Source organism: Amphiura filiformis, chromosome 11 (assembly GCF_039555335.1).
Source record: "Amphiura filiformis chromosome 11, Afil_fr2py, whole genome shotgun sequence".
NCBI classification, from domain to species: Eukaryota; Metazoa; Echinodermata; class Ophiuroidea; order Amphilepidida; family Amphiuridae; genus Amphiura; species Amphiura filiformis.
Window position 1 is genome coordinate 64785760 of NC_092638.1, and position 72089 is coordinate 64857848.

Consider the following 72089-nt stretch of genomic DNA (forward strand, 5'->3'; position numbering starts at 1 on the left):
ATTCTGGTGGCCCAATGGTCGTGGATATCGAAGGTCGTTGGTACTTATCAGGTGTGATTCTGAGTGAATTCTGTGCAGAGTTTGAGGGACTGTCTGGAGTCTATACACGCGTTACTGCCTTTGAGGATTGGTTGGCACCAATATTCGAAGGAAACGATCCTGAAAGTGAGTTACGTGTTTTCAAAAGTTAAAATAAAAGTTGATCAAGTTTGATCTGCACTGAACGAGTAACAAGTAGACCTATTATTATATAGATCTTTCTTTATAATTGGCCCCTTCCAGCCGTTGATGGCGTTTTGGTTCGGCTAACTCCAATAAGACCGTAATTAGCAAAGCGGAAAACTGAAAGCGAGGATGATTGTGCAGCCTGCAAACTGAAAGAGGACGATTTCGCTAATTCTGGTCATATTGGAGTTAGCTGAGCCAATTATAAGAAAACTCTTATAGCCTCGTAGTAATTCTTTATCTGTTCTTCCTCTTTTACCTCAAGGAACAGATGATTGATTGTGTTTTCAACAGTTTTCAAATGTTCAAGGTTAAATAAGAAAAGAAAAAATCAAAATAAGTTTCATTAACTAGTTTTCATTTCTTTTACCTGACAGCTATTCCTGAATGCACATACGATGAATTCGTCTGCCCTGAAGGATGGTGTGCTGACTACTGCAGTAAATGTAACGGTGCACTAGATGGGTGTATTTATGGAGGCGACGAGTCCTATTGTGGTATGAAAATAAATATTTGAAATTATGGCTTACAAACTCCGAACCAAATTTACCAGAATCAAACATGCACACCTTTCTTGTCTTTGCGTACTCTAACATCGAATGCGTTTAGCGTCTTCTTAGGGGTAGACTAGGTATTGTTGGTCGAAGCAGCCAAAACAAATCGATTTTCATTATCTAAATCAATATATTATTGCAAAATAACACTTTGATGTTTTGCAAAAGTTCATTCTTCAAATCATATACTTTGAAAACTTGCTTGATTTATTGTTGTTAATGAATTATATACGTTTTACAAAAGTGTTGTTGTTTCAGCCGTCTTTACAACATAACTCAAGAACCACAGGACCTGAAAAGCATATCTGTGATATTTGAATTCTTCTACACACTCGCCATGTAATGATCAATGCAATTTTTGCTCTCTACCATTCGCAAGATGCTGTGAAGTACGAAATCGCAACAGTTAAAAATAGTAGTTGCTAACCTTAAGGCCATGTGATACTAGCAGTAGCTGCGTGCGAAAATCGCCAATGATCACATGCTGATAGCTTTTCCTCAGTTGCTTACAGCTTTCACTCGTGGCTTACGTCATAGCGACATGCACTCATGTCAATAGATATTTAAAGGAATTATTGCCGAGTGCTTAACATGAAATTATATTTTTCCTCCCTCTTTTTTGAAGATGGACTTTTGGAAGTATTCGATCCTTACCCATTTATCAAACTCAGGGCCGGATCAATCGTGGAGACCGTCGCCGTCGATGATTACGCCCAATGCGCCCAACTTTGTCTGGATGCACCTTACTCATGTCGTTCATTTGATGTGACAGAAGAAGACGGCGGTGTTGTCACGTGTTCGCTGGCAGAAAGCCCATTTGAAGTTGATGACAACTTTGGAGTGTTTGGAGTTATGCACTTTGAAATAGAGAAAATGCCCCGTAAGTCTACTATGTTGATTTTTTTCTAAAGCTTTTAATCCGGAATGCGTTATTATTTTCAGAGAAAAAAGTTCCATGTTAATATTTTGCAAATTATTGTAAATAGTAATTATAGAAGTCCTTTGCCGCCAACGTTAACTAAGCTTTCAACTTGTTTTGAATGATTTTATTGTTAGTACCATCTTCAACTCTACAAAGACGTTGTGGCAAGTTAGCTTCTCCACTCTGGTTGCCAGCCTACCAGCCACCTAACCCACCTGTAGGCCCATTTAGCTGGACTCTACAGCCACCACCTTCAGGTTTCAATCCAGGTATTTCATTCGCCTTCACCAGAGTTGACGCCGGCGACACGGACTGCAGTGTGCCAGAGAAAACCAATACACTTACCATTAAATCCGGTCCAGATTCGGATCCAGTGTGGAGTGTGACAACTTGTCTGACGGATCTACCAGATAGTGTGACTTATGAAGGGCTGTCTGTTACTGTTGAATTTGACACCGTTGACCCGGAAGTGTATGGGTTTCTATTAGAATTTTCAGCAGGTATGTACAAATTTGTGCTTAACAAAATTAGATCTCTTTTGCAAAATGAAAGTAGGTCTATAAATCCTGGACACAATTTTTGGAAAACTTTGATATGGTTACTGGTTAGAGCCTACTTCAAAATGTGAAAAATTCCCCCGTTTAGTGTTGCAACGTGTTTATTTGTTCTTGCTTCCAGAGACACCCAACCATTGATTGGTGTTGGGGGAGTACGCATTATAGTAGCAAAGGGTTCAGATTAAAAAAAATATACAATATAACGGAAATATGGTTTCAAACAGTCATACGTTCATTGTGTCAACAGAGACAACCACAAACAACAAGCAAAAAATATTTTCAGATTTACTTAAAAACGGTATGGATTTATTTGGTTCTTGTTGCAGTCTCTGAATGTAGCGCTAACATATCTAACTCGACTGGCCCTGTACCCGGAAAGATAACTTCACCCAACTACCCGGCTGACTATCTTGATAATTCCAACTGTGAGACCTTCATCCAGGCACCAGTAGGTCATAATGTCCTCCTTACCATGGAATTCTTTGAACTTGAAGACTCATTCGCGTGTGCTTACGATTCGCTAACCATATATGATAGTGCAGAGCAAGATGAAAACAGAGTGATTGGAAGATACTGTGGTTACTCCATATCAACGTATTTTGTGTCTAGTGGTCGAGATATGCTTGTAATTTTCCAAACGGATGAATCGGTTAACTATAAAGGTTTCTCAGCACAGTATGAGTTCGTTGAAGGTACGTAAGACATAATAAAAATTCGTGTACTGCAATAGAGTTAGAAAGAAAGAAGTTAAAACAAAAGTTTTTCTCAGAGGATTTTGGGAATCCCCATAGATAAGTTATTTTGTTATAAAGTATTATTTTAATGTTATCGTATGTTATTAATCCCACCAACTGAGAGCAAAATATGAGAACATAGCAAAATTTCAAATATAATACTTTGAAGAATAATAACATTATCTGCAATGGCAACAAAACATAGAACATTTTAGTTATTATTCATATAACCAAGATACATATATAAACTAAACTAAATCCTGTCCATCAAAATGAACCAAAATTACACACAGGATTACTTCTATACTCGACTCTAAACACATGTCAGTAACGAGGCAGACGTCCAACTGACACAATAGTAAAATATTCTGACATGGAACAGCTTCCTTGACCACATTCACTGGCGAATAATTGGCAACCAGCAAAAGAAATCTGTTAAAATGCGTACAAGATCCTTACACAGATGATAATTTCCAAAGAGTAAGTAGAATAATGTGGAACGGGGCTGCTTTCTGATTTTCACGCACATTTTTCAAGAAACAGGTCTTGTTCCACAATATTCCACTTACTCACAGATTTATTGCGTTAAATGCCAATTGTTTGGCTCTGAATGTGATCCAGAAAGCTGTTCCATGGCATTGCATTTTGCTGTTGTGTCAGTTGGACAACTGTTTTGTTACTGACATGTGTTTCAAGTAGAGTATTGAAGTAATCCTGTGTGAGTGTAATTTTGGTTCATTTTTATGGACAGGATTTTAAGATATGACCTTGTGAAAAAGTTTCTTTTTGAGCTCAGTTGATATATAATTTGCCTATGTAAAACAAAGCAAGCAACTTATCATTTAAAAAAAAGAAATATGCCTTTTAAATACAGAGATAATTACACTGTGTCTATTGTACCTTCCGCTGGTTTGCTTCATCTTTGGACTAAGAACGTCCTCTTTAAGACAAAACAAAAGAGTATGATTAAACCGTTTAGCACAAAGGTATACAACATTACTCAATTGACTTAGCCACCACGTCTTGTTTGGTCCAATAGCATCGGTTCCCCGTTAGGTACAGATGACTCTTTCTGTATCATACCCTGGAAATGTAATGCATTGCATCGAACATTATAATTAACGTTAAATTTGCATTGGTTTATCGTTTTTATTGAAATAAAAAACAAAAGCATTATGCAAATGTTCAGGATACGATGGAAGAGCTATCGGTAGTTATCGGGGCACCAATAGCACTATAACACCAAATTATACATGGTGCCTTGTATATTCTCATAACACTTGAATCTTACGAAACATTCTCTTCTATGTTTACAGAAAACCCGTGTGACAACACATTCTTTGAAGCACCCGACTCTTTCACCAGTCCTGGCTACCCTGTAAGCTACCCAAGTAATTCCTTCTGTCAAACCCGCATCACCGTCGACGAAGGCAACCGGGTTGTTCTCCTGTTCCGTGATTTCAATTTAGAGCCTGATTTCAGCCCTCAATGCGCTTCTAACTTTGACACAGTTCGTATTTATGATTCCAATGCGGCCGATGAATTCAGTCTTGTGGCGGTACTCTGCGGTGAGGAACTTAACGACGATGCGTATATTACAACGGGGAGAAATATGTTGGTGGTTTTCAAATCCGATAGTAGTGTAAATTTCCGCGGTTTTGATGCATCATTTTATTCAGTCCCAGGTAAGTATGAACTGGGGGAGGTACTCAACTTTGGAGGTGACGCGTATGTAGGGCTGTTAAGACCCCTTTTCAGCATCGCTGTCACCCATAGACCCCATATTTTTTACGAACACATGCTCTGTCACCCGAAGACCCCATATTTTTCCATTTGATCTGTCACCCAAAGACCCTTACAAGTTCAATTTGAACAGCAACTTTCATTTATCACTGATTTTGTTACTTATGTTGAAAAACCAATGAAATTTGAAGCCATTTAGAACTAGAAATTCGATTTTCGAGGTTTTTGCGGCGCTGTTTCGGCTCTCACCCATAGATTCCTTTTAAAAAAAGGTCATATTCTCACCCAATGACCTCTTATTTTTTACATTTTGCTCTCACCGAATGCCAAAATCATGCTCTCACCCAATGACCCCATATTTTTTACATTTTGCTCTCACCGAATGCCCCTTAGTGCGAAAGTGCCAGCCCTACACCTATATCCATTTCATATTGAAGTGCCCCCGGGGTATGAATTCATGACATCAAAATGTTTTTGTTCAATATTTTGTGTAGTCCTAATAATTCATGTTGGCACTACTCAGCGGTGGTTGAACCAGATCACTCGAATACCGGTCGAGAGCATTAACCACTGCGCTACCTGAATTCACAGCTGATACGTGGGTAATTCAAATATCATGATTGCCTACTCTCTCACTGTGTCTTAGCGATGGCATATGCTTCACCCTATAATCTTTTCCAAGGTTCCTTTGACAGCTTAACCATCGCGTATACGTGCGCGATGTCAAGCGTGTGCATTGGACCTTGTGCAAAATAATACGCGCTGGACGGCTAGCAGTACGCTTAATTTGTAAAAGGAAATACGAATAAGACTTTAGCAACGTTGTGTAAGACAATGGGAAATTCCAGTTGAAATCCATACACCCTCTATGGAAGACATGACCTTAATCTCGTGTAGATTTCAAATGGAGTCGCCCAATCAGGGAACCCAATTGGAAATTCAACCTCCCTGTATTGAAGATTAAGATTGTATCCAGTACCGTAGCCAGCAGTGGGGCAGGCCCCTCTCGACAAAAAATGAAAGAGAAAAGTGCCCCATCTGACGAAAAATGAAAGACAAAATCGGAAAGGCAAAGGAAAGAAAAATGGCAAAGAGTCTGTTTCCCTAAAAAGTTCAACCCGATCATGGGCCAAAATAGCGTAAAATACCAAATTTTTGCGCACTACGCAAGCACATTGTATCAATAAAGTCCTTTTTTGGAAGCCTGAAGAGCTTTACATGTACAGTCTTTCTAAAAACAACCACTATAAGTATATATCCGACCGTTAATATCCGGTCAAAATGATGCAACCGTAAAATTGTTTTCGTCTTTGCCCCCGAATTTTTTATTGACCTACCTGAAAGCTGGCTACGCCCCTGATCATATCTTCCATAGGGGGTATGAATTGTAACTGAAATAACCCAACGTGTTTGGTCTTAAATCTGTATTTTTGATGTAACTGCAATTATTCAAAACCGTCTCTCTTAGATACATCTGGATGTGATGAAGTCTTCCTCATCGCACCAAGCACTATCTCCTCACCAAATTATCCCAACGATTACCCACCAAGCTCCTCCTGTGCAAGTCTCATCGTAGCTCCTATTGGCTATGTCGTCAGCCTCACCATAATAGACTTTATATTGGAAGGACCTGGACCTTCAGGTTGTACCTTTGACAGACTAAGTATCTATGACTCCAACGTTGCAGATGAGAATTTCCTCATTGGTACTTATTGTGGAGCGAACATACCAGGCGACTTTTTATCGTCCAATAATTCAATGCTACTGGTTTTGGAGACAGATCCGTCTGTGAATTTCAGAGGGTTTGAAGCACTTTTTGAATTCCGAACAGGTAATAATATGATGTTTTAAATCATTTCGGTAATTTTTGAAATTGTGCAAAGAAACGAATGATACGTCATGTTCAATGTGACTATATGCTAAACGATCATGACGTAGTTACGATTTTGTTGTAAGGGATTGAATAAGTTATTATTTATTCACACCTATAGGTGAAGAACGCAAGTTTTGTTCAGGTTGGCAGAACGTCACACGCATACTAGACTTTTTAATTCGGTCTTCAATTATAGTAATACTTTCGCCCTTTTAGCGCCAAATCATTCAAATATCAGAATACAATTTATTCACCCCGCTATGACCGGCTGAAAGTTGTCATGCTGGTGCATCAAGTGAACTATCACATCACTGGTATGTATGTACCTTAAAAGATGGAATGTTGTCCAGGTGCAAGAGGTGAAACTATTGCACATCTGATGTGTTAGCGGCAACCTGATCTTAATTTTATAATTGTACTATGGTACGTACATTCCTTTGGGTACGAGTTGCTAAAATATGGAACATCGTTCAGATGCCATAGGTGAAACCATTGTATCCTTTTGATTCCTTGTTATGGAAGTTCAACCTGATCTGAATAGAATAATTACAATGTCTATGGTATATGATGCTATGGATAGAACGTTGGTGCAACAGGTGCAACAGGTGCAACATTGTACCCCTGGTATGTACCGTAGCTTCAACCCAATCTGAATACCAGCATTATAATATACATGTGGTAAATTCACCTAGATTATGAGCCACTAAAAGATGAAATGCTGTCCACGTGCAACAGATGAAATTATTGTATCCCTGCATATATACATTAGCTTCAACCTGATCTGAATAACAGAATTACAATATATGTATCGTGGCATATTCACCATGTAAGGAATGTTGTTCAGGTGCAACAAGTAAAACTATTGAATACCTGTATGTACCTGGTCAGTGTTATCGTCCCACTGATCTGAATACCAGAATTACAATACGTGTACTGTGGTATGTTCACCTGGGTATAAGCTATTACCCGAGTAACACACAACGTCATATAACGTTGTCACAACGGTGTCAACACGTCTTTACGTTGTGAGCACGTCATCATATTGTCAAAATGTCTTTACGTTGTGACAACGTTGTCACAAGGTTGTGTGTTACCCGGGATGGAATGTTGCTCAGGTTGCAGTAGGTAAAACTGTTGTATTCCTATTACAGCCTGTCTCAAAAAAATTGTGCAAGTGAAAAGCGCCCTCTGTGGCAATTAGAAAATACTGTTGTGACATAATGCTTACATCGACGTCAAGGGCATAGTCTTAGCTCTCAAATGCCGTTTAGTCTGATCAATTTGCTTGTTTTAATCTCGAGATATGCTTACTTAACAACAAAAGGGTAAAATCACAATTGTGCCACTTTTACTAGAAAAGAGGGCTGTACATGTAAATCAATGATAGCATCAAGAGTTTATCAAGAGTTCCTTCGTGAAATCAAAAGAATGCATCAATTGCACAACAATACAAAATTGTTTTTAATGTTTTATCATGATAAAGGTATAATGATTCTCTTTTCCTCTTACGACAAATTAAACGATAAATAAATATTTCACATTTTGCTGTAAAATTAAATACATGTGCATGTCAATGATTTTACCATGGTAAATACTGTTCTTTTTTTGTCATTCAAGACATGTTAAAAGACAAACAAATATTACACACTTATGGGTTAATGAACTTTGACAAGTTCATGAAATTTGACAAATTAATGAAATTAGACAAACTAATGCACGCGCGCTGGTGCAGATGCGTCTAATGCACGAGCCCAAAAGAAGGGAGGAGTGCATTAAACGCATCAACATCAGCTATCATTGATTTACATTATACAGCCCTATTCCCTAGTAAAAGTGGCACAATTGTGATTTTACCCTTTCGCTCTTAACTAAACATATCTCGAGATTAAAAAGAGCAAATTGAACAGAACAAACGGTATATGAGAGCTAAGACTGAGCCCTTGACGTTGATGTAAGCACAATGTCACAACGGTATTTTCTAATCGCCAAAGAGGGCGCTTTTCACTTGCACAATTTTTTTTGAGACAGGCTGTATAATATCTTCAAAATGACTAAGAGGAGTTTCTATCCATTATCTCAAAATAATCAGTTTATCAGTTCAAAGAAATGACTGGATGTAATTTTAACACCAAACACACACGTAAGACACAATTGACTTCTAATTGTAGAAGACCCTGTTGATTTATTGATTCATTCACGCATGAGTCTAATGCCCGCATATATTTTTAACATGTTTCCAACAGGAGACGAGGCTGGTTGCGATAACAGCTTCACAAAAGCACCTGGTCTATTTAACAGTCCAAATTATCCCTCAAACTATCCATCTGGTGCGGACTGTGGAACACTTATCGTGGCGCCTGCCGACCAAATCATCCGACTCACAATTATGGATTTCCAACTTGAGTCTGACTTCGCTGCTAATTGCGCGTCGGATTATGATACTTTGAGCATCTATGATGCCGATTCACCCGATGAGACAGCGCTTATGGGAGTATTTTGCGGCAACTCGATTAACGGATTCTTCGAAAGTACTGGATCACGCATGTATGTTGTTTTTAAATCAGATCCATCTGTTGTTAGAAGAGGCTTTCAAGCATCTTTCGTATTCCAAGATGGTAAGTAACGGTGTTCACTAGCATCACAATAAAAAAGTAATTTGAAGAATTATTCACAAAGAAGCACTTGGTACGCCATTCATTCTGAACCCCTTTGATTCCACTGAGAACATTTCAACATACATGAAATAGTGCATATCCATTGGCCCTAAAGCCGGAGAAAAAGTAATTCTTGAAGCAATTTAAACATTTCTTCTTTATTTGTAATATTACAGGACCATTAATACCAACACCTCCACCTCCAATCGGTAAGTTTAATTTTAATTTTCTCAAGGTATTATATGGGCGATTGTCGCAAATTTTCAAATTACGCGCTTCTGCAGGTATTGCTTTTGGTTCATTTCGACGTTTTTCAAATGCGATATGTTGCAGCAATGGGTTAGTTGTGATTACTTACAACCATTGGTTGGTAATAAAATATAAAATGCTTAATATACTCGAAATATTGAGGGCACGGTGGCTTAGTGGTTACGGCCTTGGACTCATAATCTGAGAGCTTGCTCGACGCGCGTGGGTTCGATTCCCCGTCCCACCACCGTGTTGCGCCCTTGGGCAAGGCGCTTTGCCTCGCTTGCCTCACCCCACCCAGGTGCAATGGGAAGCTGTTAGGAGTAGTCACAGTCGTTGTATTGATGGACCCTGCGCCACTTGTAGGCTGCAAACGTGGTTCCGACATATTCTAATGACGGCGGAATAAATGTAAAGCGCTTTGAGGCTGTTTACGGCATAAAGCGCTATATAAATGTCTACATTTATTTATTTTATTTATTTGTGTCACTGAACTTACCATCGGGAGTATAGATAATTCTACCATTATAAATTTGACCTTCTGATGATTGTTAACTTCGGTATAGTGCAGTTATAGATCGCATACAACGTTATCCGATCACTTTTTTTCTGCATCGCTTTTAGGGGACACACAATGCGGAAGACAAACGATCCCACTAGAGCCTGAAACCAACATTGTAGGCGGCAAACCAGCCCAAGAAGCAGAGTGGCCGTGGCAAGCATCCCTATGGATTGCTAATGAGTTGGGAGGCTTAGATTGGCGATGTGGAGCTACGGTACTAACACCTGATTGGGTGGTTACTGCCGCGCAGTGCATGTAAGGATATGTTGGTGTTAATAATGAAATATTCGGCTGACCGTAGCATAAGAGAGTGTCTTGAAAAAGGCTATTAATACATTTAGTTTTCTACCATAATAAAATTTAAAGTTTATTAGTTTTTCGACGCATGTCTGGTGATTATGACGTTTTGAACACTATAGCGACGACTTCTTTGCTATCGGCGAATTGCATCTCATTGAATTACTTGTGTATTTTTAATTTTATACAGCGATGTATTGAACGACCCATCTGTTTACACCATATCAGCAGGAACCAACACTATAAACCCATTATCAAGTAATGTTCAGTTACAAGGTGCTTCAGGAGTGTATGTTCACCCTAATGCTACAAGATCTGGCTACGACAACGATATTGCGCTCATAAATCTGATTGCGCCTTTCACCATTAATGATTATGTACGCACTGCCTGTCCAGCTCCAAAGCAATGGGACTATTACTTTGATGAAGGCGTCCTAAGTACAGTGACCGGATGGGGTAGAGTAGGCGAATCAGGTAAACTTTGTTTTATACTCTAATTGCAAGGGACATTATTGTCTGATGAGTTCACCTTTTTTGTGATTCCCAGAATCCTATGCAAAGAAACAAAGAATACGTCTTCGTCCCTGTAAATTCGTCGATGTACAGGGCGTCACTTACGTTGTGTTGTTTTTGTTTTGCAAAGGCATTTGGGATTACCGAAATACGTATTATATTAAATTGTTTGGGCACTCGTCCATCAACGTTAAGCTACTCAATCAGGTCCACAGCACTCCGTAGTAAATATATAGTCCCTATAATTTGGAGTCACCTCGGCCCTTATACATGTTTACGGTGACTCCATTACTACCGGTCAGGTGTAGGACAGTGGACCATCACAACAGAGATGCAAATGGGGAACATTAAGATGCTCTCTAATCTCGGATCACCTTCGTGGTATCACGTCACATCGTAGCCGGATTGTAGATCATTTCCACAGAAGATCACATTTTGTCTACGCATGGAATGTTTTCCAGGCCAACAGGTGCAACTAGTGTATACAGAAAAAAAAATTGGTTAACCACTCTTTGAATTGAGTCAAAAAAATTACATGATTTTGAGCAATCGACACTCTGTCGAATTAATAACGATATAAAGCAGATTAAACATTATATATATTAAGCCGTTGTTACTATACCGTTGCTATTATTACTTAGGTTTGGAGACTAATGATTTACTAGAGGTGGAAGTACCAATCTACAATCAAGAGAATTGTCGGCAAGCATATGAACCGGAAGTAATTACAGACAACATGATTTGTGCAGGATATACATGGGGTGGCCGGGCTGCCTGCGAGGTAAATCAGTTGCATTTAAATAAGTTCAACGATTAACTAATGTTACCTGTAGCGATGAATCGTGGGCACGGTGGAGCTAGCGGTATGGACTCTGATGTATAATATAGTAGGGTTAAGGATGTTACCTCTGTGGTGCTGTTGTGTTATGCACCTGTTTCCTCCTCAACCAGATGTATTGATGTTTACCGGCCTAGTAATAATATTTGAGAGGTAAAACCACAGACTACTACAGACCATGTATCAACAGTCAAAGTCCTCGTGCATTGTGTGCTGTGAATTCTCGCATATTCATGAGGGCCGATTGTTCGATTGTGCCGTGTCTAACAATCAAGCCAGTGTTGCGTGCTTTCGCATATACGCAATAGAGCGTTGCGTGCCTTCGCGATTACGCGATTGATCGTAAAAATACGTGGTATGTGCGTAGCAGGTTTGCCTGTCGCATTTTATGGAACAATCGGCCCTCATTATCGGGTGATGCTGAAACTTTGATTGCTTGAACGCGGTCTGATATTTTTTTCGTCTATGGGTAAAACAGACTCATTGTGCTGGAGTGGCGTAGTGGCGAGCCCCCACAACATATTCAGGGGAGTGCGGCTTAATTAAACCCAGAGAAAGAGAAAGGCACTGTTCCTTCATGACTTTACCTTACATTTCCTTAACGATATGAATTATTAAGCATTGTCAACAAAATAGAGGTCACTTGAATATTAAATTAGTTTGATAACAATTGAAAATGATTTAGGAGCTGGTGCATCCGAATCCAGCGTGCTTCCGCTTGGTTAGACAGTATCCGAGGGTTGCCTACCAGCGTATGAGAATTATACCATGACATTTAAGTATTACTTTCTTTTCCAGGGCGATGAAGGTGGTCCTCTTGTTTCTAAAGCCAATGATCAATGGTATTTAGTTGGCGTTGTTAGCTGGGGAGAAGGTTGCGGTAGGGAAAATCGCCCAACTGTTTACACTCGTATAGCTGCCTATGAAAGTTGGATCGCTCCTATATATGAAGGTGGTGTGCCGGACAAAAGTAAGTTATCTGTAAATAATATTTACGGGTTAGCTGTTCAATAAACTTTTCAACTTTGGGCACAACATCATTTTTGGTCATATACCGTAAAACCTCGTCTACAAGCATATAGAGTGCTTCTGATGAAAGCTAAAGTATTCCAGGCGCCATTATGGAGTTTGAGCAAACAAATAACAGATTCAAGCATATACAAACAAGTATTATTATAAGACCAATCTATTGTATTGGTATATTTACGCTTGTTTTCGTATTAATTAAGCTTTCAGCAAAAACACTATGTATGCTTGTAGACGAGGTTTTACGGTAGCACTATCGGTCCCGAAGAGGTACCGATGACACTTTTTATCGCACCCTGAACATTTTGTACAGTGCATTTGTTTTTTATTTAAATGAAAAACAATAACATTATGCAACTGTTAATTATTATGCTTGATACAATTTATTATATCTACGGGGAGTGATGTTAAGAGTCATCGGTACCTAATCGGGCACCGATGGTTTTATAGGACCAAATTGGATGTGGTGCCTTACAATGGTTCAAGAAAACAACAACAAATAGCTAATTCAATGAATACATAATTTAAAACAAAACTATATTTTAAGATAATTATTTTCATTTTAAGTGCGGTGAGTAAAATTATTTCTTTATGATTTGTCTTTTAATATCTGTAGAAATCAGTAATTGTAGGTATGACGAGTTTCAATGTAGTGATGGCTGGTGCGTAGATTATAGCCAGAAGTGTGATGGGGATATTGGTGGAAGTGGTTGCTTTTATGGTGATGACGAACTTTTCTGTGGTGAGTGTTCCTCTTAGATCGTATACATCCAGATTCCTATAGTTTGATCAGCTCGTAATCGGCGGGCCTTATAACGTCGCGGATTAATATCAATATATTTTATTTGGAGAATTGTCTTGTGACATCTCTCTAGAAGTATCATAAATTATTAATTGAAGTCCTATACTTTGTCTACTTTCTTTAACACGCAAAATATAGACCAGGCAGATCGACTAAATCACTCTTAACATGCTTAACGTGGGTCTACTTTTCGGCGTAGTAGTAAAAGCCTAATAATTCCCGCCGATTACGAGCTGATCAAAGTATAAGTAGATGACTTCACATCCACATTATTCGGTGTACACCTCATTAGTCTTAAAGAATATGTTATAGGTGGGATATTTACCCCCTGCCTTTACTATGGCGATTTTTGACCACACATCATAAATAAACTAAAACCTAAACAGCTCGAAAAAGGCGGTGTTATGAGCTGGCAGTTTGTGTTCTACTACTATTCCAAAAGGCAGCACTCGCCACACTTAAATTCATGAGAAAATGTAAAAAATACAACAATACCTCATTTCAGAATGTTATTTCCCTTAATAAATCGACTCATTTTCAGCTAGTGACTGTAGACCATTGTTTTGTTTTTATTGCCAATGATGTTACGTAATCAAGTGTGCGATATCATTTTTACATCGTACCTTTGTGTTGAAAGACAAAGGTACAATGTTTATGTGATCATAGAGAAATGCCTTGAATATAATCCATACATGGGTTTACAAGACAATTTTCATTTTTTACTGACCGACCCTTGTATTATAAACTCTATACCGTAAAACCCCGTCTACAAGCATATATAGTGTTTTTTACAAAAGCTTAATTAATTCGAAGCAAGCGTTAATATACCAATACAATAGATCGGTCTTAAAATGATATTTGTTTATATATGCTTGGATCCGTAATTTATTTGCTCAAACTCCATAATGGCGACTGCATTAATGTAGCTTTCATCAGAAGCACACTATATGCTTGTAGACGGGGTTTTACGGTATATGTTTATTCTTACTAGTACTATACGTTAATAATGCACGTTTTTATTCCTTTTTTCTTTTTCCATCAGATGGAGTAACTCTCTTCTTTGACTCCCTACAAGGACTAGAACTGAATCCTAATTCCATCAGAGAAACCACCAGTGTTAGCAATGTTGACGAGTGTGCCCAGCGTTGTTTAGATTCTACCGATATTGTTTGTCTTGCGTTTGATTTCACCAATGGCCTATGCAGTCTTGCTAATCCTTTGTATTCAACACGACAGGCAACGGATGAGTCGACCATGCATTTCCAGATTGAGAAAATGCCCTGTAAGATTATTTCTGTAATCCGAGTCCATTTTTTCCTCATTTGATATTGTTAATCATTTTTAATACGTATTGTTGAAAGTGGAAACCAATGTGTACACTCCTAGTCGAAGTGTTCCAGATTGGCTCTCCATACTTGTAACGAGAACAGTTTAGCTGACTAATGTTAGGCTGTTATAGTTGAAGCGCTTTACGGTTCGGAAACATGGACAGTGACGACTATAAGGTCTGTGTGTAATTGTTGGACGGCTGTTACACCAGGCTATACTAAGGTCAACCCTTGATATAATATAGAGGACACAAACTACAAGTACAAACAAAGAACTGTATGGAGATCTATTAACAGATCAATAGGGAAAAGAAGACAACCAAATTTTAGTGATGCAATCAAGCAAAATGAGTCGGATGTCGGGAATATTGATTTTGAGATATAATCATAATAGTATTCAACTTCCTTTGTATTTTATTGTTCTGAGCAACACTAAAATGGCCATATCTTTGGAACCATAAGTCTAATTATGATGGGGTTTTCAGCAAAATAAAGCTCTGAGAATGGCTGATATAATGATATTGAAAACTGAATTTTGATTTTGATCGACATCAGACTCATTTTGCTTGATCGCATTTTGGACGTCATTGTTGAAGAAGGGTTATAAAAGATATTATGAAAGTGAAAGAATTGTGCATGCATTTATGCAATATGGAAACGAATCAACAGAATCGCCATGTCATTAATATTGATTTTTTCTAGGTCCTGGAACAACTGTTATGGATAACAATGGTCGCATTGCATCACCAAAATGGTTGCCTGGATGCCCAACGACACAACTTGAAGATTTCTACTGGATCATTATGCCACAGGTCGGAGATGAACTCAACTCCATATCGATCACATTCAAACAAATTCACAATGGTGATCCGCTTTAGATTGTAGCGATGCCGATTCAAATAATGCTGTCGTTTTCCGTGCTGGAGCTGATAATATATCGCCTCCTGTAGGAACATTCTGCTTGAATGAATTGCCGGAGAATTTTGTCATACCTTCGACGGTGGGAAGAGTCGAATTTTTCACAGTTGATGCAAGCCGATATGGGTTTTTGGCAGACTTTGAATTAAGTAAGTCTGATTCATTGGTACCCATCTAAATCTTTTGAGAAGTAGTAAAGATTTCTATAAAACTACCATAGGCTTTTATATATCAAACCAATCATTTCTAAAAACCATACCAATTAATTTAGAACCATAAATACACTATGTACATTCGAGTTTAGATACGTCCAGTTAAAGACTTTTGAAACTTACACATAGCATATAATATCACTACACTTTATGAGTACTCCTGTCATTCATATTTCAATCCTACTTATGATCTCAACAATCTTACTAAATGAATCTCTTTGCTGAACTTATAAAACTTTTTTAAATTCACCAGTTTGGACATGCGACGCTGTTCTCACTGACGCACCAGCTATATTTTCGACGCCAAACTATCCTGAGAATTATCCAACCAACATAAGGTGTAGAACTTTGATGGTCGCTCCCACATATATGCAGTTCTGTGTCACACTTGACATGATTTCTTTTATGTTTTGTTCATCACCCCCATTGCCCTTCGTCTTTACTAACTGGGCGAACTCTCTTACCAGTTTCAAGTTTCCAACGGGTGACCAGTATATATATGCACAGTTTGTATGCACAAGATACCTAGGGATGATACATGACTTGTATAAATTAGTTATTTAGCCCGAACTGATTGATTGACAGTTACATTTTACAAAGGTTACGCTAGGGGCAATCTGTGCTTCTGTTGTGGAATGAGCTATTATTGTCTTTCTTTGCCTTCAAAGTGTTGATAAAGACATATATTCGCTGACTGCATATAATGTTTGAATTTGAACTTCAGTATACCAATTCTGTTACAGACCATTCAGTGATCCCAGCTCAAGTGTAAAAAATTAAAATTGTTTATAAATTGCTTAAAAGTGGACGATAAGTCATTCAAATTGTCATTTGGTATTTTTGAAATGACAAATTTGGCAAAAAACTAAGAAAACGACAGTACTGACGAAGTTGAAGCCCCATTCAAATACATGTAGCTAATTTAGATACCGTAAAACCCCGTCTACAAGCATATAGTGTGCTTCAGATGAAAGCTACATTAATCCAGTCGTCATTATGGAGTTTGAGCAAATAAATTACGGATCCAAGCATATACAAACAAGTATTATTTTAAGACCGATCTATTGTATTGGTATATTAACGCTTGCTTCGAATTAATTAAGCTTTTTAACACTATATATGCTTATAGACGGGGTTCTACGGTACTGTCAGTATCTAAATTACAGATTCGTGTAAAATGTCCTATTTTGTCTGAAATACACGGCTTTCGGCTGAACCACTCGCAGGCTATGTTAGCACATCTATGACAATGACAAAGGTACCAAAATCTGAATTTTGGTGATTTTTACGATCGTCGGGATGAGCAAAGTTGCTTATGTTTATTCATAACGTCTTATTGTAACAGGTGATATTATACATGCGAGATTTTGAGCTAGAAGATGCCGGTTTTGGGTGTCAATTCGACTGGGATTATATCACTGTGTACGATGGCCCTGATGAAAGCTATCCTATCATTGAAAATATTGCGGTACGGAGGTACCTCAATATTTCAGATCAACGCACGAAAATCTGCTGGTTACATTCAAGTCCGACTCTAGCGTTACCTTCAGAGGATTTGAAGCCGCATACTATAACATTCCAGGTATTTTTGGTTTTTGATTTGATATACTAGTAGATGTTTTCTTGTACTACAAAATATGAAGCCGCATACTATAACAGTCCAGGTATTTTTTATTTTTTTATTTTATGCACTAGTAGATGTTTTTCTTGTACTAAAAAATATGTACACGCTTCAAGCAATGTTCTAATAAAGGTCAATTATGACCTTTGCTGTCACTACGATGTCAACCTTAATCTTAGCAGAACACCAGTTGCCCCTTTGTTGTTGCTGGTGTTGTTAAACCTTATTCTTATGTTGGTTTCATACTTTCCTGTCGCTTGCAGCTTTGCCGCACGGAAGATGTTTTTGCTTCATTGCGCAGTCGAACCAGAAACGCTAGCGGTAACCAGCGGCAAGCCGATATATCGATCACTTCACCGCTTTGCCCAAGCGGCAGCACCGCTGGGAGTTGAATTCAAGTCAACTCGGAGCGTATAAAAATACGATTTTAATGCGGTGCTGAGCGGCAACGATGACTTTCAGAGTCATGCCGCTGCCGCTCAGCGGTGTGCCGCTCAACGATGTGCCGCTCCGCTTACATACAAGTGCAAGCGGCATGATGAAGCGTCACACCGCTCAGGGGCAAGCGGCATAATGCATGAAAGCAGTATTATAGCAACATCGCTTTGCACTAACCTAAGCCATATTTACGTATATATCCGTACATGTAAAGAAAATCTCATTTGGTTTTATTTCAGCAAACTTCACCTTTCCGTCAGGAAATTTCACCGGTATGTAAAATTAAACTTGTGTTTATTTTTAGGCCTTTTAGGCCTTGCGTTTAATTGTACGATCTTCAAAATTCGTGTAAAGAGTAAAAATAAAAACAACACTATAGAAATGCATTCAAGGAAATAGCATTCTGTGATTTTTTAAAAACATTTTTATATTCCAAACAGACGAGTGTGGTCTTCAGACTGTTGTCCTTGAACCAGAGTTAAATATTGTTGGCGGTAAACCAGCACAAGAGGGCGAATGGCCATGGCAGGTGGCGCTCTATTACTTCAATTCGTTTATATGTGGCGGCGCTTTAATCGACCGTGAGTGGGTGGTAACCTTGGCATCTTGTGCGTAAGTAAAGCAACGGGGTAACCGAGTCTTAGTTGTTCTATCTATGATTTTCCGTGTTGATTAACGCACTAGTATACACTTAATTCAAACTCGCGAACTCCAAAACCCATTACAAACGGGCACACACACACACACACACACACCCCCGACCCCACACATCCCCACCCCACACAACCCACCCCACAACAACCCCACACCCACACACCCACTCTTTTTCCATTGGATACTCCACCATCCCACCAAACACGACTCCAACCCACCACACGACATGAGTGCAAGTGCAATGGCAAATAGCGAAGATATTTTCATCCACAAAATATCACTTATGTCACTTACGTTACATGCCATTGCCAAAAGCACACCAAAACTACATTATTATCTACATATTGCCAAAGGATTAAAATAAGTAGAAAACCCGACGTTATTCTCATGGCTTGATTTAGCGTGCAGATATCGCTCATGTCGTTTTATGCCCAGAAAAGGATACAAAAGTTACCGTCTTGCCGTTGCAATGTATAAATTTGTAACATATTCTTCCTCGACCTTAACTTTTTTTGGCACCAGCCAGTTGGGCGTGTAACTCTAAAAAATTTTTACAAGCCTAAATTTTCGAAGGAAATAATTTTACAATAAATGCGAAAAAGAAGAAGAGCAATTTTAATATATGTAGCATGCAACAATTTAGATGTGTGCCCTGCTTGTAACTTGTAGCTTGTAACATTGGCGTAGATTTCTTTTTGACATTAGGGGTGCGGGGTGGGGTTTGAAAACATTTCTTTGAAGTATAGTGGAAAGGGGGCCTTTGGTGCAAAAGTGGAACAAATTCGCACGAAGAGAGCAATTTACATTTTTAAGGCTAATTTGCCAAAAAGAGTGACCTATGAGCATGATGAGTGTCAAAATTCAACACGCCAGGCGAGCGTGTACTTTTAAAAAGTTACACGCCCGATAGCAAAAGTATACGCCATTGGCGTGCGGGCGTGTGTAAAAGTCGAGCCCTAATATTCTCACTTTTACAATGTTTACGTATCATTCAGTGATGCAACACTTGACCATATTATTGACTGCTTATTATTTTCAATTTTCCAACCTAGTCCATCAACAAGCTTGACCGCTTATGATATCGTTATGGGCAGTAACAACGTCGCTGGCTCTACCGAAAATGCCCAATCCTTCACGGTAGCAGAAATCATCACTCATCCACAATACGACTTCGCCAATTCGCGCTATGACATCGCCCTTTTCCGCCTGAGGGGTAATGCAACCATCACAGATTACGTAAGAACCATTTGTATTCCAACTGAAGACATGGAATCGCAATTCCCAGCCGGTACTATATGCACTATGACAGGATGGGGTTCAACATCTCCTGGGGGTAAGAATCCTGTCAAAGTCTTATTTACATTAGGGGCATAGGCACTTTCCTGTACAAGGTATACAACTAACTTGCACAAGGAATATTTAAATACAACTACACAGTAGCATAGTATAATGTAAGTAACGGTTTACCAAGTACAAAAGCTGATCAGGTAATTTATTCTTTGAAACTGCTTAAAGTAAACGTGTCTTAATGAATTTATAGAAAAATTAAGAAGAAATGACTTAAAAAACTTTGAAATCTGATTTCTACCAAGGTGCCGACGGTTCTGAGGAACTTTTGGAAGTTGATATTCCCATTATAGACGAGGACTATTGTGAAGCTCAGTATGCACCATTGCCAGTGACTAATGAAATGTTGTGTGCTGGTGACTTGGATGGTAACCGTGGTCCATGTAATGTAAGTAGGCCTAGTCATCTTAGGTAGCCCCTTTTCACATACCAAGTAATCGCTTAGGGCAAGTTACAGTAGTTACAGTCACGGCCGGATTTACCTTTTTGGGGCCCTGGGCCAGGCCAAAATTTGGAGGCCCCTAACGCACCGTGAGGAAGGCATGTGTATTCAAGTGGTCAAGTTTTTAGATTTTACTAAGGGCGCGGAAAATTTCAATTTTAGACTATTTTAGCCCAAATTGAAGCTGAATTTTGCTATATAACAGTGCGAATTTTGCAATTCTTGTACCCTATTTTGGCCCAAAACATGATGTTTTTCGGCTAAAATGGAAGATGTACACTGCATAGAGCAATTTTGGGGGCCCCCAAAATTTGGGGGCCCTGGGCCCAGGCCCATCTGGCCCTATGATAAATCCGGCCCTGGACAGTTAATAAACAAATGCAAAACCCTAGCCAGGTGTTGCTTTTAAGCCAGGCCTTTAAGTAATTCACATTTGTATCTTCAAACAACTCACTAGGTTGATTTAGAATCACATACAAACTGGCCATTACAGGGACAGGGAAAGAATTCATTTGGGGGTTTAAGCTGCCGAGAAGAATTGCTGAAAAACTTACAGGGACAAGTACGTACTGTTAATCAAACGAGCATAGAATTTTTATCAAAGCCGCAAGCTAATGATTTTCTGGTTTAATCCATAACAGGGAGATGGAGGTGGTCCTCTCGTCTCCAGTCTGGACGACAAATGGTATCTTCTTGGTATGCCAAGTTGGAGCAGAGGTTGCGCCGAGCCAGGCTATCCTACCGTCTATACAAGAATTACATTCTTTGAAGAATGGATAATGGACACCATCTCTGGAAATTATACAGGTTTGGTACCAATAATTCATTTCCCTAATACTCAAATGAATATTTATATACACAGTAACATTTTAAAGGAGTATTTCGTGATCCTAGCATCCTCTTTTTATGACATTTTCCGGTAGATATCCACAAAAAAAAAAGCTTGTTCCCAAAATTTCAGTTGATTCCGATTTTGCGTTTGCGAGTTATGCGTATGTGTTTTACACTGCTCCGTAGACATTGTGTTGTAATTTCGTTCTGGTATTGGTATACCAGAACGAAATTCAAATTTCACGATATCTCTGCTAAACGAATTAATCTGCAAGAAATCTTTTGTACATAAACATTATGTAGTCAGAGGTTTCCAGTGATATAAAAATCTGAACTTTTTTTGAGAAAAGTGGGGGGATGATAATGTGGATCACGAAATGCCATTTTAATTGCACATAAAAATAGAACGAAAACAAGCATGGAACCTACAAATTGTTGGTACCTTTTAAAATTCATACTATCATACAATTTACGTTAGTACAAAGTTAACTGATAACAAATCAAAACAATTATTATAGCCTTTCAAACAAAATATAATATCACCTCAATTTTACATTTTCTGTTAATAATAACAATGATAATTGTTTTACTTTAGAATACGAATGCAACCAGAATTTCACCATAGCACCAGATACCTTTACCTCTCCATTTTATCCCAACAATTACCCCAATGATGCGAGATGCCACACGCTCATAACGGCACCAGAAGGCTCTTATGTTTATCTCACTGTACGAGACTTCAGGCTTGAAGATGACGGTTCCACTGATTGTCGTTTGAATTGGGACACCCTAAGCATTTATGATTCTGATCATATGGATGACGACAAACTTCTAGGTGTCTTTTGCGGTACTAATATTCCTAGGTTCTTTTCGTCAACGGGAAGAAGTATGTACGTGTACTTTAAGTCAGATGGATCGACGACGGAGAAAGGTTTTGATATGGCATTTTATTTCGTTGAAGGTAAAGTATATTTTGTCATTTTTCTGAAAGCACATGTGAGCGTCTATATAACCAATATGTCTTATGTATAAGTAAATAAGAACCACATACGATCATGTCATAAGTTGCTTGTGGTCTTAAGGTTCAGAAGCCTAAGATAAACATGATACGGTGTAATGATGAAAATTATGGGTTGTTATACCTAAAGTGGTTTAAAAAAAATTGAAATGATTGTGTTGAAACAGTAATCAGTTGACATAAAGAAGTATTTTTTAATCCTAGCATCCTCTTTTTATGACATTTGTCAGTAGATATCAACGAAAAAAGGCTTATTCCCAAAATTTCAGTTAATTCCGATTTTGCGCTTGCGAGTTATGCATGATTATGTTGCTCCATAGTGTTGTAATTTTATTCTGGTATAACAGAACGCAATTCAAATTTGACGATATTTTTGCTAAACGAATAAATAAAGATTTTTTTGTACATAAACATTATGTAACAAGTGGTTTCCAGTGGTACTGAATCTCAACTTTTTTTGAGAAAAGTGGGGGATGACGCTGTGGATCACAAAATGCCCTTTTAATATTTGACTGACTACATAATGAGTTTTTGCCACTTTGCCGGTTTAAACCAGTTAAAAATAGGCAAAAACAGGTTTTTGTCAGTTTTTGCCACTTTGCTGGCAAAAACAGGTTTTTGCCGGCAAAAACCGACCCCTGGGTTTCCAGTGGTACAAAAATCTCACTTTTTTGGGTGAAAAGTGGGGGTGAGGCTATGGATCAAGAAATGCCCCTTTAAGTAAATATTGTCATAAGAAATTGTATCATTCTTACATTTCATTTGTTTCTTCTAGCAACGGGTTGTAATAGTGAGCTAACCCTGGCACCAGGCTCTTTCACTTCGCCCGGCTATCCTGAAGATTACCCGAGCGATTCTCTCTGTAATACCCTAATTACCGCACCACCGACACAAAGTGTCATTCTCATAGTACAATATTTCATGCTGGAGTTTGACGAGGAAGGCTGCGCGGCAGATTTTGACACCCTTAGCATCTATGATGGAGATTCAGCTGAGGCACCTCTGATAGGGGTATATTGTTATGACGTCATACCTGAGACCATTCAATCAACCTCTGAGAATATCTTTGTCGTGTTTAAGTCAGATTCGATGACGTCAGCTCGTGGATTTGAAGTCGCATACTATTTTATTCCAGGTAGATATCCTATTTCAAATTTCACATTTATTATTTCAAATTAAAGTAGTATTTCAATAATAAAGAAGAGAAGCAGAAGGAAAAAAGATGTGGTTACTTATTCATAACCTCATTAATATACGCGATATTTTTATTTATTGGCAAAACGCAAACACGGTCACTAATAAACAACAGTGGACCTCCCCCAGACAAACGAGAACCTAGACCAATGACTTTGACTCGCGTAGTGAAGCCGACACTGCTTAGCAACGAATTTGACAAGGACGCATACCCGGACGCAAACAAGCAGACATGTCCGCGTCTATGGAACATGTTGCATTTGACGCGGCGATAACGGCGCAGTAATCACGCAAACGAGCGCGTCAAACATGTATGCGATATTTCTCCGCGCCTAGTAACCCCGTCAATCCGTCAATATCACCTTGGATACGGGGCTTCACCTCCCGCTGTGGTAAAGGATGGGCAATAATAGGTCTAGGTGGTATGTCTATGGGACCTCCGCTCCGTCAGCGTAAATATTAGTAACCTCCGCGCGCGCCGTGTTGTGCGTGGAGAAAATTGCAAGAGCGCTGGCCGCCGTATTTGGATTGCGCGCTACCATATTTGCACAGACTGTGATTCGCACTTTTGTTTGTTTGGTTGTCCTGTTTTGGCCTGATCGATGTTTGGAGAGGCAAAACGTAAACATTGTTTATTTTTGTGGAAAATTGTGTGTTATTTTTTAAAGTGAAGAGATGAAAGTGACAGTTATGAATGAGGTTAATAACTTTGCATCGGTTATATGTCGGGCATTGTGAAAAATCTAAACATTTTGCTTTGGACCTCGGAATATCCTCGGTTCCAAAGGCAAAATGTTTAGATTTTTCACAATGCCCTCCAAATAACCGATGCGCAGTTATTAACCTCTAAATCACATCAAATGGCAGTGGCAAGGCCTAGTTAATTAATGAGATATTAAACAAATGCAGATTGTTGCCAGTGTAATATTGGTAAAGCGGTATCCTTTCTTATTATCTTGACCTTTCAGAACCGCCACCACCAACATCTCCCGTGCGTAAGTATTTGCTTTAATCCTTTTTCGTAAGAGCCATTTGCAAGCACTGCCCGAGAGACCCTGATGGAAAGACGATATTTTAGTACTTTGGTAATATTAAGAAACCAGCGGGCAACTAAACCACCATAATGCCGGCATTTGGGTACTACCTGGCATATAATTTGCTCGTATGCTGGTATAAGTGATCCGTGGGGTCATTCAACAACAGTGAAATTGCTGGAATGTCAACAGTAGTAAAACCTGCTGCAAAATCTAGGATTTTGGCAGAGTCATCATATCACCATTATCTGGAAGAGCTCACCTGGAACGTTGTTAAATTTGTGTTACGTGCCTGTTTTAAGTGAAGTTTTGTATTTAATGTTCTTACATTTTAGAACTTTATTCATGTTCTTGAAAATCATTTATACCACCGTGTTCTAAGCGTTTCTCTGCACAAAAAAATTGGACTCGTGTTTTTTTGTCAATTTTAGCCCAACCTGGTTGCGGTGTCCAATTAGCACCATTGGAACCTGAGATGAATATTATAGGTGGACCAGCTCAAGACGGAGAATGGCCATGGCAGATAGCTCTTATGTGGAATAACATTTATGTTTGTAGTGCCGCATTGCTTACACCGGATTGGGCCGTTACAACAGCACAATGTGTGTAAGTAGCTATACACAAATATTTTAAATTAATTTAAACATGTCAAAGCTGATAATAAATAGGGAACATTAGTTATCTTTACTTACTAACGAGGACGTCATAAGCTAAATCTGAAGGTACTATACGTTAGACAGTGGACTTCGGGTATATATATAAAGGCGCTTTTATAAATGCGCACGTAACATCTACAAGTCGCCATACCGTGTTCAATGATGTAAGGTACCCGGATGTACACAAATTCCACACGCAAAAGTATAGGCGAAAATGACAGGTTACAAGGAAAATCGTTTTTGCAAAATAGTGGCATTGATTGCAAAGTGCAAAATAATTTGACCCGAAACAAACTCTTTATTTGGATTTTCCATCACGGAAAAAAAAATGACGGAAAAGCTAGATATAGCTGATTTAAAAACTTCTATTTCATTATTTCCGTGCTAAATGGGCGTGGCAATTGGCCATATTGATGACGAAATGTGACTCTTACTGGCATTAAGGTCAGAACTGAGTAGCTGCCGATGATGTTATTTGATAATTTTTGCGCGTGATGATAGGAAACTTAGGGGGCTGTCAATTGCTTCGGAAGGAATGGGTCATGGATTTATTTATTTGGGAGTCAAGATAAGTACCCCCGTAGTGCCACCACTGAACACACCCCTGACCCTAATTTTAACTCTAATTTTAACGTAAATTGACGAAACTGTAACTTTAGCCCTTTTAGGAATAATGATCCTCTCGAACTAATTAACAGATGTTCCCCGCCTGACCTCCTCAACCCTAACTTACTCATTCGCTCTTTCACAATAAGTATCAAAATGGACAAAAACAAATTCAAAATGTGTTTTTAAGCACCTTTTTGTGTCCCCCATGCTAAATCGGTAATATGTACACCCTCTGACGTACAATTTAGAGTATAAACACGTAGATGACTGTACATGATCTAATCATCCCGGCTGGAAGATGTTGAGGAAGACTCGTATACTATACATCACACTCATACGTTATATGATAATTTGACGTACAATCACGTATGTAAATCATGGTTATTGGGCTAGTATCGTATGGTGAGTTAGATCGTCATATACATTATTGTCATGGTATATTGTAAATGTATACGTCAATTTTGTTCAGTTTGGTTCAAACGGCTTATAAAGTTTTACTTTACACTTAAGGGGAAAATTAGCGAAAAACAAAACTAATTTATGAGTGTAAAAGGGGGGATGGTGGGGTTTTGTCTAGCCGAAAGGGGAACAAATATATTTATAAAATTATAAGTAAGGCGAAGAAAAAAAGAAACCCTGTTCTACGGGCGGACGGACCTTTCAAGTAGGGTCGGTCGGTCGTTTTTTTTTTTAAATAACCCAAAAATCACCAAAATCTGTACATAATTTGCAATTTGAGAAAATACAAAAAAAAATAAATAATAAAAAATAAATAAATAAATAAATAAATAAATAAATAAATAAATAAAAAATAAATAAAAATTAATTATGTTTGTACATGGGGGAGGGGTGCTGTGCAATAATCATGATCCTTCGGTATCCATGATTTATCCTTGCAAATTTATAGCATCGAACCTCCTTGTCTCCCTCAATGGTCGCCATTTCAGTGATTGACAGTGATGTAATGCAAAGATGGCGCTAGTCTACTGTTAGAATGCAGCCAATGGATGATTTAAGTACTTCCCATCATGCACTGTAAAAGTGTTATACCCAGAGTTTCAACTGCCACTTTACTTTTCAAATCCCATAGAATTTTGTGCAAAAGATGTTGTTTTAAAATTGTATGCGTGTCATTATTACTTAGTTGATTTGAGAACAAAAGTGACTTGTGTATAAAGGATAATTCACACCTTCTGTCGATAACATAAAATGTGAAATCGACCATCATATTGACAGTGTTTTTATTGTTCACATAACAGTTCAAATTCAAATTTAACCATGCACTTCTGTGCAGTTACAGAGGTGTCATGTTTCCTTATACTGCTATGCTAGGTGCATGGTTAACCAAGTGGGGGGTTGGGTAGTACTTAAATCATCCTTTGGAATGACGCTTGGGGTTAGCTGGTACTCAGGCGTGTACCGGGGCCACCGTGCCAAAGGGAGTAAAATGTCCAAATCGCTCACCTGTAACTAAAGTGATTTTACCGACAAATGTGCGTTTGAACCGCGAGGAAAATTAGCAAATTTAATGCTGAATTGGGTCAAAATTAGGGCATTTTGTGGACTTATATTGGGCCCAAGGAAGATACACATTATTACTTTTGGTCACATTTGTCCTGATATTCCCGCTGCCCCGGTCGGTACACCTCTGCTGGTACTATTCATGCTGTCATTTCACAATTTGCCTGGATAATTTTCACCCACTGATTTTGTTTTACAGAAATCAAGAAGCGTCTGGATACAGCATATTAATAGGCACAAATAACTTGGCTGAATGGTCACCAAATTACCAAAGGCAACCAGTTGCGTCAGTATACAAACATCCGGAATACAATACAAGGATTCACGACTTTGATGTAGCGCTTTTGAGATTGACAGATCCAGTGGAAATTACTGATTATTCCCGCACTATATGTATACCAACAACAGACATGAGCTTTGAAGTAGGCACAACTTGTTATGCCAGTGGATGGGGTTCATCAGATGGTATGTGTAAAAAATACAATTCTTGCGATTCAAAATACGATGCGCCACCATCGGTTGCTCTTGCCAGTCCAATTTTAAACTTTAGAGTCGACATCGCGGTTCTAAACACCATTTTTACTCGAGTGTATAATGTTAAAAAGGGTTCCACGAAGGATTCTGTGTGATCATCGACATTTAAACACACAAAGACGTGTTCATGTGTTGTATTCATATTACGCGGGCTTTGGATGTCGACTTTTACGTATACTTATAAAATAAAACGACATGCATAATATATGCATTACTTTAAACAAACCTTAATATGGACTCTTGATTTTGCAATGTTCAGTCTAAATGATATTTTCACTGCTAGTTATCAGAAAAGGGATTAATATTACCTGCGAATTTTTGCCAAGCTTAAAGTATGATTTGACTTTTGATTCACTGCTTGTCATTACCCGGTTCCTTTCAACATGAAAATGCACTTACTAAATCTATTTTTCTTCTGTTATAGGAATAAATGAATTTTTGCAGGAGGCACAGTTCTCTATTACATCAAGTAATAATTGCGAAGGTGTGACAAGTAATATGCTATGTGCTGATGGAATCGAAAGTTCAGGAGCTTGCGCTGTAAGTTCTCTTAACATACGGTATTCATAGATTCACACTTTTAAACACACTAACGTACTTACAGTTTTAGCTCTTGGTAAACCGGCACCCATAACCATGAATCGTATTAAGTTTCGTTAATGACGCTTGATAGTTACACATGCTAGAGCACCTGCTAGGTAAGGATGGCCGAGTGGTTAAGACGTTGCGCTGCCGGCCAGGAGCTACGATGGACGAGGGTTCGAGCCTTGGGCTTGCTTTAGGTGAAAATGTATGTGCTACGTTCTTGATTCGGAAGTCACGTAAAGCCATTGGTCCCGTGTACAGAAAGAGTCAAACCCTGTGCACGTGAAGTATCAGAGCTGTTCAATAAATTTCAATAAATTTCAATAAATATGAATATGAATTATATTATATTCTCAAATTCTTGGCATTTGCCTCTTCCGAGCGCCCAAGCTGAAAACAAGCCCGCATAGACACATGATAATGAATTATAATTGAAGACCGAATTGAAAAGACTAGTTTGCGTCTGACGTCAGGGCAAAGGCGCGACGTGATTGGCTGCTGACCTGCGCAGTACAGCATTTAAATTCGGTCTTCAATTATAAAGACAGGTGATGAAGCCTTTAACGTGTTCATTGTTTTATCATGTTTATTCATTAGGGTGACGAGGGCGGTCCATTGGTTTCATTGGTTGATACTAGGTGGTACTTAGTCGGACTTACCTCTAAGACGACATGTGGATCAGGAGCAGACGTATTCACCCGAATGACGGCGATGTATGAATGGATAGCACCCATATTGGATGGCGAGACTCCTTTAAGTAAGTGAATGAACATCCCATTAAAACAGGTTTAATAAGCCCAATCGGCATTGTAAGTTTGCAATGCATTGTGGGACAGTTTTTGCAGTTTTGGGACACTTTGCCCTCTGACCTATTGGGAAAATTCAGAGAAAATGTTTTTTTTTGCGTACAGAATATAATCTAAAATGTTTTACAAGAATGAAACCAAACCCCAAAAAACATTATTATTGAAAAAATTGTTATTTAAATATTTTTAATGATAGCATTAAGACAATAATAGATTAATTAATAATACAGCAATTTCCCCGATATGTCAGAGGTAAAAATGTCCCAAAATAACCGGAAATTAAAATGGCGATTGGGCTTATTAGACATTCTTTATGGCATAAAGTTTAAATGACGAGGTCAGAAGTCGATTTGTCATTTTTTGGGAGATATTGGCAAATATAAACTCTTCAAATATAAACAACAAAATAAGAAAATGTGTGCTATTTTTGATCATAGTTCGAAAAACAAAATACACGGGATTTTGTATAGTAGAGTCTCAATTCTCGTGATTCACAATACAATACCCCGCCAGCGACATCGCCGTTCTAGCCAACATTTGCTTAAATACAGCTGCACGACGGATTCCGTGAGATTAATAGATAGCAAATGAATCTGCTATAATTGTGTAAATTGATGTGTTAGAGTGCATCATTATATTGACATTTGAACACATTATGGCAGTCATAATGTTCATGTGCTGTATCCGTAAATGTATTACACAAGCATTGGATGTCAATATTTTCCGATGATGTACTGCATATTTTGGCTTCTCCCCAGTAACCGCTGGAGGCGCATCGTATTATGAATCGACCAAATCAAAAGCTATTAATATACATGTATACAGGCAGGGAACTTATTATTACTATTACTTAGCTAGCATTATATATTCTCCGTAGAACTGATGTGATGTGTAACATGATTAACTACCGCAGCAAGCAGATTGCACTTATTACCTGTTTATGTCTGTAATCATAGATTGAATACAATACCGCTCGTTTCAAAGATACTAATCTTACAGGTGCGAGTGATCAGTGCGATATGAATATGAATAGAATGATAGAATAATGGCGTTTATCGACTTTAATATCTGAACTTTTCAAATCTTTTCAAACATTATGTAAACTGGCCTCAAAAAGAAACATTAAAGAACATTGCCACAAATTGCATTCCATCAATTGACGACTGTAGTGAATACAATACTTATATGCATACAGTGATGAGATATTGTGAAATTGTCATATGACACAAACATTTATTTGTTCACACATTCATGTATACATATACTCGCATTAATGAAAATGACACATTGACACCCAAAAACCACAACCTTCAAACATGAAAGCTTAAACATAATGATAAAATGGTCTGTATCTTCATGAAACAAAATGTGTGCACGTGCGCACCTTTTCCACTCCAGTTTTCATAACGTTTTTCTTACTTATACAATTAATTCTATATATTTCTCATTTTATCACTCAGCGCCGCCAATACCAGATTATCTTGAGCCTATCAGAGAGGAATTAGAAAATGCCAGGGACGAGTCGAATTTGTACATGTACCTCATGTACGCATTCGCCGGCGTTATTGGGATAATTTTATTGTTAACATTATGCATGCTGTGGGATGGAATTAGGAAACAGAGGAAACTTGAAAAACAATTAGCTACATCTGGAGGTAGGTACAGGTAATGGAACGTACACTAGGATCCACAACATGCTCATATATCAGGGCTCAGTTCTAAAACCCCAATACATTTACACATTCATTGAATGACCTTTGAAAATGTGATTTCAAAAACTCATACTCTACAATACGAGGTCAAATGTTGCACTATGATTGTTTAATTGAGGTTATTGAACTGTGCTATTGGGATTATGCTATTGTGGTCCATTGTGGGAGTGCGAGTTAGTGCAGCGGTAGTTCCATCGCTTTGCACCACTGAGGTCCCGAGTTCAAGCCCCGGCGCGGCCCAAGGACTCATGTGCACTTGGTTTATCCCGATTCCATGCTCGATCTCGCAGGTTTTCTCCGGGATCTCCGGTTTCCTCCTGTATCGCAAAAATCGGTGATTAGTTGTTTGGTTATCAAAAACTTCCTTCACCCAATGGAATTTGGGGAGCTGCACAGATAATTGGTGGATGCTACAATCTAAATGCGGATAGGTGTGCGCCGTTCGGCAGCTACCTAGTTGATGCGATCTGATTGTGATGATTCACCATTGCATCGAAATTACAGTGCTTTGAGTCCTCTAAGATCTGGAGAAAGGCGCTTTATAAATCCAAAATTTATTTATTATTTATTTTTATTTATAGTGGTAGTTCGGATCGTACAGGTTGTGTCAAAATGATTGGTACCCATCAGTTCCTAGTGATTATGGACAGGACTACTGCATCAAAATGAGCACATCAGCTACCTTTATAAATGAATGTTATAAAAAGTCATAAAACTATCAATCTTGGGCATTCATTTGTTCAAGAGGATCCAATGTGGCATATTAAAGAAGCGGGCTTGTCAATAAACAAGTGATGGGTAACAATAATTTGGATACAGCCTGTATATTGTTTGTACTCAAAAATTGAGACAAAAACAAAGCTGACTTACAAGAGGAATGTTATTTTGTCTATATAGGGGTGTCATTTCCGCAACATGTGCATGATTTTTCTTGGAGAGGAAAACGCAAAAAGCTTTCGTATTGATATATTATTGGCCTTAACTCAAGACCTGCAACACTTTTGGAAACATTTAATACGTTTTCTGAGCAAAGTAATATTACCGGGGTGTAAAAATGTTATCAACAGTCATGTAGCCTTTCCTAAAACCGCCTTAATTTTTAGGCAGAACATTGTTATTTTTACACCAAGAGTACAATCGACAGTTTATAATATTCATACAATTTTTCATTATGACATCAATAAGAGAAAAAGGTCTGTAATTTGAGAGTCTATTTACATCACCCTTCTTAGAAATCGGAACTATAATACTTGCTCTCCACAAAATATAATCAAGAGATCGAGAAAGCACCTCAGCTGGGAATCCATAAGGATGTTAGACACGGCAAATAAATTTCCTGCCAATTGCGCATCACGATTCGACTCAAACACTGTTCCTCATTTTGATCAAAATTTACATGTGCACCTGTGAAGAAAATGGATTAATCTGAATTTGCTCAAATTTAGGAATCATAAAGAATGATATTAACACAGGGAAATATTTACATGTAGGCCGAAATTGTGAGCAGGTGAGGTTTTTTTCTAATTCACGTGCACGTTAACAGTTACAAACAAGTTTTCCTCTCTTTTACCTGTATTTTAATATAAATATTGCATTCTAAGGTTATTTTTGAAATACAAATTATTCCATAATTTCACTAGTATTATTGTCTTTTGTATGTTACAGATGTACCTCTTCAACCACAGGGTAAAACAAATGAGGCATTATATTCAACGGTGGACGAGGATAACAACGAACAAAAATAGTCTTTCGAAACTAACATTATCAACAACTTATTTATTTGAGAGTGAACAATATATACACTGGCAACAAAATGCAGTGACTATGTTTTAGGAGACTTACAGACAACGAACGATATTATGCGCGAAATCAATTTAATTTTAAATGTAAAATTAATTCATGAATTGATAAACATACAACAGCAACTTTGTAACTATCTAATATTTAATATTGAAGTCGCAATTCAGGGTTTTCTTTAAGCATTTTGCTGAAAGGGTGTGATGGATTAAATTTTTATCCCTTCAATTGTAAATAGTTCCTCTGAATGGGTATAACACATTGCCCAGGGGTTCATTTTGGAATACTTGTTTGAACAATATTTATATTAATTTCACTGAATTGTGTATCCATTTGTTTTTTCGCCAGGGTACTCAAGAATCTAAAAAGTGCAGGTTTATATTATTATGAGGGGATTTTTAGGGGGTGCGGGTGGGGTGGTTGGAAAACAAAAAACTAAATCCTTCTACATTTTTTTCATAAGTAGCTACTATTAGTAACTTCTGCCTCACCACCATACACTCTCTATCAACGCGTCTTTTTTGCGGCATTCATATACTGATTCAATGCTTACATGAAGACAGATGTAGACCCCATCACATCAGATGAAAATATCGGGTACTTCCATATCAAATCATGAAATATTTGAACACGTAATATTTCAAAATTTTGAACGCTTTGGACTTTGGATTTGTAGAGGTACGCAAAGTACGTGAACACACATATACGCGCTGTTTGTGCGTTAAAGAAAACCCTGCTTTGATTGACATCAGATGAAGTAATCTGTTTCCACAGATTCAATTCATTTTGTTTTGAATAAAATATTTTTCTTTCCGAGAACCATTTGATTTCGTTGTTTCATTTTATACTGCTACCGTAAGAATTCGATAGTTAGTATTATGTGCTTACTATCGAGCGCTTTTGAAAACATGAAATTGTACCAAATTCCGGCGCATTACCAACTTAGTTAATGAGGTTGAGAGACACATTTTCAGGTGATTTTCGATGATTTGCTCAAAACCTTAAACACCTTTGTGGATGGGGTTCTTCATGTTTGCATGTTTTAAAAGCGCTCAATAGTAAGCACATATGGTAACTATCGAGTTTTTACGGTATTATAGACACTGCGTAATAAGAACCCCAACTAAGTTACTGCTTAATTAGCATAAGAGTTGCGTAGTCACAGAATATTATTGCATGTCGAAGATAATAGTGTAGAATATGAAGATTACATGAGATAGTGGGCTATTCTAGTTGAAACCCATATACCCTCTATTGAAGACATGACGTTAATCTTTCACACAGGGAGTGTAGCTTTCAAATGGAGTCACCCATTCAGGTAATCCCATTTGAATGGTGCATGGATTTCAACTGGAGTAGTCTTAACTTAACTTTCAACTTAAGAGTCATCGAGTTAACAAGGTATTCCAAGGTATTCCAATCTAATACGTATACTATCCTGGGTTTCTCTACAGTTTAGCCGAAATCCCTTCAAGATGAAAAGCATATTGCATCAACAATAGATACAGATCGGCGGTCAGTAATCCATATCCTTAGATACACAATATGTATATTGTATTCGCCGTAGAGGTATTTACGTAACCGGATTAATTACCACAGCAATGGGTCCACACTACGGGTCTTTTTATCTTTTCAGTTTCCGTAAGTCTATTGTTCAGATACGAAAACGCAAGTGATTCAGTAAGTTTACTGTAATCTGACTTCATTGTTAACTTTGAAGTACCAATCAGCTTATTTCAATAGAGGCAGATGCTTATGTCAATAAAAGCGGGAGAGACAAGACCGATGTTTTTAATGGTCTAGCGCCTTCTCGTCTTTGCATTGCTAAATTGATCTATATTAATTTGACAAAATGCATGCCAATCCGAATGATAATGTCCACTTTTTTTCTGTAAAAACGTTGAAAATAAGCCCTTAAATCACAAAAGGTCCGCTTATGAGCCTGTCGCGCCCCAATGCACTTGTGCAGGGCCACAGTGTCGCCCTTCCCTCGTATCAATGTCTATCTCCCTATTTTGCTTCCTCCTGCCCCCCCCGCCCCCATGATCAGGCTCCCCACTCCCTCCCCGGTCCCTCCTCTCTCCTCTCGAGCTTTCTCTTTCTAGTCTTTCCGTCTCTCCCTCTCCTCTCTTTCTTCCTCCCCCCTCCCACTCTCACTTGTTCAGTTTCAAGTATTTCCCTCCCCCCCCCCCTCTCCATCCCCTGCGAAATTTATCAGTATGATCCATGACTGAAAATAAGCTCTGCAAAAATAAACATTTAAAATAAACCAGAGTCTTGCATATAGGCCCAACCAATAATCAGATTAGCTTGCCATTGGTACGAATGAATAGAATACATTATCTTTGCTCCAATGCAATTCGTTTGTATTGTACGCGCCTCATTGGGAGATATTTGACTATTTCAGACGCTCGTTTCATCGCCAATATGAAAGACTTTTGCTTATAACTTGGCAACATGGTTAGTATATATTTCAATGCAAGACTATTTTTACGAACCACTTACGTCTAGGCGTAAGTGCATATACACCAAACACAAGTCAATTGAAGCCGTACAATTTACAGCGAATTTAGGACCGTAAAATTTAGTCTCTTCTTTTGTCTAGATTAGCACCCAAACGCACATCTCAAGGTTTTATGTGAAAAATCAATATAACTGAAATTCACGAGCTTCAAATTTTCAGTAACTAACAAAAGGCTAGAATAAAAGATTGGTCATACCTGGGAGACTAACACTTCAGAATAACAATGACTTACAAAAACAGATACGGATACGGAAACAGAAACTGAAAAGATAAAACGACGGTACCTTTAAATGTATAGAAGCCGTCAGTGTGACGTCTTGTGGGTACTAGTAAACTCTGCTCAAAGTTACAGGGCATGAACAACAGGTGAATTAGGTATAGAGCAATACTAGGAGTCAGTCAATCTATACACCTTTTTCGTAATTGACCTCTTCGTTGCCGTTGGCGGCGTTTGGCTCTGCTAACTCTAATTAGGCCGAGCAGAAACCTGAAAGCGAGGCCAAAGATGTAAATTACATACGCCCAATTATGCAAAGTTAATTAGCCAAGTAGCATGCTATATCTCCTCTCCCCTACACATTAATCCACTCCACCCTCGAGCTTTCCTCCCCTTCCTTCCCTTTCCACTTCCAATGTTCTCTGCCATCTGTTTCTCTTGGCATGTGTGCATTAATTTTCAGGACAACTTAGAATATAATATGTGATCCGATCTGACAAAACCAGGAACAAGTCACATTTTTGAAATTTCATGACTTGAATACAAATGTAAGCACTAGATAGTAAGCTTTATTATTATAAATTATATAAATAGCATCAATACTTTTCAAGATATGGATTTTTTACGGGAATGTCAATGTCTAGGCCTATAACTCAAAAACATGTCTGGCGACTTGTTGAAGCTGGTCACATATTGTTTCGTAAATGTGTTAGTGTGCTAACAGTCAATATCTGGCCTAAAGATACTAAGTTGGATGTGCACAACTATAGGTATATAAATGTGTGAATATAGGAGCTGAAAACCTTGTGGTACTTGACACGATAACAAAACAACTGAATACCCTTACTACAAATATTTCATAAACTCCGACATATGATAGTTTTTGGTTTCGATATTCAGCTTGTCACACACTTCGCTCAGTTTTTGTCGGCATTCATCGACATTACGGTCCTTGACGGCGATGTTCGCGTACGGATATTCGTATGGAATGTTCTTTGCTTCGTGTTTGAGCTTAGCTTCTTCCTCCAGCATCGTAAGAATCACGTCACCGCTAGCTTGAAGATCGTCAAGAAGCATACGCAAGTTGCTGTTGGTCAGTACATGCCCGTGTTTTGACGGAATCAGATTCACTCCCAAGAGAAACTCCGCCGTGGGGAGTTTTGGAACGTAGGGTTTGATGCCACATGAGATCATCATAGCGCACTTCATGAGATCTACGCCGTACAGACGTTTGATCCAGTCGCGGAAGAAGAAGCCGGCCATTCGGGGGTTGATTTCGATCAGTTTGGGACCTGTGGAAGTCATCTTCATCTCAACATTGTACACACCATTAGACAGACCTAGACAATGATACAATAAAATGTGTTTTATATATTGATGTTCTTTTTTAAGCCAGAAATGTCTAGAGTATTTTCAAATCAAATAAATAATTCATGAAGCTATTTCTGTCAGAATAGCGAACAATGTCATGCGTGTATTGGGGGGTAAAAGCGGGGAGCGGGGCGGCAAAAAAGAAAGGGGCGGCAGAAGAAGGGCGGCAAAAACAGTTATTAAAGAAAAAGGGCGGAACATTGTTAAAGAATGTTGCTAGCGCTTATTATCCATATTTTTTTTTTGCTCTTCACTTTTTCAAACCACCGAAAAAACAAATTAGGTCAACCTTTTCGGGATGTTGAAGGGGCGGCAAAATTGTACCTTTTCTCCGGCCCCCGGGGAAGGAGCGACCACGGAACGCCACTGAATGTAGACTTGTATCAGACTGTGCAACATGGTAACCTTATCAGACTTTAGACTGATCGCAAATGAAGACATATAACAGTAGACTTCGGTTGTATATATAAATGCGCTTTTATAAATGCGCACGTGACCAGATGGCCAGCGCCATATTTGCATTACATCACTGTCAATCACTGAAATGGCGATCATTGAAGGAGTGCTGGAGTAGCTACAGTTGTGACCTTGTTTCGTGGCTAGCACTGGCAAGGAACATTGGCTGGAGGTTCGATGCTATAAATTTGCAAGGATAAATCATGGATATCAAAGGATCATGATTATTGCACAGCACCCCCCATGTACAAACATAACTAATGTTTATTTATTTATTTTTATTTATTTATTTATTTATTTATTTATTTATTTATTTATTTATTTATTTATTTATTTATTTATTTATTTATTTATTTATTTATGCGACGAAAAACGAAAACCCTGTTCTATTTTGAACAAATTGGGAAACAAATTTTTCCTGTACAAATGAATGCCGACCCCAAATTTCGGAAATTTCAGGACAATTTTTTGTATTTTCTCAAATTGAAATTTATTTACAGATTTATGAGATTTTTTGGGTTATTTAAAAATTTTAAAAAAAAATACCAACCGACCGACCGACCCTACTTGAAAGGTCCGTTCGCCCGTAGAACAGGGTTTCTCTTTCTCGCCTTACTTATAATTTTATAAATATTATTTGTCCCCCCCTTCCCCCAAAACCACCCCCCTCCCCTTTTACACTCATAAATTAATTGTTTTTTGCTAACTTTCCCCTTCCGTGTAAAGTAAAACTTTATAAGCCGGTTGAATCAAACTGAACAAAATTGACGTATACAATTACAATATAATACCATGACAATAATGTGTATGACGAATCTAACTTACTAGCTGAATAAACCTCAAACCATGCATCACATACGTGATTGTACGTCAAATTGTCATATAACGTATGAGCGTGATGTATAGTATACGAGTCTTCCTCAACATCTTCCAGCCGGGATGATTAGATCATGTACAGTCATCTATGTGTTTATACTCTAAATTGTACGTCAAAGGGTGACAAAGGGTGTACAGATTACCGATTTAGCATGGGGGACACAAAAAGGTGCTTAAAAACACATTTTGAATTTGTTTTTTTTGTCCATTTGCGAGCGAATGAGTAAGTTAGAGTTGAGGAGGTCGGGCGGGGACATCTAGCCTATTAGTTTGAGAGGGTCATTATGCCAAAAAGGGCTAAAGTTATAGTTTCCACAATTTACGTTATAATTAGAGTTAAAATTAGGGTCAGAGTTATGTTCATTGGCGGCACTACGGGGGGGGAGTACTTATCTTGATTCCCAAATAAATAAATCCATGACCCCTTCCTTCCGAAGAAAATGACAGCCCCTAAGTTCCCTACGTGCAAACATTATCAAATAACATCATCGGCAGCTACCCAGTTCTGACCTTAATGCCAGTAAGAATCACATTTCGTCATCAATATGGCCAATTGCCACGCCCATTTAGCACGGAAATAATGAAATATAACTTTTTAAATCAGCTATATCTAGCTTTTCCGTCATAATTTTTTTTTTCCGTAATGGAAAATCCAAATAAAGAGTTTATGTTTCGGGTCAAATTATTTTGCCCTTTGCAATCAATGCCACTATTTTGCAAAGCCAATTTTCCTTGTAATCTGTCATTTTCGCCTATACTTTTGCGTGTGAATTTGTGCACATCCGGGTACCTTACATCGTTGAACACGGTATGGCGACTTGTAGATGTCACGTGCGCATTTATATATGCGCATTTATATATATACCCGAAGTCCACTGTATAATAGCCTGGCGCGGCTCAATATAGAGTCATTCCATGTCAACTCCTGGGATGTGCACCGCAGCACCTCTTCAATTTTTTTCTTTTCTGTGTGGTGGTAGATATTGATGAGAAAGTAAAATCCTGAAAATTTGAGCTTCATATGCTATTTCGTTTTCCCGTGGCATCAATTTGAAATTTAGGGGGATCAGCGTAAAAAATGTGTCGCAACGCGAAAGACGGTGTTCGGAGGTCCATAAATGTATAAAGGGAACCCCCTACAACTTTGAAAAGTATGTATCCTGGGGTACTTAATTGGGTAGAGTTCAAATCTGGCATCAGAAAACTTGTAACTCCTTTACTTTAAAAGATATAAGGCCCTCAAAATGCAACTTTGTCCATCCAGGACCAACTTCGGGGGGTCAGAACATGATGCAGTCATGTCTACAGTAGAATTCATCTCGACCTTTGCAGGACTTAAACCCCATTAAAAGCTATTAAACCAAGATAACACTCATTGAAACAGTTCAACTGATTAAATCGGATCTTCTCTGGTTGTGCACATGTGTCTGTTTTATATGTGCGGTATCGCAATGAGGTGCTATAATACAGCTTCAGTTGGGTAACTGATTATAAAGGAAACGCAAGGAAACAATGGTATGTGGACCTTTGTTCACGAAATGAGACAATGGCCTGCTTTTTGTTAACTAGCATTCTTGAAAATGAGCAACATAATGATTGTTGACTTAACACGGTTTGGAAATAATTTCTTCATATTTTTGGTGTTATCTGTGGTTTACATATCCTTCCTAAAACACAAAAGTGCGACTATTTCCAAACACCTAAATTAGCTAAAAATGTTACAAAACTATATTTTCTAGAATTTCATAGAATAGTTTAATGTAGCTTGTACCGTTTTTGTGGCATCCTTCAGAACGGAGCGGTCCGTTACCAATATAGCTCAATATTTTCGGTCAAATCTCCATTCAATTAACACGGGGAGTTGGCTAGCTATGAGCTAGCTATGCTTTGCCCTCACTCATATTCTACGAAAGTGCGACTATTTCTGAACATCTAACCTAGCTGTATTTTAGGTCATGTTAGAGAAATATATTTGCTAGAAGTTTGGAGAATAGTTTAAATATTGGCCGGTTATTTTTCACACAGTGATGTTAACTAGGCAAATGCAATATACTTCTAACATACACTATTTGTAAAGGTCGCGCGTCAATGGTGAGAGCACTGTGTATTGTGTATAGGAAAACGGACAGTAGGCCTAACTGCAGTATGACTCCAAATGTAAAAATAATTTGTTGGTCCATTTTTTTTGCCAGTCGGAATCCTTTGGTAGGACATTACTCTTATCCAATATTGGTCAATTAGAATAATTTTAGCTGAGATATTACCCATGCAAAACTCCAATAGTACATTTTTGTACATTTTGATCCCCCCTGAAAACCAATGTCAGACATTTTGCCCCACCATCAACTTCAGGTATGTTGAAAATATTTTCTTAGACAATATTTCTGAGAAATATTGGCTTGGGGTCTTGATGACTTTGCTTTAAAAACATCAGTTACGTTTGCCTACTCACATATGAGTCATTCCAGCCACATCAACAAAAAGGGTTGGTTGGTCAGTGGTCATCCCCTCAAATTTTGCTGAAAATCATTTCTAGCATACCTCTATGAGCATAATGAACAAAAACATAAATGCTCAACTCCAAGCGGTTTGGGAGATATGGCTCAAAATTTGGCCCAGACCCCCACCTTTTGCTCTCTCGAGTCATGTCGTTGAATTAGTAGCGTTTTGGGACACTCATATTTTGACTTTGAAAAATGATATTATGCTGTAAAGTACTAACTGGGGTGAATTTTTTCTACTTTCCTGTTGACAGGTTTCCTATACTACAGTGTTCATTCCGAAGCAATTTGTGGATATTGAACGGTCATGTTATTGAGCACTGCTGTACCAGAATTCCTGAAAATGCACCCCAAATCCGTAGCACATATTCGTACACCATTTTACTATCTTACCTAATTGTGGGGATCCCATTAATTTAAGAGTGCGTATCACAACATATCACTCGCTATGAAATGATCAATGCAATTCTTGCCAAAGCTCACTACCATTCACAAGATGCTGTGAACTACCAATTCGCAACAGTTTATAGATGTTAACGTTAAGGGTGCACATCGCAACGCAACATCAAAGAGAAACAAAATACATGTGAAATTAATATATTTTAAGTATTCTTTTCTATTAACTTAGAGTTCGGATTGTAATGTGCAAATATTCATTAAGAAACTTTTAAGAAAAGGGGGGAGGGTAGAGGAAATTATTTAATGAAAATGTCAAATCTAGTACATGTTTTAATTATCATTCAAATAATTCTTAACCAGTTTAAAGATTACCACCCCTATTTCACCCATGTAATGAAATCATCGCATACATTGTCATTAACGGCGGCCAGCATGTTGTCAAACTCGGTATTCTCTACCAGAATCTCTGTAGGGGAGCTACAGCTTGTCTCAAAAAATTGTGTAAGTGAAAAGCGCCCTCGTTGACAATCAGAAAATAGTGTTGTGATATGATGCTTACATCAACGTCAAGGACGCAGTCTAAGCTCTCCAATGCCGTTTGTTCTGTTCAATTTGCTTGTTTTAATCTCTAGATATGTTTAGCTAACAACGAAAGGGTGAAATTACAATTTGTGCCACTTTTACTAGGAAAGAGGGCTGTACGTGTAAATCAATGATAGCATCAAGTTAATGAAGAGTTCATTCGTGAAATCAAAAGAATGCATCGATTACACAACAATACACAATTGTTTTTACTATTTTTACTGTTTTATCACGATACAGGGATAAGGATTCTCTTTTTGCACTTGAAACAGATTAAAAGATAAATAAATATTTGACAATTACCTGTAAAATTAAATACATGTACATGCCAATGATTTTATCATGGTAAACGCTGTTCTCTTTGTCACTCAAGAAATGTTAAAAGACAAACAATTAATATTGTACACTCTGTTGTAAAATTAAAATCATGTCAACGAATATTGCATATCGCATACATTTGAAATTTTACTGAGCAATTGTTACATAATCAGTTCGAATCCTACAAATGAATGTTCTTTTATTAACTGTACTGTACAGGTATTTATATAACATTCTATTCAATTGTCTAAAAAGTGGCACAAAAGAGTTTTCATACATTTGTGTTTAGTGAAGCAGATCTCTGGATTACCGAAACCAATATGAATTAAACAAACAATATTTGAAAGCTAGGAATGCTCCCTTGACGTTGATGTAAGCATCATGTCACAACAGTAATTTCTAATTGCCAAAAATGGCGCTTTCCACTTGCACAATTTTTTTTAGACAGGCTGTATTGTGTTTCCATTTGCATATAGAATACTTGGTTAATCCACTTTTACAGACACCGTTGCTAAACGTCTTTCATCCCTAATATATATTATTTTACAGTTCGGTGACGTCTGGGGTCAATGTGGGGATGAGGCTGTTACGATACTAAATAGGCACATGGTCCGTTCATTGGTGTTCATTTACAGGGTCATTACATGTAACAACAACTTACGTCGACAGGATCCTCCTGTTCTCTTTGCTAACGAGTCGTGAGTTGTTGTCTAACGAGTTTGAGTTTGTGTCTGACGAGTCTGGTTAATATCTTACCAGGATTTAAGGAATGCTTTAGTGAGTTATTCCACTGTCTAAAGAGGGCTGACCTATTAGTGGGCTGAAGCTGGTTACACAAATGCTTAATGGGATTTAGGTCCGGATATTGGGTTATATAAAACAAATGTTTTTATTCATTCAATGGAAAGAATATTTTCATTCGGTGAAATATGAACTGTTCCATTGAATAGAACAGTCCATATTTCACCTCATTAAAAATAAGAATATTATCATTGTACTCATAAACATTCAATATTTGTATACTGACCAGAAAAGTTTTCTATAATACCATGGAGTGTTAAAATATTATTAACAGTCATGTAGCTTTTCCTAAACCGGATTGATTTTCAGGCAGAACATTATTATTTTGACACCAAGAGTAAAAATGTTTTCATACATAGAGAAGAGCAAAATTCTGTAAATTGAGAGCCGCCCTTCACATCACCCTTCTTAAAGATTCGAACTAACTTTTGCCCACGAATCGAATGATCAGTATAAAAAATGGATGAAACAAAGGTCAAATGTAATCAAGAGCTCAGCTGGGAATCCATCAGGACCAAGAGCTTTTTTACGTTTCATGTTAGAAATAGCAAGTCTATTCGGCATCACAATTTGGATCAAACACCTTTCTTCTTTCAATTCAGTTAAAGCCATTTTATAACATTTTTGGAAAAATAGATTAGTATTTATTTTCCATAAAATGTTAGCTTCTACTGTCAGATATGTCCCCTTTTAATTTTGAGCCGAACAAATGAGGTAAAGCATAGAAAATTGGAATTTACTACTAGCGCCCATGCATGTTACTCCCGCGGTTGTAATACGGTACGATCCTCTGGGTGTGTGTGTGTATGTGTATCCCGCACGCCGTGTACGTACTGTTCGACTAATATTTCCATCGTAATAATAAAACGCCGGTTCCATCGTTTTATTCAAAATCTCGGATTTTGACAAAACTACAGCACACATAGTCTTGATTTTTGCCGAGTATCTTTATTGACTTAAGTACATTACATTAATATAATGGTGTAAAAACCAGAATTTAAAATGTTTTTTTGGGGCGTTCTCCTCAGCAAATGTTATAATATGGCTTTAACATGTTACAGCTTTGGATAGCAACGTTTGTACAGTATTTTTTTGTGGGACATGGGAGCACATCAGACATATCGAATTCCATTTTGAAAACGAGGACTGTCCTTCAGATATCAAATAATTTAGATTTTTGAAATTCGCGATATAAATACACATTTTTTGGTAAATGAGTTTATGCTAAAAATTGATATTTTTGAAATTCAACAGTCCTCGAAGCAAATTGTATAAATCTAATGATATGTACTTAAAGTATATGTAGCTGGGATGAAAAGCCGTCCATCATATGAAAATGTTGACCTATCGTATTGTAGATATCGATTTTTCCCCAACACACCTCGTTTTGAATACAATTCGATATGTCTGATGTGCTCTCAGGTTCCACAATAAACACGTGAAATCGTCGCTATCCGAGCCCTTACTAACCAGTCTGATTTGCTGAAATTAAGGAATCATAAAGAGTGCAATTGCATGGGAATAACAACATTGGGATCAGGTGAGGATAATCTCCTCGTTAGTGTCCTCGTTAATGTGTCTGTCTTTTACCTGTATTTTATTACACATATTGCATTCTAAGGTTCTTTTTTAAAGACAGATTATTCCGTAATTATCACTAGTATCATTAATCATGCTTTGTCTATTACAGATGTACCTCTTCAACCAAAGGAAAAAGATAATGAAGCATTATATTCAACGGTGGACCTGTCAACAACTTATTTATTTGAGAGTGAACAATATGTACACTGGCAACAAAATGCAGTGACCATGTTTTAGGAGACTTACAGACAATGAAAGATATTAGGAGCAAAATTAATTCATGAATTGACAAAAAGACAACAGGAACTTTATAACTAGTGAAGTGTATTGACAATTCAGGGATTTCTAAAAGCATTTTGCTAAAGGGGTATATTCAATTATTTTTTACCCTTTCAATTGTATTTTAACACATTGCCCAGGGGGGGGGGGTCATTTGAAAGACCATAGCATCATAATTTTGCTATTTTTTTATAGGTTTATTGCCATGCCTGGCCTTTATGTATCCTCTCTCTGTTTATTCATTTTCTGTTCGCGCGTTTTAATCTTACGTGCAGAATCATCAATAAGTGACCTAGCACCGTCGCGATCGAAGGAATCGCAGCCTCTAATTACCACCGGTAAATTTTTCAATAACAAAACAAATTACCAATATTCCAGGCACTAATAAAAATATGAAACATGATCTGCATCCGTTGCATGGTCGTCGAGTTTTTTGTTTATAATGCCTCTGTCATACTGAGTCAACGTATATACATCTCCGTATACAAAAATATTATATCCGGTGGCAAAATTACCTGTCCGGCAGAAGATTTGGGTGGGATTTGGGGTCCGATTTCCGTTCGTTTCTCTATTCGTTGTGGCCGGCAATAATCCTGCATGCGTCTTTTGTATGTCCGATCGTTCAATGTTCTAATTCTAGTTCTAGTTGAACACATCTCAACACCTTATTAGGGCCAAGCGAGAAGGACTCTGGAACCTAGAGACGATGAGTGCAAATATCAGAACCGGGGATGGTCCCCTTCTCTTTTCGAATAGCTCTGACACTTTAACGTGCACAGAGATAAATCCTCCTGAACACGGGACCAACGGCTTTACGTGACACCCTGTATTATAAATATTTTCCCCTGCAACTTAATACTCCGTTGGTGAGCGACGGGCGATTGGTATTTCACCGAACGCAAGAAAAGGAGCTCTATCTGATTGGCTAGGAGGAATCGATCGCTAGATCGCTCAGTGATGGAGTACAAACTCAAAATGTAGAGATGTATTCAATTCTATTTAAATCAATATTCTATTATTGACGCACATAAAGAAAGTTGTATAGTATCTCGATATAGCGCATTGTATTATAGACTTGTGATTTAATATTCTATACAGCACGTGGATCTGAGCTTTATATGATTATAATTCTCAAACAGTTGAATATATCACATTTTTAATGTACGATTTAAAAATCGTTACGTATAAAATGCAGTGAAATATATGCGTATAAAGACAACAGCAGTCGCCGCTGAGTGTATTGAATTTCCAGATAGTGTATTGAAAACAAAACCTGACAGCAAATCGAATTTCCTTGCAATGGCAACATCATATGGGGTACTGAGCATGCGCAAATCGAAAAACGTGTAGAATAGAAACTCTGTGGTATCTCATATCGTGTGAATATCGCTTAGCCTGAGTCGCTCGGCCTATCTCGAACAAAATCGCCATGCGTAGCACTACCTATATCTGCACGTGCTAAGCAGTGTATGGGGGTGAGAAGAAATTCTACAATTAAATTCTGTGATGAAACTAAACTTAGTTGAAGGATTTCTGACCATATAGGAACTTTTTGGGAGGGAAGAGAATTTTCACCTAAGGCATGCCCAAGGCTCGAACCCTCGCTGATCGTATCTCCCGGCCGGCGGTGTAACGCCTTAACCACTCGGCCATATCGCCCTCAATGTCTGGCAAATAATCGGTTAATCCGTCCCATGTGGCGCCAGCAGTGGCTTCGATTTGAAAATGGAGGGTGGGGGGGGGTAGAATTTGAGAAGGTAAATAAGGTTCGGGAAGGGGTCATCGCGTTGAAATGTCACGGGCCTTTGGTCCGGGGACCCACCTAAAGCTTTTCTATTCTCTTTTCTCCTTTTCTCTTTTCTTTTTCTTCTTTTCTCTTCTCTTTATTTATTCAGAAAGTAGGGAGACGTGCCCTCCTCATGATGGACGACCCAGTAATGCATCCTTTGCCAGCACCAGCGAAACCTCCCGAAGACCAGCAGCATATAAACAAAAGAATAACGAACAAATTCGGGAAATATACAATACGAACACACATCGGATAACTACCAAAATGTGTATTCGGCACACTAGAGGGAATCAAACTGTCTATTGCCTTTTTATCAAGAGTGGTTATCTCTTTATATGGTCCATAAATCCAAAAATACACAAAACGTGCGAAGCGCAACATGTCTGTATTAACTTAGGATCACCAACCCCAGGCCTACAATTTCCGACGGAAATTACAAGGATTTATTTGGATAAATTTGGTAAAGGAAGGTGTAATATAATTGCAACCAACAGTTTTAAATCAATAATAATCCGTTTCAAGTTTTGTGCATGCGCAGAACTTGACGAACAAAAACGCATTTGGCGGATGATAGCAGGACATCAAAGAACATAAAATGAGCTCTAAAGAGCAACAACGGATTCAACAATACCATGCGTTTCTTGCACGTAGGGCCGATCCGGAGAAGTCTGACAGGCGCATAATGATCGGAGCCAGAGATAACGTTTTATAAACTGATCCTTGATCCATAAAGTGACTGTGAAGAAAATATAAAAAATTGTTGTTATTAACGGTCGAGCAACATGAGATTAAACATCACGCCAACACCGATACAATCGTAGAGACTATAGTACACGCTATTCTTTTACAAAAGAGGATTTGTGTGCATATTGCATTTTTTTCTAAATTCACAATTTCCATTCTTTTGGAGGCGATTGCCAGCGAAACCTCCCGAAGACCAGCAGCATATAACAAAAGAATAACGAACAAATTCGGGAAATATACAATACTAACACACATCGGATAACTACCAAAATGTGTATTCGGCACACTAGAGGGAATCAAACTGTCTATTGCCTTTTTATCAAGAGTGGTTATCTCTTTATATGGTCCATAAATCCAAAAATACACTAAACGTGCAAAGCGCAACATGTCTGTATTAACTTAGGATCACCAACCCCACGCCGACAATTTCCGACGGAAATTACAAGGATTTATTTGGATACATTTGGTAAAGGAAGGTGTAATATAATTGCAACCAACAGTTTTAAATCAATAATAATCCGTTTCAAGTTTTGTGCATGCGCAGAACTTGACGAACAAAAACGCATTTGGCGGATGATAGCAGGACATCAAAGAACATAAAATGAGCTCTAAAGAGCAACAACGGATTTAACAATACCATGCGTTTCTTGCACGTAGGGCCGATCCGGAGAAGTCTGACAGGCGCATAATGATCGGAGCCAGAGATAACTTTTTATAAACTGATCCCTGATCCATAAAGTGACTGTGAAGAAAATATAAAAAATTGTTGTTATTAACGGTCGAGCAACATGAGATTAAACATCACGCCAACACCGATACAATCGTAGAGACTATAGTACACGCTATTCTTTTACAAAAGAGGATTTGTGTGCATATTGCATTTTTTTCTCATTTCACAATTTCCATTCTTTTGGAGGCGATTGCCAGCGAAACCTCCCGAAGACCAGCAGCATATAAACAAAAGAATAACGAACAAATTCGGGAAATATACAATGCTAACACACATCGGATAACTACCAAAATGTGTATTCGGCACACTAGAGGGAATCAAACTGTCTATTGCCTTTTTATCAAGAGTGGTTATCTCTTTATATGGTCCATAAATCCAAAAATACACTAAACGTGCAAAGCGCAACATGTCTGTATTAACTTAGGATCACCAACCCCACGCCGACAATTTCCGACGGAAATTACAAGGATTTATTTGGATAAATTTGGTAAAAGAAGGTGTTATATAATTGCAACCAACAGTTTTAAATCAATAATAATCCGTTTCAAGTTTTGTGCATGCGCAGAACTTGACGAACAAAAACGCATTTGGCGGATGATAGCAGGACATCAAAGAACATAAAATGAGCTCTAAAGAGCAACAACGGATTTAACAATACCATGCGTTTCTTGCACGTAGGGCCGATCCGGAGAAGTCTGACAGGCGCATAATGATCGGAGCCAGAGATAACTTTTTATAAACTGATCCTTGATCCATAAAGTGACTGTGAAGAAAATATAAAAAATTGTTGTTATTAACGGTCGAGCAACATGAGATTAAACATCACGCCAACACCGATACAATCGTAGAGACTATAGTACACGCTATTCTTTTACAAAAGAGGATTTGTGTGCATATTGCATTTTTTTCTCAATTCACAATTTCCATTCTTTTGGAGGCGATTGCCAGCGAAACCTCCCGAAGACCAGCAGCATATAAACAAAAGAATAACGAACAAATTCGGGAAATATACAATACGAACACACATCGGATAACTACCAAAATGTGTATTCGGTACACTAGAGGGAATCAAACTGTCTATTGCCTTTTTATCAAGAGTGGTTATCTCTTTATATGGTCCATAAATCCAAAAATACACTAAACGTGCAAAGCGCAACATGTCTGTATTAACTTAGGATCACCAACCCACGCCGACAATTTCCGACGGAAATTACAAGGATTTATTTGGATAAATTTGGTAAAAGAAGGTGTTATATAATTGCAACCAACAGTTTTAAATCAATAATAATCCGTTTCAAGTTTTGTGCATGCGCAGAACTTGCCGAACAAAAACGCATTTGGCGGATGATAGCAGGACATCAAAGAACATAAAATGAGCTCTAAAGAGCAACAATGGATTTAACAATACCATGCGTTTCTTGCACGTAGGGCCGATCCGGAGAAGTCTGACAGGCGCATAATGATCGGAGCCAGAGATAACTTTTTATAAACTGATCCTTGATCCATAAAGTGACTGTGAAGAAAATATAAAAAATTGTTGTTATTAACGGTCGAGCAACATGAGATTAAACATCACGCCAACACCGATACAATCGTAGAGACTATAGTACACGCTATTCTTTTACAAAAGAGGATTTGTGTGCATATTGCATTTTTTTCTCAATTCACAATTTTCATTCTTTTGGAGGCGATTGCCATTGTTGCCGGCTGTGTAACATTTTAACTTGCTTACGAAATTATTGAAAAAAGTATCGAGGACAATGAGTACCGTGAGCAACACGATTGATATCACTTTTTCAACTTTCCTTTTAATCATCGGCGTGCCTGGAAACATAATCGTTCTCTTCGTTTTTAACCAAACCCAGTTTAAGTCGTTTAGTTCCGTTGCATGTATTTTATCCATCGCAGTAACCGATTTACTCATTTGCATTTATTTTTTGCCAAATACATTGCTTCGTGTTACTATTGATACGACTGAGTACTCTCTGTTTAGTGCTTGGTATTGCCAAGTGGATATATGTCTTGTCACTTCATTGTTTCTATTCAGCGTGTCATTGAATGCCATTTCCACGTTAGATCGTTTTGTTGCAATATACAGACCATTTCACAGAAGGTTTAAGCCTCGTCATACTATGGCCACAGTTGGATTTGCATTATTCATTAGCATCTCAATAGGATTCTTGTTTGGCTATGGAAATTCTTTGCAATTGAATACAACAGAAAACAAGTACATCTGTACTTTTCGAAATAAAACTTTTGAACTCCTGCTTACCAATACAGCAACCATATTCTACGGCGTTACTATTATCCTGTCAGTATCACTAAACGTAGCGTCGCTCCTGCACTTCTATCGCTATGTACCTCGTGTAACCCAATGTACTTGTATGTTTCATTGTATCAACTATCTTTATAGTGAAGAAGATGTTTACAGTATATCGTGCATGTCACTTTCTGATGGACAGTATCAACACCGCAAAATTCTGCACCCTTTCACAAAGTCGCTTATTGTTGGAAACTTAGTCAACATTATGACCTGGATTTTAGCTTTAATCTCATTTGCTTTACATGGAGACAGTGGTGAAGGTAACAGTGTCACAGATATTATCATGCAACTCATGGGTGATATTATTTACATTAACTTTGCTATTAACCCATTTTTGTATGCGTACATAAGTGAAATATTTAGAATTGAGTGTAATTACCTGGTTATATCAATTATACGACGTATTTGCTGTTACTGTGAATGCACATGCTTTTGTTGTCAAATAGAGTATCTTGAAAATTCAGAAACACAGGTTTAAGGAATGGGAGCATTAAAGTAGCGTTCTCCGAATTTTTTTTCGATAAATTCATTAATTGTCAAAAATTAAAATCTCAGTTTGACAACTAAAAGGTTAAAACGAAAGCCGTTATTTGGGGGCTAATTATTGTATCAATATAATCCCAGCAAACACAAAGGTTATAAAAAGGTTGTCAGAAAACGTTTAAAATGTCGGGTTGTATAAAGGGTATGTTAAGAGTATAAAACGTTTTCATAACATTAAAAAACATTTTGTGATAATCTACTGCCCAGCAAACACAAAATGTTTTACAGAAAGTGTCGGGTTATATAAAGAGTATAAAAACGTTTCAATATCATTCCAAAAACATTTTTGAAAACTTGATACAAAACATTCTAAAAAGAATGTTATTTTGAGGTTGAAAAAATATTTTGTGAAAAATGTTTGAACAAAATATTTGCAAGAACGTTTAAAAATGTTTTCATGACCTTTATATAACCCGAAATTTAAACGTTTAAAAATATTTTAAGAACATTTCTGTGTTTGCTGGGTGCAAATATTTTAACATAATTTTATTTAAGTGTTTACAAAATATTTGGCAAAAAATGTTTGCAAAAATAGTTTACATTAACATTTTGAATACATTTTAAAATATTGTTGCAATGTGTTTTCATACAAAACGTTTTTAAACGTTTTAAAACGTTATCATGACTTCTATATAACCTGACATTTTAATGTTATTGAAACGTCTTTACCTTAACCAAAAGCCAAAATATAACTTATTTAAAACGTTTTTGTGGATCTTATTGTCCGTGATTTTATTTTATAAGCTCTTTCATCTGACAATTTGCAACGTCTTTTACATCCCATATGTGTCGCCTGCGTTAATCCCAATATATACAACCGATATTAAATATTATTTTTACCCAAAATATAACATATTTAAAACGTGTGTTTGCTAAGTCAGGTTTTTGAGTTCTGGAACGGGTTAATAATACAAAATTCCTGGGTGTAATTATTGATAGATGTTTGACGTGTAAATGAGTTATGAACAAACTCAAATTTCATGTACCTGATCGTATACTGTATTCTCTATACTGTACTCTTGTTTTACCTTATTTAAATTATGGAATATTGATTTGGGGGATACTTGTAAAACATACTTAGATAAAATTATGAAATTACAGAAATGGGCTGTGATGACAATAGCATTATAAGAGCCATACTACTCACTTATTTACCAAATACAATATTTTAACTCTTCCCGACACCTACAAGCTTGAATTGGGGTATTTATGTACAAGTACAGTAATAATGAATTACCGGGCGTATTTGATGACTTCTTTACACTACGTTCCAATAATCATAATTACCAAACGAGAAACGCTAGTAAATTCAACTTAATGAAGAACAACAATAAAACATTTACTGACCATGCCATTCGTACTGCTGGTCCAATATTATAGAATTCATTGCTAAACTCAATAAAAACGGCCAATTAACAAATCAAATCACAAAAAGTATAAATTTTTAAAAACAAATAAACAAAGGCGATATCAAACGACTTATGGAGGGGATTTGATAGGTGGAGTAGTCATTGACTTTGTGAAATATATTGCACCGGTACATGGGGGCTTTTTTAGCAATACATTTGGGCACCATGACATTGAGATGTCTAGCCCGTATTGTATATAGGTCAGTCCACCCTAGACATCCTAACATGTCTTTAGTTGGGAAACACCTGTTGACTTTTAATATAGTTTTACCTGCTCTGTTTCTATATGATCTACCGTAAATTGGACCATTGTGTTATAGCGATGTCTTCCGTAAGATTGATAGCAGATCGGACCATTGGTTTTAAGTGATGTCTACCGTAGATAGATGGCATATTGGGGCATTGAGGTTTAGTGTATCTCCGGTAGATAACATAATGATGGACCATTGTGTTTTAGTATTATATTCAGTAGAAAGCATAATTTGACCATTATGTTTTAGTGTCATCTACCGTAGGTATAGTATATTGGACCATTATGTTCAAGTGTTATCTTTCTACTGTAGATAGCATCATTGAATCATTATATTTTAGTGTTATCACTTTTTACTATTGTCAGGTTAATTGTGTTTAGAATAACAAGATCGGAACGAATCGTGTGTAATAACGCATAACGTAAAATTGTTCAATTTAGTTCAGTGAGCCAAAAATGATGACAAATGAATTGAATTTGATTTGATTTTGGTCAAATTTGCATTTACATTCAATTCTCACTTTTTTCCTCACAAAATTAATGAGTACGTATGTTTCCTTCTTTCTTTTTTCCTAATGTCTCTAGCACTTCTTGGTATATTTTCACAAATAAGGTATCAAATTTCGTAACAAAATTTAGGCTATATTTGGAATTTAATAGTTATGATTGCGCCGCCCTGCTCTGTCGATTTTATGCTGGAGAATATATTAGCAAATAAAAACTGTTGGTTTCGAATATGGCGGAAATTTTGCAGTCAAGTGTTGAAATAATAGTGACAAGTGTGAACGTAAGGAAAAGAAAGTATACAAATGATGTTGAAAACAAGTACAATCAACACAGACAGGGTCAATGGGGAAATAAACAAGCATATAGGAGGGCAGTGTGTTGCTAATATACAAATGAAGTCCGCAAAAGATTGTTGAAAAAAGTTTTGTTTGGTTTATTTTTATATTTTATAGAATTATATGACATTGATTCCCTGTATTAGTTACGTATTATTGTGATGAATTTGTTTATAGTTATGTGAATTTGAATGAGTTTATATAATGTTTAAATTATTTTGATGTAGTTTGATGTACCACTGGGCCTCATGGAAGAGTAGAGGATACCTTAAAACATCCAAAAAATGAATCAGTATATAAACTCATGTAAAAGATGTGTATTTATTTCATCGCATTACCTGCTTAATGCTCCTGCCACATCGCCGGATCGATCCTACGCACAAAAAATGATGGTATTTAATACGTTGTTCTTCGACAAAGTTAATGAAATCAATTAAGTTGTAACTTCAACGCTACACTTTTTTTGCTAACCTGGAACGTTTTCGCTAGTCCGACTAGCGTCTTCAGCAGATGGTGATGCTGTGATGATATTTTGTCTACAATCGCGATATCTGATTACTGATGACGTCATACGATTGACAGAATGACGTCATAGGGTGTTACGATGTAGCGCCGCCTCCCTGGGCATCAGCAGGTTATCCCAAATAGGATCTATTTCTAGTCCTTGATCACGAGTTAGTCTCGGTTTTTGAGTCCTTATCTGTATGACTTCAAGAATGTTAATTAAATTAGCTTTAATCGTTTTTCGTAAAGAGCCGTTTGCAAATACTGCCCGAGAGATCCTGATGGAAAGACGACATTTTGGTATTTTGAATATTAAGAAACCGGGCAACTAATCACAAGTTATGCCAGCATTTCGGTACCGTGGTATTGGCACCCGGTGTACGATTTGCTCATATGCTGGTAAATGAGCTCCATGTGTAATGTTCTCACACGCTGAATTTGCTAGAATGTCAACAGTGTTTTGCTGCAATATCTAGGATTTCGGCAGTGTCATCAGTTCAGTTCAGTTTTATTTTCATCTCAACACACATACATATAAATAACATGATATAGAAAGAAACATTTTGTAATAAATTAGTAATAATGCAATGCCAAATAATTTACAATTGAGATACCAATATTAATATTACAAAATAATATTTTAATAATGTGGTATGAGAGATGTGGATGCCACAGAAACGCAAAGCGTGCAAAGTTGTGGCACCCATTTGAAGGTTACAGACAAGTCTATAGCTTAAATACAATATTCGATATTTATAAGGTTACAAATTCTATGAATGCCATAGACAGACAACATAAAGTCCGAAAAATCAATGAAGCATAACATGCGAACTAAAGCAGCGCATGTAAATCCATCATGCAGGAGAAAGCACTTTAAACATCATCATGTAAATATCCATTGATGAGGTTTTGTTTGAATGTTTTTTTAAATACGGTAGGAGACGGGTGAGTTTAAGGGATTGGTCAAGATCATTCCAGAGGAGAGCACCATGTGTTTTGATGGTGTTGCTAGCAAAAACCGTATTAAATAATTGGATGTGAAAGTCTTTAGAATGTCTGGTATCGTGTGTATGGATGTCGTCATTAGTAGTAAAGAAGTTGTCGTAGAGGTCATTTGGTAGCATTTTGTAATGAAATTTATGCATAAAAATTGCTGTTTGAAATTTGAATATGTCATGGATCTTAAGGGCATTTAATTGGTGGAAAAGTGGGTCACTGTGGGCGAGCCACAAAGAATTTGTGCACGTCCTAACAACTCGTTTTTGTAGGAGAAAAAGAGAATCCAGATTGGCGTTGTTTTTATCTGCCCAGACAATTGCACAGTAAGTTAAATAGGGAAGCACAAGTGTATTATATAAGGTTTGCAAAGAGGCCTCCGGTAGAAAAGGGCGGACTTTACGTATAATACCATTATATTTTGACACAATTTTAGTGATGTGTGTAGTGTGTGATTTCCAGCTGAGGTTATCATCAATAAGTAGGCCTAGAAATTTGGTAGTATGAACCAGATTTAATTCTGTATTATCTATTAGTACTTTTATATTGATTTCAGATTTATTATTGTATTTATTTTTAAAAAGCATATAATTAGTTTTTTAATGTTTAGTGAAAGTTTATTTAATTTAAACCAATTTGATATTAAAATAAGCTCAGCATTAATGATTGATTCGAGGTGATGGTGATCTTCATGCGAAAAAAGTATGTTGGTATCATCTGCGAAAAGGATAAAATGTGGGATTTTGGAACACAGGGAAGGTCATTAATATATAATAAGAAGAGGAGGGACCAAGAATTGACCCTGTGGAACTCCGCAGGTGATATTCGTGAGAGGAGAACTGCTTCATTAAATACCACACATTGTTTCCTATCACTGAGATAATTTCGAATCCATGTATTGGCCAGACCTCTGATACCATAATGATCGAGTTTGTTCAAGAGGATGTTGTGGTTTAAGGTATCGAATGCCTTACTGAGGTCAAGAAAAATGCCTGCAACATGATGCTTTTTATCAAGGTTTTCTGCAATTTTGCAATAAAGCTTATTAATGGCCATATATGTGGATCTTTGTGGCCGGAAACCAAACTGATGAGGACTTAGAATATCATGAAGTGAAATAAAATTTAAAATACGAGTATAAATAACTTTTTCAAGAAGTTTTGATATTGATGGTAGAATTGATATAGGCCTATAATTAGAGAAATTGTGACAATCGTCTGCTTTAAAAATGGGTGTGACTTTAGCAATTTTTAGTTTTGAGGGTACAATACCGGATGATAAAGATGAATTGAAGATGTGGGTGAGAGGAATACTTATTTCGAAGATGATTGATTTTAGAAGATTGGAGCTTATTCCGTCTACACCAGAGCTATAGGTGTTGTTGATTTTGGAAGAGAGCTTGATAATTTCCTCAATTGATGTTGGAGAAAGGAAGAGGCTTTTGTTGTTTGAAAAGTCATTGAAGGTTGACGGGGAATTATTATCGGGTTCCGGAATTTTTTCTGCCAATAATGGTCCAATATTTGTGAAAAATTCATTAAATTTCAATGCAATGTCTTTATTATTAGTGACTTTATGACCGTTAACGGTATCAGTAAAGAAATCAGGAAATTTCGTTTTTTTATTCCTACCTAAGAGTTTATCTAGAGTTTGCCACATTTTTTTCATGTTATGACTGTGAAATTCAATTTCGGATGTGATGTGCAGTTTCTTTGAGGTACGAAGCAGTGAGTTTAAGTAGTTTCTATATTTATTATATTTCAATTTATTCTCCACAGTGGGCTTAGAGATATATTTTTATAGAGTCTGTCTTTAGTTTTAATCGATTTTATTAGGCCACTTGTAATCCATGGTTTGCGAGGTGATTTTTCTTTAGATAATTTAGTTATTTTGATTGGACAATGAATATCAAACAAGGTGGTTAATTTGTTATTGAAATCATTATAAGCACTTTCTGTGTCATTGTTGTTTGTAATGAATGACCAATCCACAAGTGCAAGAGCACTTTTAAAACCTCTGATGTTATCTGGTTTCATTTGACGTGACTTTTTAAATGATGTTTTCTTGGATGTGTTATGACGTGAATTCCTAGTAAAGAAAAAAAATATTGGAAAGTGGTCAGAGAGGTCGGTAAAAAAAATACCAGACTTAGTTACTTGTGATATGTTATTGGTGAAAATGTTATCAATGAGGGAAACACTGGTGATTCCATTTTTATTTGTTTTAATACATGTAGGCCTATCTATACATGGGATGAATTGGTACGAGTAAAAAAGATGGACAAAAGTATTTACTTCAGGCCTAGAATCATATTTGAGGAGATCAATGTTGAAATCACCAGTGATGTAACAGGATGTCATCATTTTGACAAGTCCTCAAATCACCACATGCGGAAGAGTTCACCTATAAGCATTGTTGAATCTATGTTACGTGACTGTTTACAACGAGGTTTGGTGTTGATGTTCTTACATTGTAGAATCTTTCATTTCTTGTTTGTTTGTTTGTTTGTTTGTTTACCCAGGTTGGTCCGTGAGAGACACATGCTAATCCATCGGAAATCCATGGACCGTTCCAAGCTCATACTAAAAGAGGCTTAGCCTGGATAGCCAATGTAGGCTAATAAAATGCATGCTGGCCTAGATAGCTTTGATAAGCAAAGCAAGAAATGGAAGAAAATAGCAAGGAAAAGGAGAAAGGAGAGAAGGCCACTCCCAAACACAATATTGTACAATTTTACTCTTAGCGCTTACATTATGAGAAAGGAAACTGGAATTCCAATCTCAATTTCATGTTCTTCTTCAAAATCATTTATATCACCGTGTTGCAAGCGTTTCTTTGTACAAATCATTTGCATTCGTTTTTGTTTTTTGTCAATTTTAGCTGAACCTGGTTTCAACTTTTCTTTTCATTCATTCATTCATAGTATTTTATTAAGTACGTAGGCCTCCAGCCCATAGTACAAATCAAACAACAATCACACGGTGACAGACATTATTTACATCAACTAGATATATTGCAGCCTCAAAAGGCTACAAAGTCCAGCCGTGACCTTGAAATGACCTGTGATGACCTGGAACACAAAAGAAAATATTTGGAACACAACTTTTCTTTTAATCATCGGCGTTCCTGGAAACATACTCGTTCTCTCCGTTTTAACCAAACCAAGTTTAAGTCGTTTAGTTCCGTTGCGTGTAACCGATTTACTCATTTGCATTTATTTTTTGCCAAATACATTACTTCATGTTACTATTGATAAGACTGAGTACTCTCTGTTTAGTGCTTGGTATTGCCAAGTGAATATCTGTCTTGTCACTTCATTGTTTCTATTCAGCGTGACGCGTGACATTGAATGCCATTTCCGCGTCAGATCGTTTTGTTGCAATATACAGACCATTTCACAGAAGGTTTAAGCCTCGTCATACTATGGCCACAGTTGGATTTGCATTATTCATTAGCATCTTAATGGGATTCTTGTTTGGCTATGGAAATTCCTTGCAATTGACTTCAACAGAAAACAAATACATCTGTACTTTCCGAAATCAAACTTTTGAACTCCTGCTTACCAATACAGCAACCATATTCTACGGCATTACTATTATTATGTCAGTATCACTAAACGTTCTAGCGTCGCTCCTGCACTTCTATCGCTATGTATCTCGTGTAACCCAATGTACGTGTATGTTTCATTGTATCAACTATCTTTATAGTGAAAATGATGTTCACAGTATATCGTGCATGTCACTTTCTGATGGACAGTATCAACACCGCAAAATTCTGCACCCTTTCACAAAGTCGCTTATTGTTGGAAACTTAGTCAACATTATGACCTGGATTTTAGCTTTAATCTCATTTGCTTTACATGGAGACAGTGGTGAAGGTAACAGTGTCACAGATATTATCATGCAACTCATGGGTGATATTATATACATTAACTTTGCTATTAACCCATTTTTGTATGCGTACATAAGTGAAATATTTAGAATCGAGTGTACTTACCTGGTAATATCAATTATACGACGAATTTGCTGCTATTGTGAATGCACATGCTTTTGTTGTCAAATAGAGTATCTTGAAAATTCAGAAACACAGCTTTAAGGAATCGGAGCATTAAAGTAGCGTTCTCCGAAATTTTTTTCGATAAATTCATTAATTGTCAAAAATTAAAATCTCAGTTTAACAACTTAAACAAGGTTTAAACGAAAGCCGTTATTTAGGGGCTAATTATTGTATCAATACAGAGTGTCTCTGTGGATTGGGGAACTTAACTTAAAATGTCGGCAGTAAAATTATAACTTTTCATCATTTTTGAGATATTCAACCAAAATATTCTGCTTGAAATTAGCTTTAAAATGATGTATATGTCTATAGTACTTGACATTTAAGTAGTGAAAAATCAATAAAACAGTCAATAATTCCTTTGTTTCCTATTGTTTATTGTTAAGTTCAATGGAGCATATCTCAATAGTGGCACTGGCGACATCCGGGCTCAGTTGTGGTGGATGGTCACATATGTGAAAGTATACCTTCTAAAAATAGTTCATACATTTCTCAATGCAATACACATGCGCAACCAGAAAAACTTGGAAAAGATGTCTTCTTCAGAGAATGAATCTCGCGAATCACGTTTAGGGGCCAAAATGCAAGTTGATGCGCATAGAAGTCAATTTATTAATCCCGTTATTTCACAAAGCGTGTTGTTTCCTTGACTGATTTGCAACATTATAAATATTGAAAAATGATAAAAACACATATAGGCTGTACTCTGTTAAAGATCCTATGCATTGGTGGTACCTTTGAGATAAAAAATCCTGCTTAAAATACACTTATTCCTCAAAAGGGCAAATCCTGTTTAGGGTATGTTTGGAAAATCTCTGGTCGCACATCAACTAGCGTTTTTTTACCCTCTAAACGCCATACGTGAGATTCATTCATTCATTCATTTGTGTTTTTTCTGTCTATGAATGAGCATATCATGAAACTTAAATGACCCCCATGCCCCTGTTGCTGCTTGAGAAATGTTTGAACAATATGTTTAGAAGACATACTTTCACACACTGTTGACACAGAGAGAATGGTAAGAAAAACATTCTACCCGGCAGATTGAGAGGATGATCATGTAAATATCTCGCGCGCGCTAATTTGACATTAGTGTATTCGCCGTAGAAGTGACGTAATAATCGGATTAACTACCATAGCAATAGATGAATACAAGTTTTGAATAGATCGCCCTGCACTACAAGCAGATTGCACTTATCACCTGTGTATGTCAGCAAACATAGATTGAATACAATACCGCTCTTTTCAACGATACTAATCTTACAGATGCGAGTGATCAGCCTTTCATTGACATCTATGGTTCAATGCATACCGCGTAAACGTTGTAGTGCAGGGCGATATATTCACAATTGTATTCATCCATTGCTATGGTAGTACAGCTCAATTTACCATACTTTGCCTAACCAGACAGTCCATTCCAAAATTGTTACTACACCTTTACATTTCATCGAATATCTTTTTGATGTCTGTCATTTTGAACATCATACTTGAAAGATGTATGCTATGTAGAAACTTTATTTTGCAATTTCATAATTTGCATATTATTAGCATATTTGCAAGAAAAACATGAAAATCAATAAATACCTATATTTTTCACAATTTCAATATTTTATTAGAAATTAAGCATGTAGGCCGTTTGTTATGACTTGATGAATGAAACTGTTAGACAGATTTTGGTATTTTTGCTTATTTTTCCTTTTTTGCCCCAAAATGTGTCAAAATCACAATTTTTTGGATGACCTATATTTTCTTTGAATATTTATCAAATTTCTTAATTTAGGTATAATACAGTGCAGAAAAAAATAAAAAAAAAATCTGTTAAAACAGATTTCCAATAAATTGTTCCATTTTCATTTTTGGGTTAAATACTCAATTTTCATAAAATGAAAACATGTCCATTGCACTTTTTCCTCGAGATGTACTATAATATCAAGGTTACGGATATATTATAATCCCTTCTTATCTTCACTGATCCATCAGATACCTATTGTTATGAATGATCAATGAAAAGGTTCAGAACTGGGCTACTAATGGTCTTGTCAAGTATCTATAGTTATTTTCATGAATGTGTCAACTCAAAAATCTTTCAAGGTCGAATGTATGCAAAGTACGGTAAGTTGAGCTGTAAATCCGATCAAATACGTCACTTCTACGGCGAATAGTGATGTCTTTCGTTCTCTTTATATTCATCCCATAATAACCATGCACAAACATGCATAATTTGACGTCATTCCCGGCGTTATTACGCCATAATCTAACCTTCAACTTTATTATACTTTCAATTGTAACAGTGTATTTCAGGCTAAGAAATGTAATCAATGTATTTTTCCCGTATAATCCAATGTAGGCCTACGTAGCCCTATTTTTCACTGCACCAATCATCTTGACAGTGAAGAAAAAATTAATTTAGTATATTATGCATGACACTTCCTGATGGGCTTATATTTTATAGAATTATGTGGAATTGATTCCCTGTATTTGTTATGTAATTTGATGAATTTGTATATGGTTATCATATGTGAAGTTGCATGACTTTGTATGATGTTGAAATTATTTTGACGTAGTTTGTTACACCACTGGGCTTCATGGAAGAAGAACATCCAATAAATAAATCAGTAACCCAGGTAAAAAATTGTATTTATTTCATGTGCAGGATGCGTAGCTCCATTACCTGCTTGATGCTCGTGTCAAATCACTGGATCGATCTTACGCAAAAGAAAAAGATGGTATGTTTTGTAAAAACGTTGTTGTTCGTCAATGTTAATTAAAGTAAGTGACATGATCTGGTCCATGGAGGCCAAAGGAGGCATTTTTGAAAATTGAGTTACTATGTATTTCGTTGTTGTTGTTTTTACTCCATATTTTTGCCTTTATCTCAATTTCATATTTGCCCCTTATTCATTCACTAATTAGAAGTAATTAATCTGCAAACTCACACGACAGTATGCCAAAACATGCACAATATTCAAACCTATTTATTAATAATGATACGTCATGTGATATGACAGTATGTCAAAACAATAGGCAACTGCAGTTACACGGTGGGCTATGGCGACGTATCATGATACGACTGCATGTCGAAATGTCTGGATAACGTTTTCGGGGGTGTTACATAAAAACCCAGTCATATCACACTAATTAGTGCCATACCGTAAAACCTCGTCTACAAGCATATATAGTGCTTTTGATGAAAGCTAAATTAATACGATACATTCGTAAATATGCCAATAAAATAGAATGGTCATACAATAATATTTGTTTGTATATATGCTTGGATCTGTAATTTATTTGCTCCAACTCCATAATGGCGCCTGGATTCATTTAGCATTCATCAGAAGCACTCTATATGCTTGTAGACGAGGTTTTACGGTATTTCATTAAGTAATTACGTTTAGGTCTCAAAACTTTGCGAATATATAGAGTTTCATTCACAGATTTTGAAAGTTTATGTAACTCATTTCCCTCAAAAATCATCATACGACAGTATGTCAAAACAGCGAATTTATGTTTTGGTAGTATTGACTCCATTTTCGTCTCGACTACTGTTCACTTTTATACATAGAGCTATTGCGTATGTACAGTCTCCGTATATTAAGGAATCTGGAATGAGCGTTTTGAGCGTTTCGACAGTATTTTTTTGTGGGACATGAGAGCACATCCGACATATCGAATTGCATTCTGAATACCAAGAATGTCTTTCTAATATCAAATAATTTTCAGTTTTTGAAATTCACGATATAATACAAATTTTATGACAAATTATTAAAATTTGATATTTTCACATTTTTGATATATAACAGTCCTCGAAGTAAATTTTTATAAATCTAATGATATATTCTTAAAGTGTATGTAGGGGGAAAAAAAAAAAACGATCAATTGAAAATTATGACCTTTCATATTGAAGATACGGATTTTTTCCCAAAAAGACCTAATTTTTTTTTGTGTTTTGGGGAAAAAATCCATATCTTCATTACGAAAGGTCAAAATTTTCAATTAGTCGGCTTTTCATCCCACCTACATACACTTTAAGTATAAATCATCAGATTTATAAAGTTTACTGTTAAATATCAAAAAATTTTTAATCATTTGCCATAAAATGTGTATTACATTGCGAATTTCAAAAATTAAAATTATTTGATATCAGAAGGACATTCTTCGTATTTAAAATGCAATTCTATATGTCTGATGTGCTCTAATGTCCCACAATAAATACTGTCCAAACGTTCATACCCCACCCCAGGGGCGTAACCAGACCTGACCTTCCGGGGGGCAAGATTGAAAATTTTCCCAATTTTTGACCAAAAGTTGTATTATTTATGTGCGCATCGCGAGCGGCTTGCCGCGAAATGATAAACGGGTGGGGTCCAGGGGCCCGCCTTAGGACCCCTGGTGGGGTCCAGGGGCAAAGCCCCGGCGGGGGTCAAGGGGCGGATCCCCCTGAAGCTCATGGTTTTTGGCATATTAGAAGCTAAAAATCCAGTGTTCAGAGTACAAAATTTCACACAATGAAAGTAGTATAGATCTTCTTCCCTCTTTCTTTCCCTTTCTCTTCTCCTTCCCTTTTCTCTTCTCCCTTCCCTTTTTCTTCCCTCTTTTTCTTTTCTTCTTTCCCTTTCTCTTCTTCCCTCTTTTTCCCCTTTTTCTCTTCTCCTTCCCTTTTTCTTCCCTCTTTTCTCTCCTTCCCCTTTTCCCTTCCCAATTTTTTGCTCTTCTTCCCAGTTTTTTGTGTCCGGGGGGCAGCTTTCCCCGGCCCCCACTGGTTACGCCACTGCCCCACCCCTTAACCGTGTCGAATAAGTATCGACATATTGATTTGTTTATAACTAGTACTGTAACAATTTTGTGCAATCCCTCGGTTTAAGTTATAAGTCTTCGTTTCTCTGATTGATTGATTTATTGATTGATTTTATTCGATTAAAATTCAACATAAAATTACAGCAAAAAACAGAATATACAATATAACAATATAATCTATATACATATTTAAAGAAAAATTGAAAAATAAGCATATATAAAAACACTAAAAAAATACCATGAAATTATGAATTGGTTTCACTTAGGTAGGTCTTTATTGCACTTTTAAAACAATTCTGATTTTTGATGGATTTGATATGATTTGGGAGTGAATTCCAATCTTGGATCGAGGTAAAATAAAAAGTATTGCACGCTTGACTTTTGGCACGGGGAAGAATAAAATTAAACTCACTGGAACGAGTGTTATAGCCATGTATATCAGAAAAGAGTTTGAAATTGTCCGAAAGATAAGAAACTGAGGTGCCATTAAAAATTTTAAAAACATGATTCATTTTAAGTTGAGTAACCCGATCTTTTACATAAAGCATGCGCAGTCTGTCAAGTTCCTGTTGCCCTATATGTGTCCGGGAGTCTAGGTTCAGGATGAATCTGACCATTTTGTTTTGGATAATTTGGAGTTTATTTTTTCGTTTTTGAGAGAGAGCCGAGTACCAGGAAGTGCATGAATAGTCAAAATGACATTGGATGAGGGCAGAACACAATGTTTTACGCGATTTTTCATTCAGAAACGAACCTTGTCTGTATAAAAATTTAAGCCTGGCACTAGATATTTTAATGACATTGAAGGCAATTTCATCGCAAGACAAGCATTGATCCAGAGAAATACCCAGGTACTTGACAGAATGCGCACATTTAATAACTTCATCATTACATTTAACCACAAAATCAGTAGCTTTATTGAGTTTTTGTTTAGTACCAAAGAGGATGGATTCGGTTTTGCCAAGATGAAGGGAAAGCTTGTTGTCAGTTAATCACTCTCTACATGAATCGAGTTCTTTGCTAAGGGATTTACCAATTTCGCTAGGATCCTTACCAGAAATGAGGAGAGCACTGTCATCAGCATACAAAAGTAGTTTACAATTAACACTCATTGGCATATCATTTACATAACATAAAACTAAAAGTGGGCCCAAAATACTTCCCTGCGGGACTCCACATGAGATGTTTAGAGGATCAGATTCCACATCATTGACACTAACGATTTGCTGCCTATTTGAAAGATACGAACGGAACCATGATAAAGAACCAATGCCCATAGCGATAAGTTTATGACATAATATATCATGGTTCACTGTGTCAAAGGCCTTTTGTAGGTCCAATAACACCATACCAGTATAATTGCCTAGAAGTTTGAGTGCGAATGTAATCGGTAAGATGGACGAGACATGTATCTGTGGAGCATGATCCTCTAAAACCAGATTGGTAATCATAAAGCAATTTCTTCTCCCTCAAGTAAGATTCAACTTGGACATATACAGCTCTTTCCAAGATTTTAGAAGTGACACTGAGGATACTGACGGGTCTGTAGTTCCCAACATCAGTTCTGCTATTCTTTTTAAACAAGGGCTTGACACGAGCCAATTTGAAATCATTGGGAACTGTATTAGTGGTGATGGAAAGATTGACAATATGTGTTATTGGTTCAACAAGCACACAAGCACCATCCTTCAAAAATCTAGAAGGAATATCATCAATGCCAGTACTTTTACTTACATTAAGTTTGCTAAGTTCTTTTAAAACAAATTCCTTAGAAACATGAGAAAGAATCAAGTTATCTGGTTGCACGCCTTGATCTTTGTAAAAATCAGTGTGAGCTTTTGAGTCAGCACAAAACCTATTTGTAGATGGCGGGAGTTTTTTACAAGCTCTGAAGCTATGGTGGTATAAAACATATTAATATGATTAGCAATTTTGTCTGAGTCAAAACACATTGTACCATTAATATCAAGAACAACTTTGTTTTTTACCTTTGACTTGGTACTATAGCCAAGAGATTTGAGTTGTTGCCATAATCTCTTAGAATCATTTTATACTCATCAATTTTGTCTCTGAAGTAAACAGACTTCGCCTTTTTAACCTCTCGTTGAACCTTGTTTCTTATTCTACGGTACTCAGTGAACAATTCAGGTTTCTGTTCATTCTTAAATCTGTGGAGTAATAGATCTCTTTCTTTTATACTCTCCAAAATTTCATTTGACATCCATGGCTCAGTTCTAGTTTTTATTCGAACTTGTTTAGTAGGCGCAATTGAGTCCAGGATGGAGATAAAAGTCTTTTTAAATCTTAACCAAGCTAAATTCACATCATTACAATTACATATATCTGACCAATCAACTTCATTCAACTTCACTAGAAGTCCCTCTTTGGTGTAATTTTTGAGGGATCTAATTTTGACAGTATTGTGTTGATTAAAATTACCTCTCGACACCTTACGGGTGCAATAAACAGCCATATGATCACTGAGACCAATATTTAAATTCCCAAATTGGTATTTATCAGTGTCATTACAAATAATGTGATCAATAAGCGTAGCTGAAGTAGCTGTCACACGAGTTGGTTTGTTAATGATTTGACTACAATTAAACATGTCCAGAGTTTGTTTGTACGTTTTAAACATACACTCATTCTTTTTTTTAAAGTCAATATTAAAGTCACCCAATACTATGAGTTCACTACTAGGAGAGACTTTGGAAAGACAAGACTGAAAATGATCCAGAAATTTACTATTTGTTTGTGGCCGATAACAAATGCCGACAGTTATAGGCCTAGTCTTGGGAAGAAGAATATCAAACCAAAGATTTTCAATGTGCATATCTTGGATATCTTCTCTTAACATAAAGGCCAAATCAGATCTTACATAGGCACATACTCCACCTCCATTCCGGGTTCTATCGCTGCGGAGTATAGAATAACCATCAATTTCAATTTCTGAATCAGGAACAGTTTCATCAATCTTAGATTCTGAAATTCCAATTACCGAGGCTTTAGAGTTCTGAACAATTATCTTAAGTTGCGATAATTTAGGAATAACTGAATCTATATTTAAATGAATAAAATGTAAACCCCTTCTGTGGAAACAGTCATACATGTTCTCAATATTTGAATCGGGTTTAATAGTTCTAGGCTGCGTTTGATCCTGCATTTGATCAGGTAGACTAGTTATCTTCTCATCTTTGACAGTTGGTTCAGCATTTTCTATAGTAGAAAGGTTCATTTGGTTGCGACGATGTTTGATATGAGCGCCAGCTCGACATCCCAGGTTACAGGAGGAAGTTAATCTTCATATCTTTAATTGTTGACCAAGTGTCATTTGGCAGCCACTGGTTTTGTTTGTTTCTGTATTGAAGAAGTTCATCGCGTGTGTAGCTAATTTTTCGTATAGCAGAGTTAGTACCAGAAGCAGAGATTTTAACATTTTTCTCATTGCTATCATCAGGGCCTGGGTTGGACTGTATATCTCCACAACTAAGTAGCCCTATTTGGAAAGTTATTGTACTGTTTGGATACAATGAAATCGGTTTCTGAACAAATTTGTCATGCTGCAGTATGTAGCTCATTGATGGAGACTTAGAGTTCAGCAAAGTACATTGTTGACATCTCACACCTGAGAGTATCAGGGTAATTATCAGGTACTTGAATAGCATGGTTCTTGATGAAGTTATAGTTCAATAGTTATAGGTTCTTTTGTTCAGAACCCAAAAATCAGCGGATCAAAAAGAGGGGCAGAACTTGTCTGCAATCATAACATCTTAAGCTAAATTTATACTTCATCGCTGAGCGATAGCGATTGGTTTTTACCCAATGAGGTAGAGTGCTTTTTGTTTCGTTGGGAAAAGCGCCACTACTTCTTAATCAAATACCACCGAAAAACCAGACGTTCGAAATAAAGGCCGAACACTCGGGCGAAGTATAACACACCGCCTGTACCTGTACGCACACAACCTTTACGATAGATAGATACGTTTCTTTCCCATTTCGCATACGCATACGCATGCGCCACTGCTATCCATCAGCTCATTACCCTCTTTAACGTTACCAACTCAAGAAAATCCGATTTTTTTTTCTTTGTCAGTTTTTTTTTCAATACGCAGGCTGGGACTGAAGCTATATATTCAAATCTTCAAGTTTTTTACAATTACCAAAAATAACGAAATATAATCATGGATTTGATAATCATATAAATAGTAAATACACCACTATAGGCCTACAGGTAGCTAGGAATTAATACCAGAAATAATTTCAAGTTGTAGGGTTACACAATTCATATCAATGCAACTATGTGCTTCAGGAATGCGAGTCGATTCGGACTATTGTCACTGATTTTTCAATTCTATAGAGACAGTGTAAATACAAGCTTTATTGTCCGACATTAAACAATAGAATTTTGCCTGGATATTTTGAATATTTCTCGATTCGCTACTTTGCCGAGTTAACAACGATATACGGTAATACTGAATCAAAGTTTGTCCCGAGTGGAATCTTATCAAGCGCTGACATCGTAACAAAATGTACGTACGACGTATTATGTGGGAGTTGATGCACCGACCTGCTTGTCGAATTTATGCAGGAAAGTATAAATATTAGCATTAAAAACTGTGTTTCTAAATATGGCAGTGTGTATTCAACAGGCAATTTTGCAGACAAGTGTTGAAATAGTGTTGACAAGTATGTAGGAAAGGAAAAGAAAGTATACAAATTATGTTCCAACAAGTACAACAACACCCACCCACAGGGTCAATGGGGAAGTAAACAAGTACATAAGTAGGCAGTGTGTTGCTAAATACGAAAGAAGTCCGCAAAAGATATTAAAAAAAAAGTTTTATTTGCTATGCTGGGGTAATCTTTAAATTATGAATTTAATATTTTATAAAATTTTAAGACTTTGATTCTCTGTTTATGTATTTTGAAATTGAATACGGTTATTTGTGTAATGCTAAAATTATTTTGATGTAGTTTGATATATTTTAATGTGACTACTAGGCCTCATGGAAGAACAGAGGATATCTTAAAACAACCAATAAATTGTTCATTCATTGTTGTTCATTTTCAATGGAGTTTTCTGCAAAATACTGCTTTGTAAATGGTTTTTACTATCCTATAAGAAACTGAAAATTTAATATTTAAGTTCCGACTGATTTTGCTTAATCGCATCACATATCACTTCTTGAAAAACAATAAAGTACAGAAATAAACCATTTGATACCAAAGATACTTCACTTCAATTTGATATTTTTTGGGAACCGTAAGTGCTATTTTCGTGAATTAAAAAGAATGTGAAAGAAAAAGGTCTGCTCTTTTACCTTGAATGAATGACAATAAAATATAACTATTAACTCTAACGCCCTCGATGCTTTTTGGATAGGGGGAAGGAAAGGAGGAAGGAAAGGATGAAGGTAAAAAGAAAGTAGAAGAAAAGAAAACTTTTTCTCGGGTGCGGTTTTGAACCCCCGACCCCTCGGCTGCACGGGCCCACCTTGCCACAGGAGTGTAGCTTGCCCGGCCAAGCTTTCCTCGACCATATGACTGTTCGCATGTTGACGCAATCGCATCACGTGGAATACATGCCTGTGCCTATGCTTTGTGAACTGTGGTATTGTGTTATTTAGTACAGTTAAGGTTAATGGGTGTTTTTCACGAGGCTCTTCCCTTAAGGGCGTACTACACCTATATATTGGTTTGATTGGTCTAAAAATATTTTTTCATTTATAGCTAGGCGATATATGCACGGATCATGTGAAATATGTGACGTTTGTTGATTTTTGTCATTTTTATGAAAATTGGCCAATGTATTTTAAATAGTGAGTAGTATAATATTGCCAAGATTTGAAGCTCAAGTTTGCATAATTAATTAGATAATTAATTATGCAAATGACGGATGTTGATATATTACATTACCCGACGTTTTACATAGTGGCGTATCTAAACATCCGTCACTATGTAAAACGCCGTTTACTCGGAAAAACAACTAAATTGTATGGCGTATCTGTCACATCCGTCACTATGTAAAAACATTATTTTTCAATTTGAACGTACGTAATTCAATATTGTTCATTGAAACCTACATGATTTCTTGACGGATGTTGATAACTGGGTATAAACCAAAAACTTTTTACGTAGAGCAGATATTCAATGGATCATTATTTTAGTAAAATATCACTTTTAATAAATTTTTAATGGTTCGAGTTGATTCGACAATTATTTAGAGACATTATTTCAAAGCTTTACAATATAAAAGGGATGATTAAGTAATAAAAATGAAAATATGATCCTTTTTAATGAGTAGGTTATTGAAAGATGATCAAAATATGTTCAGAGGCGTTTAGAGGCGGCTCCAAATTTACAGATAATACAGTGTAAATTGGTAAAGACTGAATACAATCATTGGCGTTTTGTAAAAAAAGGTTACAGCTTGTGTGATTAGCTATATCAAGAGAGTGAGAACTAGTAAGATCAGGAGTAAATACTCAAATACAATATGCCATGTATGTCGTGGGCACTCGTGACGAGTCGGTTTTATCATGAAAAAAACGTTTAATAATAAGCGTAAAGAATCGACGGATGCTTTGAAGTCCTTCCTTGATCCGACTTTTTTGCGCAAGACATAGTGACGGATGTGTGACGGATGTCCATAGATCAACACGAGAGACCAGATTAGCGTGCGGGATATTATATAGCTGATATTGGCGCAAGACATAGTGACGGATGTGTGACGGATGTTAGGGTGCAACGTTTTCACGTTTTTACATACTGACGTATAACTTTGTAATCATTTTACTGATTTAATAGCGAATAATTTTTCAATGAAAAGATGTTTCAAGATACTTTAGATACTACTTTTTTAAAATACAGCAACTTTTGGGGGATTTTACTTGACAGTGTTCTGCTATGGTTGATCACAAATCGGCGTACTCTTTGATTGCGTCTAACTCAAAAACTTTTTTTCTGGCGAAGTTTAACATCCGTCACTATGTAATACACCCGACGATTTGTCTTAAAGTTGACTGATTGTTAAGGACGCTTATTTTTTCCAATAATACACCGTGCCTCTATAGGACTGACACACACCGTTTTGTCAATACACGCTTAACGATTTGCGTAGGTCAAACATGGGCAAACTATTCTTTAAAATTTAATAAACATATACAATTGGTACCCATGTCATTATGCTTGCAAATGAACAAAGTTCATATCAATAAAATCAAGGATCGAATGCCTTTTAGTGTCCAAAAAGGCAAAATTACCGTCACACTTACCCGAATTCTGTACCCTGGCGAATCCTCCTGACCATGCTAGCGTTCACAAAATTCGAATTCGTAATAAAAAATACCCAATCTTTGCGATCAAAAACACAAAACTACAACTTTGGATAAACTATCATGGCAACATACATTATTGCCAAACAATATAGAATAGAAAATTCTTTGAGGTCTGTAAAGGGGGGGGGCCGAAAAATTTTCGTGATGAAATTTTTTGCTTCAGCCCCCACTAACAAGTGTTTGTGAACGGTCCCTAGGCCTACCACACAATTTATTCGCTACCTGAAGTCGCTAGTGCACAGGCTTAGGAAGATTTTCAACATGGCGGGGGGGCTGAAACTTGAACAAAATTTTGTGGGGCCAGACCGGGGGCCTTGCATTTGGAAAATTTTGCAAAATATAGATCACAAAGATCCTTTTTCCCTAGCTCTATTTTATCACAATTTTTTAAGTTCACCTAGGATTATTGGGGGGGGGGGGAGCTGTCCAGCCCCCGCAACAAAATTATTGAGCCCCCTCAAGCCCCCCGGTTCCTAAGCTTATGTAGAGAATGAAAGATTTGTTTTTTTAATATTTGTTTTCAATTTTCGAATAATTATTTTTGTTTTCAATAGGCCTACTTTCCATAAAAATAAAAGTATTTTATCGGAAAATAGCCGATACCAAAATGGTATCGAATCGCCCAACGCTAAAAAACCCAAATCATTTAAATCAATGGCGCACTGTCAGCGGAAGTGTTCCGCAAGCGAATGCAGTGAGTTCAATATTTTTTTCGTGGATTTATACATGATTTTCTTAAATTGGAAGGATTTCAGCATGCGTAGGATGTTCCATTTAGCTGTTATCATTGTGAACATATCGATTCACAAACAACAATCCTACCAAATGAATCTCTTTGCTGATATCGATTCACATTACAATGCATTATAAATCATATTTCGTAAGCTTCCCGTATTTCCTCAGAAAACTGAGCATTGACTGTTCTTTAATTTCAACCTTATCAAACCTGAAACAAATATATGCTGCCTTGCGAACACAAATTTTGCATATCATTGTCAACTGGAAGGGGGAAAATAAGTTTAATTTCATTGATAACATGAAATTGATACATATTTGTGTTT

The 72089-nt window shown here is 37.0% G+C and overlaps 2 protein-coding genes across 2 annotated transcripts; one reads left to right on the forward strand and one right to left on the reverse strand.

Annotated features, from left to right (window-relative positions):
• Positions 1 to 24513: 24513 nt before the first annotated feature.
• LOC140163858 (serine protease 27-like) lies at positions 24514 to 29256 on the forward strand. Its single transcript, XM_072187172.1, has 5 exons — positions 24514 to 24547; positions 25018 to 25192; positions 27572 to 27837; positions 28331 to 28446; positions 29089 to 29256. The coding sequence occupies exons 2-5, from the start codon at positions 25062 to 25064 to the stop codon at positions 29254 to 29256; spliced, it is 681 nt and encodes a 226-aa protein (XP_072043273.1). The 5' UTR covers positions 24514 to 24547; positions 25018 to 25061.
• Positions 29257 to 36393: 7137 nt separating this feature from the next.
• Positions 36394 to 36852, reverse strand: LOC140163859 (carnosine synthase 1-like). Its single transcript, XM_072187173.1, has one exon. It carries the CDS (start codon positions 36850 to 36852, stop codon positions 36394 to 36396), a length of 459 nt encoding a protein of 152 aa, XP_072043274.1.
• Between the last annotated feature and the right edge of the window lie 35237 nt (positions 36853 to 72089).

Bases quoted from the DNA above. Each gene is read 5' to 3' on its own strand.
- LOC140163858 (XM_072187172.1), top strand. From the start codon at position 25,062: ATGAATATTATAGGTGGACCAGCTCAAGACGGAGAATGGCCATGGCAG. The intron at 25,193-27,571 runs GTAAGTAGCTAT...TTTGTTTTACAG, and splicing joins GTTACAACAGCACAATGTGT to AAATCAAGAAGCGTCTGGAT. The intron at 27,838-28,330 runs GTATGTGTAAAA...CTTCTGTTATAG, and splicing joins TGGATGGGGTTCATCAGATG to GAATAAATGAATTTTTGCAG.
- LOC140163859 (XM_072187173.1), bottom strand. From the start codon at position 36,852: ATGACTTCCACAGGTCCCAAACTGATCGAAATCAACCCCCGAATGGCC.